Raw genomic sequence first — 72,089 nt, 5'->3', positions numbered from 1 at the left:
GTCATAGAGAGAGAACTTTTTTACATGTGTTAGTTATATTTCATGAAAAGTTTGGTAATACAGTTCTATAATATGATGGTGGTAGGTGGTGGCGACCATCATCCACTCACTTGATGTAGTGCTGCCTACTTCCTTCACCTTTATCTTTTTTTTTTTTTTCTTTTTTTTTTTTTGTACTATCATCCACTCACTTGATGTCGTGCTGCTTACTTCTGCCTTCACCATTATCACTTTTTCTATGTCTGCTCTCTTCTCTTCCTATTTCACCAATCATTCCTGTCACATTTTATTACTCTTTCCATATCAGGTGGCCTTCCATTGAGTGACAAGCCTAATGGTTTCCTGTAAGTCACGAAATCATTTACAACGCTGGGTGGTAACCATATAACCAACCCATACATGTTTCCCACGTGTCAGCAAGTGGGTTGGCAGAGGGTTAGTGCCCCTTCCCGTAAAACAACTGACTCAAAGACTAACGGCCAGTCCTTACGGGATTATGGCGTCTGGCAATAGATAGTAATATATCTAAGTGAATGGAAACTTTTGACAGAATTATCCTATATGTGGTCATTGAGAAGTATAATTTTGTGTTTGTATTTATCCTTTTAAATCTCAGAATATTTCAGTGTATAAGAATTCTGTTTAATAATGATACGAGTTGTATGAAAGGCAGTTAGTAGTATTTTGTCCATGAAGAAGGTCCTCGTTATATGCTGCCTTCGTTTTGATTTTTTTAAAATCAGTAAGATAAAGAAAATTGCTTGTGATAACTTCCATTGCAACCTTATTTCCACCTACAGAGCTGATTTGTTAGTTTCCCCAGAGGCGCAGTGCAAGTTGAATGGAATATAACGAGGATTTACTGTATTTGATAAGCAGAAGTTATTTTTTTATTCATATTAGTGTACTCTGGCATATGAAAAACCCAGGAATGCTATTGAATATAATTTGAGTTTAATGAAAGCACTTAATGGCAGCCTCTGCATATTTCGTGGTAGTGAAATTGTTTTCGTTCATATTGGAGAAATCACTTTGTTTTTCATAACCCAGTAATGCTGCTTGATGTGATTTTAACTGAATGGAATACAGTTTGTGGGAACTCCTTTATGTGAATGGCTGATGAGAAGCACAAGTATTATTTACACTAAGATTCTTAGAATACTCCATAATACAAGAATGCTGCTTAACCCATTAACTGTGGTCAGGTATTAATTGTACTACTTTCTGAGGCTCTTGTTCAGATTAGGAGAAACTTCTTGAACTGAGGAATTAAATAAAACCTTCATAAACGTTTGCACTGCGTGGATGAGTTGCCTAAGCTCCATAAAATAGTCTGACATGATGAAGAATATGAAAAATGTCATGAAGTGAAACTTATCGTATGTTTTGCGCTGAATGCAAGGCAGCATTTACACATTGTAAAGGCGGGGGCGGTCAGAGTCGATGGGAGTTACCCCATCCCGACGCATTTTACACAAAACGCCCACTCGCGTCCTTAACAGTATAAGGGGGGGGGGGAGATCCCCTACAAGTATTGCTGCCACCACCACATTATTGTTTTTAACCGCCCGTTTGGGAGGCGGGTTGCACAAAGTAGATCTGACTCCTTAGGTCTGTGGAGTAGGGCAAAAGGACCGACGGCTTCCATATGTAGTGAAGAGGGGGGAGGGGAAGGTCGAAAGCAGACACACACATCATAAGATGTCATTTATTCAATGTATCGGCCACCGTGGGGAACCCTGGGGTGGTGCCCTGGTAACAAAATAAACTTTGGTAGTGATTGTATTACTAACAATAAGGTACAAATAAAATAACTGAGGATGGTAAAAGGAAATAGGTTAAGTTAGGCTGAGGTAAGCTAGAGATAAGGAACTCTAAGGTAGGGTTGACTCATAATGGCTTACAATACAAAAGAATGATGTAACATTATCGATAATAATATCCATACTGTGAAGATACTTCGTTAACTTCATAATGCAAACGACATTAGCACTGCTTGACATAGCCTAGGAAAAATGTTAGATACAAAAGTATATATATTTTAAGAAATACTGGAAATGCATTTTTATTCATTTTGTAAGCTAACTTCATATGTTACTAACTTCTCTTAGCACACTCATTCAAAACTAACTTTCTGTGGCCCTCACCGACCGACACCATTCAGATATCCTAACTATTCCACTTCATTATGCTCTCCAGCCCTCCTTAAACTAACACAAACAAGGCTACAGCACTCTCCTCTCTTGAGGGTAGTACATAATCAGTGATAGCCGTCCAAAACATGGCCAAAAAACATACAAAAGTTGCAGACTCAAAACACTCATTTCATCAAGGTTTCTAGGGAGGCGGCGTAACGCCAGCCCTCGCCTGGCTATATTAACACGAACTCCAAATCTATACCTTAAACTTCACTTGTGATGCAAGAAATATTGACACCAGTGTAACGCAAGGAACTTGTGATATCACCACTAATGCCACCAGTGTAATGATCAGAGTTTTAGAACCACCAGTGTAATGCTGGGAATTTTAAAGATTATGGAAAATGGGTAGCGTGAACTTATTTAAGAATTTATGGGAAATGTGGTAGTGTGAAGTTTTGGAGAGTTTATGGGAAATGAGGTAGCGTCAAGTTTTGGAGAGTTTATGGGAAATGAGGTAGCGTCAAGTTTTGGAGAGTTTATGGGAAATGTGGTAGCGTCAAGTTTTGGAGAGTTTATGGGAAATGAGGTAGCGTGATCTTATAGGGAGGTTATGGGGAATGTGGAAGCGTGATCTTATATGAGAGGGCGTGAGTAGTTAGATATTAGCACACCTTGCGGGCAACTCAATCTCGTCTGTACCTCTCCTTAAAGGATAGTAAAACTCGAACTAGAAATTACTTTACCTAAGTTTTACTAAACATTAAGAACTGAGACAGATTACTCTTCACTGTGAATGAACCCGAACGAAATTATAATGAGGATCTACATCACCAGAAACAGGAAACTTTACAAGCTAGATTAATATTGAAAGAATATTGATACACACACATATATTAATCCCGTGGTCACAGGTGGACTCGCGGGAAGACTCAAAGAATACTAAGACACTCTCTTAAGATTAAACTCACACAACTCCAGAATCGTATACAGTAAAGTCACAATAATTTAATGAACTGTACAGACTATAATAGTACCTAAGATTACACTTACAATACTAGCTTATACTTAACATTATGGCACTACTCGGGTCCTTCCTCCGGGGGAAAAAAAATAAACATCGTAAGTCATTTTGTTACGTATGTCAAGTGCAAACGTATCTCGCATTCTTTAAAGATCCTAGAGAGTCGAAAATTTTACAAAGTAATTAGATAAAGTTTTAGCCGATTCCCGGATATAATTATAGGCACGAGGCGGCGACAACCGCGAAACCTCCGCTTCTCTTCAACATTACAGGTTGGTGTCGAATTGTCATCCCCCCACTCCCCTCTCTCCCTCTAATAAGTTACCATACTCGTTCGAGAATTAACTTTGTCATATTTTCCCCTGATCCCTCTTGTACTGATTAACAAGACCGCCGCTTCTTTTCAACATTGCAGATCGTCCGTTTCAAACCACTGCCAGCGCCTGACACAATCACCCCTCACCCCTCCATCTTTTTCCTAGTTCACGTAACTTAAATAACGAATATATCGGCTGGTCCATTTTGTTTACAGTCCATTTTGATTACAGTTTATTTGATCATTGTTCATTTAATTATTGTGACTTTACTGTATATGATTCTGGAGCTGTGTGAGTTTAATCTTAAGAGAGTGTCTTGGTATTCTTTGAGTCTTCCCGCGAGTGCAGCTGTGACCACGGGATTAATATATGTGTGTATCAATATTCTTTCAATATTAATTTAGCTTGTAAAGTTTCCTGTTTCTGGTGATGTAGATCCTCATTATAAATTCGTTTGGGTTCATCCACAGTGAAGAGTAATCTGTCTCAGTTCTTAATGTTTAGTAAAACTTAGGTTAAGTCATTATGAGTTTGAACTTTGCTATCCTCTAAGAGTCTAAGGAGTGGTATGGTACAGAGGAGATCGAGTGGCCCGCAAAGTGTGCTTAATATCTAATGGCTCACGCACTCTCCAAAAGTTTCACGCTACCAGTTTTCACATAAACCCTATAATAAGATCACGCTACCTCATTTCCCGTAAACTCTAATAAGATCACGCTACCCCGTCTTCCATAACCTCTAAAATTTCCCAGCATTACACTGGTGGTTTTCTGTTATTTCCGTCATTACACAAGTACTTCACCTCATTATGATCAACACATTTTACTAAATACTCATGTATAACTGCATAAGTACTACAAAAAAAAAAAAAAAAAAACGAAAAGATCTACTTTGGCAAATGAACAAAGGTAATCCTGAGGCGGCGTTATCCCGGGAACAAAATTTTAGAACCTTCATAGCTAAACCAATTTTCTGCATGAGGATAATGTGGAAATTAGCTAATATTAAGAGTACAAATTAAGCATAACATTTTTCGGCATTACAATATTTGATAGCAAGAGGAGTGAAATGTTTTGCTTACATATCAGAACAAAGTTTGTGTCGTAAGTGGCTTTGGAGATTCAGTGGCAGCTTTTCCTCAACGATTTCATCTGCACAGCACATCACACAGTCATCTTGTATGTCCATGATTCAAATTATGTCGATAATAAAATATATATATAACGTAAGAAAATGTTAATATGTAGTCTGCATAGAACGTAACTTACGATGAGCATGCTACGAAGCCTTCACTGCCACTTAGTGTTTGGCCCGAAATCTCGTTAATTATTTGATAACAAGGCCTTTTTATTTGATCTACACTGAATGGAAGGTATTTTAGTCACAGAGAAGTGGAATTTTCTGAAACTCGTTCATACTTGCCCATAGGGGGAAAAATGTTGAGTTTAGGAAGAATCTGTTGGAATATTTCATAATATAGAACAAAACTGCTGTCTGATAAAATCAGTGCAAGTATTTACATGTTTGTCATAAAGAAGTGAAATTATTTGTAAATCCCATACCGGTATTTAGTAATGCAAGCATGCAGTATGATTTGTGAATTTTATAGTAGGCAGTTCATGGAAGAGCCTTTGATTTATATATGGTTATATAGAAGTGTAGTTTTTGTACATGCTTCAGTCTCCAGGAGCAGATCCAGGAATATTTTTGAGGATTTGGCCATTTCTCTTTCCAAAGCAGTGAATGTTTAGCAGCCGCTTTCTCCCACCCAAACTAGGTAACGTTTGACAGCCAAGGATGGTTTGCAATAAAATGGTGACGGAGAAATAAGAGTAATGGACAGTAAAGGATAAATGATTTTAGTAGCTGGTAAAAGCTGCCGTCTAGAAGTGCAGAGTATTGTGTCCTCATCTCAGTGTTCCAGCAACATCATGGGCAACACCTCTGGATTTGCAGATGGTCTTATGAAATTTTCCATAATATCATATTCTTTGTAAAAACTTAGAATACTTGATAACACAAGAATGTTGTCTTACATGATCTGAAATGAATTGGAGACAAATAAAGTTCCTGCATACTAATCATCATTCCGATTTATTTTCCCACTCAAGGTGACATACTGTTTTGTGACATACTGTTATTGATAACACAAGATTGTTGTTTTATATGATTTGACCTGAATGGAAGGCAGTTTTTGGATATTTTCACATCTTGGTGATTGAGAAGTGAAATTCCTGTGCAGCTCCGGTATTGGCCTACTTGGTCTCTAAGAAGTGATATTTTATATGCCATATATATAAATTTGCCTGATGTAATATTAAACTCAAAAGTATAAACAATTTTTTTTTTTTTTTTTTTCAGTAAGGAACCTGATGGGTTAATGGTTTGAATGTCTCACTCAGAGCGATGGTCTTGCAATTCCTAAGAGATAACTGGAAGGTAAATGAATGAATTATTAAATGTAATCATGGCACCGCAACAGCGTGGTCATATGGCCCCAGAAAATTAAGTTATCATCATCATCATCCGGACTTCCTCTCCCACTCTAGGGCAGGGTGAGGAGTAGCAACGTCCAGACAGTCCAAATTTGCCCAGTCCAATGGGCCACGCGTCCATTCATTCATCATTCGAGCCCCCGGAATCCTGGCTGTATCTGATACGCCAAAAACATTCACCACATTCTGTAGCTTCACAAAAACATATCCGATAGAGTCAGTCCAGACGCTGTCACATTAAAAAGAGGTGCCAAATCCCTGATCATGCAATTCTCACAACATTCATCCAGCCAGCTCGATCTCTTTGTCATTCCCCTAGCCTCACGGGAATGAAATATAATGAAAAGCATCATGCAGTGACATCAAAAACTAAAACTAAAACATCAGTGAATTAATACATGGTGGAGGTAGCCTGCCTTCACAAGAAAGTAAAAATATCTACTGGGCAAACAGAGGACTCCCCAAGCAATGGATGACGATGAGTAAGGACCATCTCCCCCCCCCCCCATGCCAATGGAGAAACCTCTGGCGAAGTTCACACAGACCCGGACACTCACCCAGCAAGTGATGGACAGTAAGGGGACCCAGGTAACCATCACATTACGGTTGAGTCTCACTACACATGGAACCCATGGGTAAGCCGTGAGCGCCCAGTAAGCCACCTCTAACTGACTAGAAGTTTTCCAAGCATGTAATGCCGTCAGGAGAAGTAGGCTGATCTTCCACCATCGACTATACTGAATTAAAGTAGCATAGCCTAAGACAGCTACACCTCGAAAGGGGTCGTATGGAATTGGCTGTTGCTGTTTATTTTTCTTTTAATGAGTCCTGCAAAGCCACATGCCATCATTTTTGGCAACTCACCCAATACCGTTGGGATAGATTCAGTCGTGTGTGTGTGTGTGTGTGTCTGTGTGCTCAGGCAATTTTATGGGTCTGAATGAAACTTCCCAAATTTGTTCGTCTGGATATTCCTACTGTCTTTCACTATGTATGTTATGCAGCATAATTTGAATCCCGAATTCACGAGCTCAGGTAGGGTGCAACATTGGATTCTTTGTTCTCGACCGGGTCATCACAGGCAAGGAAGGAAAGTCCAAGCACAACTGGTCAAAGGCACATATATTAACAATAGACAACTACACACACAATCCGTAATCAAAACTATGTGACATACAGTAACATGATAAACTCAGAAGGCTAGCTCTTACAATAGATATTTCCACCTAGTTCAGCGAGTTTGTCCTTTACACAGTACTCTACCTTTCCTTACATAGGATAATTCCTACACAGTGTTATACATATCGTTCACACAATACACCAGGTGCACTCAGTCGCAGGTATGTGACAAAGACAGTCAGGTATATCTCGGTATACCCAAATGCGTGACAGACGGCAGTGTTTACTCAGGTCATTATATATATATATATATATATATATATATATATATATATATATATATATATATATATATATATATATATATATGTATATATATATATATATATATATATATATATATATATATATATATATATATATATATATATATATATATATTCGCATAACATAAACGGCCTCCTATGGTAGTTATATGCATCCGTGTGACACAAACGATACCATAGCTATCCTTATGCTACGTGCACATTACATTGGACGGGAGAATATAGCACGGTCTATCAGCATGCGAGGGGCTAAAGGGGGGGGAGGGGGAGAGGGAGTGATGATACAGACTTTCTTATGGGATAGGTTGCTGGGAATATACCTTATATGCCACCTTCGATTCACCTAGACATGGACAAAGCAAAGGGGAAGGGGGAAGGGAAGGGTGTGGCACCGGTGTTGTCAGTCCGTGTGTAGCACTGGGGGGGGATAGTCACACTTGGGGGCAACCCGTGGCCTAGCACCACGCACTCCGTGCATGAGTTTCTCTGTGTGGAGTTCACTGTTCCACATGGAGAAGGTAACACTGGGGGAGGACACTGGGGCCGAGGGGGGCTGGTATACTGGGGTAGAGGCTCACAGACACTAAGGGACAAACAACCTGAGAGTCTTTTACTGACAGAACAGACGGAGAGGGGTGCTCGGGTCACGGGCGGCAGGAGGCCCTTACGCTGGGAACCGCAGGTGGCGTCCAGGCATTGGGGGTGGGCTGTCTGGAGTGTATTCCAGAGTTAGGTTACCTGTAGGGTCGCCACGAGTCCTGTAGGAGTTGTTGGGTGGCTTGGTGGGCGGCCCTCTTTCTGTAGAGGCCCTGGGTGATGCAGGACACTTCGGGCTAGGGCCAAAGAGGGCCAGGAGGTGCGCCGCATGACACTGGCCCTCAGACGTAGTCAGGGTCCTGAGGGCGGACCTGGGGAGGCCTGGGCTGAGGGTCGGCTCAGAGAGTGTGGCGACCTGGCTGGGCTGCAGTCTCGTCGGGCAGGGGTGGCCGTCAGGGGAGGACTGCAGCCACCTGCACTGGGGGAGGTCTGGCGGCTGCAGCAGGCATCAGGGATGGCCTGCTGAGTCCAGGGGCTGTGGTCTCGTCTGCAGGAGGAGGCCGTCAGGGGGGGAGTGCGGCCTCTCGCTCCGGCGGAGTCTGACAGTGCCAGGGGAGGAAGGGGTTGCAGTGACAGGACACCTGGCATTGGGGACGTCTCACCTCATCTGGTCTCTGGCGGGGTACCTGCAGGGGAGCAGATCCCACCCTCTCGGGGAGAGAGGTGGAGAGGGGGGTGCCTCGCTCTGCCACAGGAGGGGTGGGCTGAGCAAGAGACGCTACCCTCAGTAGGAGCTCCAGGATTCACGGAGGGAGAGTGGCTGAGGGCCTGCTCTCCAGCTTGGCAGGCCTGATAAACCCTGTCGAAACTCTGGTCTGGGGTGTATGTGGGAGGTCCGAGGGACACTCCCTCCATCAGGCAGCCCGGTTGGGCACTGCCTGAGCTCCTACTCGGCACAGGGGCAGAGGAGGGGTCTGTGAGGACCACTCCAGGTGCTGCAGAACCAGGCAACAGGAAGATGAGGCCTGGTGGGCACTCTTGGCAACAGCCGCAGCTTCAGTGGAGTCTGCTCTTCCACTTTCGGGATGAGGGCGCCTGTCCTGGGGATGTCGGAAGGGGAAGGCCAGATGGGCACTCTGGGCAAAGCCGCAGCTCTGGTGGAGTCTGTCCTCCATCCATTGGGGTTGGAACAGCCTTGGGGGACAGTCGGTGGCCTGTCCCGAGTGGTATCTCCAGTGGAGTCTACCCCTTGGCCCGCCTCTCTCCTGGTTAGTACCGGCAAAGGTCGTCTGTAAGACATGCCGACGTGCCAGCTCCCGAAGGTGGGTGGCAGAGGATGGAGAACTGGCAGTCACTCCACCCACTGTAGACCCAGTGAGTACTACTATGCCGCTGCTCCCCTGGGGTGTGGCAAATCTCGAGTCTCCTCCCGGTGGAGGCGATCCGGTGGATATGGCATCCGAGGGCTTGCTTTGGACCTCTCTTCTGCAAGTCCCACCCCTATTCTGGTGAGTGTTTCCTCCGCTGAAGTGTAGTGTACTTTTACTGTACATTGCTAGGTGGTCTGGCTGTGGGGAAGAGGGGTGTCGGGTCATGGGGGAAATATGCCATTCTTGCCTGGATGGCTCATCAGGGAAAACAGCCTCTCTGTCATCTCGTGGGGTGGGTGTCACCCCCTTGTACTTTCCTTCTGGGGTGGTGGTGTCAGACTCACTCCGCTGTGCAGGTGTTTCACCATTGTCGTGGGGATGAAAGTCACGTCCCCGTGACTGGAGTTGAAAAAAGTTGGCATTGGAGGTGCGATGCGAGGGCGTGATGTGGTGTAGGAGAGTCATCTAGTGGATGGTTTGCTGGTTGGGATGCTTGTATGGGGAGTATATGACGGTGAGGGTTGATGGTATGGGTGTATGCTGCAGGAGGTAGAGAAGCTGGGCGGTACCCTTGATGCGGTGCTTGCGCCCTCGGTTTGGGGTCCAGAGAATGTGCTTGATTCTCATTTCAGGTGGCATGGGTGGAGGGGTGCAATGGATGATGTCCAGCTGGAGACTGGAGAGGGGTGAGGCTGTCATGCTTTTATGAGGATGTCTGCAGCTAATCGGCTTAGTTGGGTGGGCAATTGGGATACTCCCTGGAGAGTGGCGTGACTTGAGGGTGAGGGGAGCAGTGTTAGGGATAGGGGTGGGTGGTGGGGAGGGGGTGTGGGTGTACCGGGTGGGTGGGCGGGTTAGAAGGCATGATTTGGTGCAGATGGTGGTGAGGACAGGTGTGGGTGGGGAGGAGGTGGTAGTGGGAGGGTGTGCGGGCAGTGTGGTGGGGCAGGATGGCGGGAAGGGTGGTTGTGGCGGAGATGGGTGTTGAGGTTAGGCGTGGGCATCGGTGGTGTGGGCGGGTGTGGAGGTCAGGGGTGGTGGGTGATGGATGGTGGTGGTTGGAGAGGAGGGCAGTGTGGAGGTGGCAGGAGGGGTGCGGGGTGGCGTGGGGCTTGAGGGGGGAGGTGAGGTGGGGGTAGAGAGTGGGGAGGGGGTGGATGTCGCCGACCCAGTTGTGAGCGAGGGGGGAGGTGGCTGGGGTTGGGGTGGTGGACGTGGTGGGAGTGTTGGGGGTGGAGAAGGAAGGGGAAAGATAACAGGCGTAGGAATTTTCCAGTGCTGGTGGGGAGATGGGGGTGGGGCCAGCGGGCTCTGTGGCAGGGGAGGCAGTGTGTCTGGTGCTGGGATCGATGCACGTGGCAGTTCCGGTAGGTGCGGGTGGTGTTGTGGTATCTGATTGTGACTTGATGGGGGTTGGGGATACTCAGTATCTTGTAGGGGCCTGTGTAGCTGGGAGCTAGGATGTGTGGAGTGGGCAGGGTGGCAACCATGACGAAATCGCCCGGTTTGTAGGGGTTGGTAGGTGTAGTGTCAGGGGCTAGGTCCTGTGTAGTTTGGAGGTGGTAGAGCATTTGTTTGAGGTGGTGAAGGGGGTTGAATGAGGTGGGGTTGGTGGTGACTTGTACTGTAGGTGATGCCTGAGGGGTAGAAGCAGGGGCGCCTCACCAAATAGCTGCTCATGTGGTGTGATTCCGTCCTCACGTGGGCAAGTGTTCATGCTCCATTGTATTATTTTGACATGCGCTGGCCAGTCATTGCTTTGTGTGGCTTGGATTCTGGTCCACACTTGGTTGAGCAGAGTGCTGTGGCTGCGCTCACAGATGCCGTTTCCTTGTGGCCAGTATGGGGAGGAGTGGGAGATGTTATACCCGAAGAGAGTGGATAGCTCCATCCAGATTTTGCCTGTGAATTCTGGTGCATTATCTGGGTGAAGGGCCTGGGGAATACCGAAATATGGGAGCACATGGCGGGTTAGGGCATCTGCAACGGCGAGGGTGTGATGTTCTTTCTCCGGGAATGCGATCAGAAATTTAAAGTATGTGTCCACGAATGTAATTATGTATCGGTAGCCTGATTTAGATGGGAGGGGGCCAACAATATCAATGGACAGCAGTTGCCACGGTTTGCTGGCTACGAGGTGGCCAGATGGGCCTGGTGTTCGTGTGGTATCTTTTTATAGGGTGTATGCTCGGCAGGCTTGCACTACTTGTTGCACGAGTTTGGAGGGGTTTGGGAACCAGAAGGTGTCATTAAAGACTTGGAGTAATTTCTTTGCACTGAGATGGATCCCGTTACCAGCGTGGAGGTGTGTGAAAGTGTCCAGGGCAGTGTCAGGGTCAAGAGCAATGTGGCCGGAGTGGGTGTATAGAAAGTTGCCATGCCGTTGCAACTTGGAGAAGGTATGGGCTGGCATCCAGTCGGGATGATTCTGGGCCTGCCAGCGCTGCATGAGGGTGGGTGGGGCCTGGATGGCATATACAGGTAGTCGGAAGAGAGCATTGACATTAGTGTGGAGTTTGCCGGGTCGGTATGCAATGGCAAGGTTAAATTCTTCTAGGGTCTCTTTCCAGTGGATCATCTGCGCATTTTTGGTGTCGGATTGGCACAACCATTGAAGGGACTGATGATCTGTGATGATGGTAACGTGAATCCCTGCCAGGTAAGCGCAGAAGTACTCGAATGCCCAGATGATGCCTAGGCACTCCTGCTTCGTAGCCGCATAGTTGCGTTCCACCCGATTAAGAGTGCAGCTGGCTCAGGCAATGATGTGTTCCTTGCCATCTTGTACTTAAGCTAGAACAGTGCCGATGGCCACCAGCAAGATGTCAGTGTACAAGCGGAAGGGGATGGTATAATCGGGTAATGCCACTATAGGGGCTGTGATTAATTTGTCTTTGAGAGTCAGGAAGGCCTGAAGGCTATCTTCTGTCCATGTGAAAGGCTCCCCCTTTTTGGTGAGGTCGTGCAGCGGTTTGGTGATGGTCGCGAATCCTTTCACAAAGTGCCGTTAATAGGAGGCGAGGCCCATGAATGCGTGGATCTCGTGTACATTTCAGGGCAGGAGGAGTTCGGCGATGGCCCTGAGTTTCTCGGGGTCAGGGGCTATGCCTTCCCTAGATATGACGTGTCAGAGGAAGGAGACCAATCGTTGGGCCAAGACACACTTGGATGGGCGGAGTTTAAGCTCAGCTTGGCGTATCCTGGAGAAGACCTGGCGTAGGCGGTGGAGGTGGTTGGCCCAGGTCCTGCTGAAGATGATAACATCATCTACGTAGGCAAGGCAGATCTCTAAAGTGAGGCCGCTGAGCACAGACTCTATCAGTCGGGGGAATGTGAGAAGGGTGTTGCAGAGGCCGAAGGGGAGCACTTTGAATTCATAGTGCTTCGTGTTGCTGGTGGAGAAGGTGGTTTTTCCTTGGTCCTTGGGATGGACAGGGACCTGCCAGTATCCCGACTGGAGGTCCAGGGTAGAGAACCAGGACGCCCTGTAGAGAGAGTCTAGGGAGTCGTTGATTCTGGGTAGGGGGGTGGCGTCCTTGATCATGACATCATTAAGGTGACAATAATTCATCCAAAAGCGCAGTGTCTTATCTTTTTTTTTTTTTTTTTTTTACAAGGATGATGGGGGAGGACCACGAGCTGGTTGAGGGTGATATGACGCCAGCATTTAACATGTCCTGGACCTGCCAGTCTTCTTCTGCCCATTGTGTTGGATTTTTCTGGTGTGCAGGTTGCCGGACGAGGGGGTTCCATTGTATGTGTCTCGTGGGACAGGAGGGTGGTGTGGCTGATGTCTGTGGATCCCAACAAGATGTCCTGTAAGTCCAGGAGGAGGTGTCACAGATCATCCGATTGTTGAGGGGAGAGATGGTTGGGGAGGGGCGGCAGGGCTGGTAAGGTGGGGGGAGGCTGTGCAGGGCTCGGCTTCTTCCATCTCGCCCAGCACCGAGCCCTTAGGGAGGGTGAGGGGTGATGTGGATAGGTTAGCTGCGCAGACTGCGATGAGGTTGGGGGGGAAGAAGGTGGGGGACAGAAGGCAGGAGGCAGTGGCATCCACCGGGGGAGTTGGGGAGAATACTATGTGGGTTCCAGCGGGTCGGTGCAAGGGGAGCCAGGCCTCGCGGTGGGGGGAGATGGTGATGGTAGAGGTGATGGTAGCGGGGAAGATGGGGGTGTCAGGACTCCATATTATAATTACAAATCATAATAGATAGATAGATAGACAGACAGACAGACAGATAGAAGCAGCAAGTCAGGGGATGAGATAGGTAGTGTGTCAGCAAGAACTGAGCAATGCTAAACATGCTTACACACTCTAACTCAAGGAATGCTTGATAGGCACACGACAGCGCCTCGTGACCATACACACACATACACACATACTCACACACAGGCTTCTAGAACATTTCAACAACAGTGTAACACACGTGACACGACCCCTGCTGCACCAGAATTTAGGAAGCAGAGCTCAGAAGGAGACTGGCCATAGAACCGGCAGGTAGTATGGAGAAGGAGCCTAGCAACATGGGCGAGGGGGTGGAAGAGAGAGAGAGAGCAAGACAGGGAGGTTAGCTCGCGGGACTCTATACTTCACTCGTGTGTGAGAGACTTTGTTAATATTTCCAAGACAAATAAATATAGTCCCATACTAATCTTTACCTCTCCTGTCATTGCATGACAAAAAGGGAATGAAGATTATCTACTTACAAAACTACTCACGCATAACAATAGCTCGTCCACGAGTCTAATATCTGTATAACTGATCTACAAACTTCACTACAAGTTTCTACAAAGTTATTGTGAGAGGGGGAGGAGATGGGAGGATTGGGGGTGGCATCAGGTGGGGGAAGGGAAGGGAGCAAGGGGGGGTCAAGGGTGTCTGGTGAGGGTGGCAGTGTCGTGGTGTGGCATGTGCAGAGGGGTTGTGGGGGTGGATCTGGTGGTTTGTTGAAGTGCAGCTGCCGTCCGTGGAAATCGATGTTGGCCCGGAGTTTTTGTAACAAATCCAACCCCAGGTAACCGTCATGGGCACGGCAAGTGGAGTTATATGATGTTGGGCGGTTGCTTTCTGGTGTGTCTGGACACAGAGGGCCTGCGTCTCCCCATGGATAAGCGTGGGGCCGTCCCCTGCATCTACAAGGTGGGCTGAGGTGGGGAGGAGAGGGCCGAAGTCCCTGGAGTGATGGGAGTAGAAATGATGGTATAAGTAAGATCTGGCTGCTCCCGTATCAACCAGCAGTCGAGCTTTCACCACATTCAGCCTGGCCTTATCATAGACTGGGAGGTGATATTTGTGCAAGGTGGTCCCTGCCACCGTGGGGTGCTGGTGTGGTCTTAAAAATCCAGTTGGGATGAGGCACCCTCCCCCGCACTGCCTAGTTCTGCCTCTTCAGTGTTGGGGGCATCAATGGGGGTGGATGGTTTGTCCGGTGGGTCGTCCTCAATGGCCAACGCTTTGCAGCGCCCCTGGTTTGTTGCCCTATACCTGGCAGGTTTCAGCTGCTCCTGGATGTCGTGTATGGGGCAGCAGTGGCTGCATCTGGTAAACTCCCAGGGGTTAATGGAGATGAGGTTGGACGTCTCCCTGGGAGTGCGGTATTTTTTGGTGGGGATGGCTCTTGGTAGGGAGGGAGGTTCCGGGGGCAGCGAGTTTGTGAGAGGCATTCGTGACTTTAGTTGGGGGTGGTTTGTGGGTGGGGATTCTACTTACCACCCCTATTTGTTGGGGGGTGGTGCGGGTGGCGAGTAGGCGCCTCACCTCCTGGATGTCCCTGTCGAGATCCCCAGTCGTGTCATATGCAGTGAAATGTTCCCTGACGACACTGGGGAATATCCTTAGGAGGGTGTTGAATACATGTTGATCCCGGGTTTGTATATCTGCCTCTGGGTAGGCAGTGGCGACGAGACGTCGGGTTTGAATGAAGGTGTTGTCTAGATTCCCATTATATGTCAGTGCGTCCTATTGGGAGAAGGCGACGACTTTCCCTAACGAAGGTGTGACGGCTTGGGACATGATTTGTTGAAATTGGTCCAATTTCAACTCCAGAACCATTTTTGTGGCTATACTTGAATTTTTCTTTCCAAAGTGGAGGAGTGTAACGGCTATCTTCTTTCGGTCATTCTCAAAACTTATATCTAGTATAGCTTTGATCATAGACATATGTGTATGTTGTAAAGTTCAGAATAGAACTTGAGGAGTTGCACATGTGGTTTGGCCGCCATGTTTGCGATTTTTCCTTTCCTTGCTGTTCCACTGCCGAATCAAGAACCATCGCTAGCCACCAGTGTTATGCAGTGTAGTCTGAGTCCCGGCTTCTCGAGCTCAGGTACGGTGCAACATTGGATTCTTTGTTCTCGACCGGGTCAGTCACAGGCAAGGAAGGAAAGTCCAAACACAACTGGTCAAAGGCACACTTATATATTAACAATAGACAACTACACACACAATCCATGATCGAAACCATGTGACATACAGTAACAAGATAATCTCAGAAGGCTAGCTCTTACAATAAATATTTCCACCTAGTTCAGTGAGCTTGACCTTTACACAGTACTCTACCTTTCCTTACATAGGATAATTCCCACACAGTGTTATACATATCGTTCACACAATACACCAGGTGCACTCAGTCGCAGGTATATGACAAAGACAGTCAGGTATATCACAGCATACCCAAGCGTGTGACATAGACAGCAGTGTATACTTAGGTCCTTATATATATTCACGTAACATAAATGGCCTCCTATGCTAGTTATATCCATCCGTGAGACACAGACGATACCCTAGCTATCCTTATGCTACATGTGCGTTTCACAGAACAGGAGAATATAGCACTTACGATCTATCCGCGCATGACGGGCTGAAGGGGGGGAGAGGGAGAGGGAGTGATGATACAGACTTTCTTATGGGACAGGTTGCTGGGAATATACCTTATATGCCACCTTCGATTCACCTAGACATGGACAAAGCAAAGGGGGGGGAAGGGAAGGGTGTGGCACCGGTGCTGTCCATCTGTGTGCAGCACTGGGGGGGATAGTCACACTTGTGGGCAACCCTTGGCCTAGCGCCACACACTCTGCGTGTGAGTTTCTCTGTGAGGAGTTCGCTGTTCCACCCCGGGAAGGTAACACTGGGGGGGGGACACTGGGGGGGCACTGGGGGCAAGGGGGGAGCTGGTACACTGGGGTAGGGGCTCACAGACACTAGAGGACAAACAACCTCAGAGTCTTTTACTAACAAAACAGGCAGAGAGGGGTGCATGGGTCACGGGCAGCAGGAAGCCCTTACACTGGGAACCACAGGTGGCGTCTGGGCGTTGGGGGTGGGCCGTCCAGAGCGTATTCCAGGGGTAGGTCACCTGTAGAGTCACCATGAGTCCTGTAGGAGTTGGTGGGTGGCGTGGTGGGCGGCCCTCTTTCAGTAGAGGCCCTGGGTGATGAGGGGGCTCTCTGGGCTAGGGCCGATGAGGGCCAGAATGTGTGCCGCACGGCACTGGCCATTGGTCGTAGTCGGGGTCCTGGGGGCGGACCTGGGGAGGCCCAGGCCGAGGGTTGGCTGCAGAGAGGGCGGCACCCTGGCTTGGCTGCGGTCTCATCCGGCAGGGGTGGCCATCAGGGAAGGGCTGCGGCCTTGTCTTCAGGAGGAGGCCGTCAGGCATGGGCTGCGGCCTCTCACTCTGACAGGGGCCGACAGTACCTGGTGAGGAAGGGGCTGCAGTGACAGGACACCTGGCCTTGGGGACGTCTTGCCCTGTCTGGTCTCTGGCAGTGTACCTGGGGGGGAACAGATCCCACCCTCTTGGGGAGAGAGGCAGGGAGAGGGGCACCTCACTCTGCCACAGGAGGGGCAGGCTGAGCAAGAGGCACTACCATCAGTAGGAGATCTGGGACTCGTGGAGGGAGAGCGGCCAAGAGCCTGCTCTCTGGCTTGGCAGGCCTGATAAATCCTGCCAAAACTCTGGTCCAGTGTGAGCGCGGGAGGTCTAAGGGACACTCCCTCCATCAGGCAGCCCCATTGGGCACTGCCTGAGCTCCTACTCGGGACAGGGGAGGAAGAAGGGTCTGAGGGAACTTCTCCAGGTGCCGCAGAACCTGGCGACAGGAGGAAGAGGCCCGGTGGGCACTCTTGGCAACAGCTGCAGCTCTGATGGAGTCTGCTCTTCTGCTGTTGGGATGGGGGTGCCTGTCCCGGGGATGTCAGGAGGGGGATGCCCGGTGGGCACTCCTGGACAAAGCCGCAGCTCTGGTGGAGTCTGTCCTCCATCTGTCGAGGTTGGGGCAGCCTTGGGGGACAATCAGTGGCCTGTCCCGAGTGGTATCTCCAGTGGAGTCTACCCCTGGGCCCGCCTCCCTCCTGGGGAGTACTGGTGAAGTTCGTCTGTAAGACATGCCGACGTGCCAGCTCCTGAAGGTGGGTGGCAGAGGATGGAGAATCAGTGGTCACTTCACCCACAGTAGTCCTGGTGACCACTACTGTGCCGCTGCTCCCCTGTGGTGTAGCAAGTCTCGAGGCTTCTCCTGAGTCCTCTTTCCTGGTGGGGGCTGATCCGGTGGATATGGCATCCGAGGGTTTCTTTGGGACTTTGCTTCTGCAAGTCCCACCCCGACTCTGGCGAGTGTTTCCTCAGCTGCAGTGTAGTGCACGTTTACTGTACACTGCCGGGTGGTCTGGCTGTGGGGAAGAGGGGCGTCGGGTCACGGGGGAGATATGCCGTTCCTGCCTGGATGGCTCGTCGGGGAAAACAGCCTCTCCATCATCTCCTCATAGGGTGGGTGTCACCCCCTAGCACTTTCCTCCTGGGGTGGTGGTGTGGAGCTCACCCCGCTGCATGGGTATTTCAATGTACAATTTTCCAGCCATGATTTTTAGGGGGGTCAGCCCCCTTACCATATTCTCAGAAATAGTGAAAGGAGGGCAATTATGGCTTTGATATCTTAGCACATATTGTACAATGGACTCTCATCCATAATACAATATTTAGAGAGTGTGACCCCTTTGATAGTTGTTAGGAGACCGGCTCCCCTCCCCAAAATCAAAACGATCAGAAACGAGGAACTGAGTACGGCATATGGATTTCAGCAAAACTTCTCAGGTCAGTTCTACCAGTTCCTTGATAATATCTTTCACTATGTAAAAATTTTCAACATTATTTTTAGGGGTGTCAGCCCCCTCCAAAACTTTAAAAGGATACAAAGTAGGGGATGGATGGAAGATATCACTTTGATGTCTTAGCATATGTTAAGTGGGCTCCCATCCACTAACCACTGCTACTACAACTACCAATATTACTACTGCTACAAACACAACTCTTCAGTATATCCCTTCGCATATGCCGTCATTGCAATCATGAGGCTTTGACATCGGAATTCTAACTTATTTTATGATGCAGCAATATTATTTTGTAATCTTTCAAAACGGTTTGGATATCAGAGATATAGGTATATAGTTTCCAAGTTTTCTCTGATACAGGAAGAAACTGCACATCTACCTTATCATTTGTGTGCAGTATCTCGGTAAGTAGTAGGTGGTAGCGACTGTCATCTTCTCACTTGATGTAGTGATGCCTACTTCTTCCTTCACCTTTATCATTCATTTTCTGTCAGCCCTCCCCCCTTCTTATTTCTCCCCTCTTTCACATCACATTTTATTAGTATTCTTTCCTTTTCAGGTGACTTTACATGAGTGGCAAGCCTAATGGTTTCCTGTAAGTCAGGAAACCATTTACAGCATTGAGTAGTAACTATATAACCAACCCATACATGTTCCTTACATATTAACAGATGGGTTGGCGGAGGGTTAGTGCCCCTCACCGTAAAAAAACTAACTCGAAGACAAACGGCCACCTCTTACTAGATTATGGTGTCTGGGTATAGATAGATCTCGGTAACCAATTATTCATCTCTTTTAATGAACATGCTGTTAAAGGACAGAAAATTTAGCCTGCAAATATATTCACTGTACACTTGGACAACATTTTGCACGATGAACCCGAAACTTGTGTTTAGTTGGATAGCTTTCCCAAATCCGAGAGCCTGTAGAGGCTGGGCCATAATTACAGCATGAAGCTCCACAGCTGGTTAGTTTTCGTTTGCTGTAGGGACATCTCAGTCAATTATTGGTATCTTTTATTATGCAAGGAAGTAGGAACTATAGGCCAGGAGCCTGCAAATTGTTTCATCAAAAAGTAAATAAAAAAATAAAAAAATAATAGCCAAATTCAAGGTCCGTTCAAGATCTTGACACACTGCATTTGAAAGACTAAGATCATAGGCAACAGGAAATACAGACAGAGGGGAGACAGTTCTAGAGTTGACCTGTTGCATAAACGAATGACAGAGAGTCACGGTTAACTCTTGCATTAGAGTTGGACAGAAAAGGAATGAGAGTTTGTTGCTGAACGTGTGCTACGTGCCCGCCGTAGTGGTGTAGGGATCCAAACAGACAGTTCAGAGAAGCAGTGACCATTGATGCAGCAACAGAAAAGAGATGAAGATGCAACAGTGCGGTGAAGAGACAGGGATTGAAGGGAGCCAGTAGGAGGAGGAGAGTTAATGAGACAGAAAGACTCTGAATCCACCTTGTTGAAAATAGCTGTATGTGGGGAGCCTCTCCACACATGAAAGTTGTACACAATTGTGCAGGGGAAAAGAAGGCACGGAGTCGACTTAGTACACCGAGTCTCTTGGAAGCGGATTTTACAAGAGAGGTAATATGCTCTCTCTAAGTTAAATCCCAAGAGAATGAAACCCCAATTATTTTAAACATGATGGAGGACTGAACTGGATACTTTTCAAAATCAGAGGGTAATCCTGTGGAAGAGTTTGTCGGGTTGATAGATGTAAGAACTGAGTTTCTATCTATCTATCTATCTATTGCCAGACGCCTCAATCCCGTTTGGGGTGGCCACAAACAAATCGCCTCCAAGTCGCCCTGTCTCCCGCCATCTCACTGCCCTGCTCCCAACTCACACCCCCTTCTCTCATATACCTCTCCACCCCATCCCTCCATCTAATCTTCGGCCTCCCCCTCCCTCTTCCCCCCTCCACCTCACTCACATACACTCTCTTCGTCAGTCTTTCACCCTCCATCCTCTCCACATGGCCAAACCACCTCAGTGTGTACCTCATAACGCTTCCTATTACATCCACATCCACACCACAACACTCCTTTATATCCTCATTCGTCAGCCTGTCTCTCCATGTGACTCCACAGGCTCCTCTTAAGTAACTCATTTCCGCTGCTCTCACTCTTGACTTGTGTCCTTCCAGCAACGTCCAAGCTTCACTTCCATACGTTAGAGTTGGTATCACAATACTGTCATGTAGTAACTTTTTCACTTCCATGCTCACTTCCCTGTTTCTTATCACTGCTTTCAAAGAACCAGCAACCTTTCTTCCCTGCTGTACTCTTTCACGCACTTTCACCCTCCAAACCTCCATCCTTACTGATCACACTACCCAAGTACTTAAACGTACTCACATTTTCCAATTCCTCACCATCCAACCTCGCTGTACATTCACTGACTTCACCTCTCTCAAAGACCATCACTTTACTCTTCCCTACATTCATCTTTAGATTCCGTTTCTTAAACACTCTCCCAAACTCATCCACCAAGCCTTGCAATTCCCCTTCGTCTTCACTCAACAACACAGTATCATCTGCAAACAACAGTACAGGGAGTTTCCAAACACTATCCTCTCTCACCAGGGCCACTCCAACATCCACTACCCTACCTTGCACCTCTTTTATTACCCCATCCATGTATAGATTGAACAACCATGGAGACATGACACATCCCTGTTTCAACCCAACTTTCAAAGAGAAAAATTCACTTAGTTCACCATCCACACACACTGCAGCCTTAGCACCATCGTACATACTCTTCACGGCATTCAACAACTTCCCATCTACTCCATATATTCTTAACACTTTCCACAATCCTTGTCTATCCACCCTGACATATGCTTTCTCCAAATCCATGAAAGCTTCATACAACTTCTTTCCCTTCTCTAGAAACTTTTCCACTAAAGATCTAAGAATGAATATCTGATCCACACAACCTCTTCCCTTCCTAAAGCCTCCCTGTTCTTCTCCAACTAATATCTCTGTTCTTTCTCTAACTCTGTCAATAAGTATCCTACCATACACTTTTCCTATTATACTAAGAAGACAAATGCCCCTATGATTACCACACACTTCTATTTCCCCTTTTCCTTTGTACAAGGGAATAATTATACCTGACTTCCAATCCTCCGGGACTCTACCTTCCTCCCAGGCCAATCTCCACATCTTCCACATCCATTCTACTACTATCTCTCCCCCATGCTTCAGCATTTCACCACACACTCCATCAATTCCTGGGGCTTTCCCCGATTTAACATTCTTCATTGCTTCCACAACTTCTATCCTACTGATATCTTCCTGTCTTCTCACCTCCCTCCTTCTCCCAGCCATTCCACAGCCACTTATACTCGCATTACTTCCATCCCCTATGTTCAACAATTCCTTAAAGTGTTCACTCCATCTGCTCACTTTTTCTCCCTTCTCCACTTGTAATCTACCATTTTTATCTTTCACTCCCCTGCTAACTTCACTTCCACCCTGTCTTACTCTTTTCACCTCTTTCCAGAACATTTTCTTACAGTCCCTCAACTTTACACTCAAATTCCTTCCAAATTCCTCATCCACTCTCTTCTTACTCTCTCTTACTAATCTTTTCACCTCTCTTTCTTTCTACATATAACTCTCTCTTCCGCCTCTCAACTTCTTCCACCCCCCTATTTCTCATCCATTCATTGTATGCTTTCTTCTTTTGTGCCACAGCCTGTATCACCTCTTCAGTCCACCACGCTGTTCCTTGCACCCCCCTCCGTCTTCTCTTCCTTCCACACACCACATCACATGCTGCACATATTTCTTCTGTAAATATCCTACACACACCTTCCACGTCTCCCATCTGCTCCAGTTCATATTTGCCCAATTGTTCCTCCACTTCTCTCTTATACTCTGCCTTTTTCTCATCCTCTTGTAACCTTTCCACTCTCCTTGCAACTACTCCTTCCTCTCGTCTTTCCCTTCTTCTATTCCTCCATCTTACTTGAGTTCTAATTCTGGCCACCACCAAGTAGTGGTCAGAAAGTCCACTCCCACAACCTCTATGAGCTCTTGCATCCATTACACATCTTCACATCCTTTCATCCACACACACATAATCAATCATTGCCTTCCTTTCATTCAGTTCACCACCCACCCTTCTCATCACTCGCCATGTATACATGTGGATCATTTTATGCCTGAAGACGGTATTGGCTGTCACCAACCCCCTCCCAGCACAAATGTCCACTAACGCACTCCCATTCTCATCTATCTCAGCAGGCACACCCCACTCACCAACTATTCCATCCACCTTCACATTCCCAACTTTACCATTCATATCACCAATCAAAAACACTCTCTTATTCCTTCCAAACTTTTCGATGCACACTTCTACATTTGTCCAGAACTCTTCTCTCACTCTTCTAGCACGATCTTGGGTTGGCGCATACACACACACAACCGCCCACATTTGTATTCCAACTTTCAACTTTACCCACACAATCCTTGACCCACCTGATCCATACTGTCTTATGCTCTTCTTCCATCTTTTACTCACAACTATACATACTCCTTCCTTCGCCCTCTCATTCTCACCTACTCCTGCACATAGACCCCATCCATACTCCCATTCTCTTACACTTTCTCCTCTCCATTTTGTTTCAGTTATTCCACATACATCCACTTTCGCACCCTCAAGCACCTGGACAATATCTCTCTCTTTCACCTCATCATTCGCTCCCCTTACATTCCACGTTCCGATAACCATGTCCTTTGTCCGGTCCTTGGTCGTCATCGTTTGGTCAGTCCTTGTCCGAGGCTTATTGTTTGTTTTTTTAGTTAGTTGTTTTCCAGGGAGGGGCACTAACCCTCCGCCAACCCTTTTAGTCACCTTTTACGACAAGCAGGGATACTGGGGGAGTATTCTTGAAAAAAAAACCCTACACCCCAGTGGGCTCTGAGTTTCTGATGCATTAAAAAAGTATGATTTTTAACCCCAATCAGAAACATGTGCCTAGTCAGACATTAGGTTTGCCATAGCCTCATCCCTTGTTTGTCGAAGTAACTGCTGAGATGGACGCTGCGGGATGTGAATGGAAAGGTGAAGGGTGGAGTCATCAGCATATGCATGGATAGGGTTAGATGTACAACTTATAGGATCACTGATGACGAAAAGGAAGAGAGTTTGTGATAGGGCAGAGTCCTGAGGAGCACCACTATTGACAGATCTAGGAGAAGAACGGTGGCCATCTACAACAGCAGCTATAGAATGACCAGAAAGGAAGCTATAGATGAAGGTACAGATAGAAGGATAGAAACCGTAAGAGGGCAGTTTGGAAATTAAAGATTTATGCCAGACTCGACAGAAAGCCTTTGAAATATCAAGTGTAATGGCAAAGCTCTCGCCAAAGTCCTGAAAGGAGGATGACCAGGAGTCTAAAAGGTAGGTGAGAAGATCACCAGTAGTGCGTTCCTGGCAGAACGCATACTGACCATCAGGAATTAGGTTGTGATAGGAAATGTTATTTATTTTTTATTTTTTATTTAAAAATAGACTCGAAAACTTTTGAAACACAGGATGTGTTTGGGAGACTGTTAAAAGGTTGAGAATGGTCACCTTTCTTTGGGACAGGCTGAATTAGAGCAAACTTCCAGCAAGAACGAAAGGTACCAGTTGACAGACAAAGGCGAAAGAGTTTACCTGGGCAGGGTGTAAGCAAAGAATCACAGTTCTTGAGGACAACAGGAGGGATCCCATCAGGCCCCTATGCCTTGTTAATATTGAGGCCAGTGATGGCAGAAAATACATCAATTGATGAAGTTTTAATATCAGCCATGAGGAAGCCAGAGGGGGGGAAGTGATGGAGGATTAGCACTGGAATCGTCTAAGGTGGAATTGGAGGAGAAAGTCTGATCGAAAAGTTCTGCTTTATCAGTAGAAGAAATAGCTACAGAGTTATCAAAGTGGAAAAGAGGAGGGAAGGATAATGAGGTGAAGTTGTTAGAAAGGTTTTTGCCAAGATGCCAGAAGGAGCAGAAGGATTTGAAATGGAGAGTTCACAGCATTTTAGTACGAATGAAATTATTTCTGGCAGAGCAAAGAACAAACTTAGGAAGACTGGGCAGAAACATCAGAGGAGCCCAAAAGAGATGAAAGCTTAACTTAATAAGCAGAAGAATTAGTCGTAAGGAAGAGGTCAAGTAAGTTGGAACTCTCTCCAAGGTGGTCAGGGAAAAGGGTAGAGTGCTGTACAAGCTGCTCTAGGTCATTAAGGATAGAAAAGATGCAGTCTTGTTCACCAGGTGAATCAATGAAAGGAGAGGAGAGCCAAAGGTGGTGGTGAACATTGAAATCTCGGAGACTTGAGATTTCAAAGAAATGAGAAATTGATAGGATGTGTTCCATCTTAGAAGTAAGATAGTCGAAGAATGTTTCATAGCAGAATTAGGAGATAAGAAAACTGCACAGATATATTTAGTCAGAGAATGACAGGAGCTGAAGCCAGAGAGCAGAGAATTCAAAAGATTCAAGTTGAGGAACACGAGCGCAAGATATGTTGTTGCATACATATACACAGCAACCACCTTTGGTTTTTGAAGTGAGTATAGAGAAAGTGGAAGGCTACAGAGAAAGGTTTGCTATCAGTTGCGTCAGCCAGATGAGTCTCAGTTAAAAAGAGAAGCTAAGGTTTAGAGGAGGAGAGTTGGTGCTCAATAGAGGGAAAGTTAGAAGAACGGCCGCGAATGTTGCAGAAATAAAGAAAAATTGGGTCAGACAGTGGTTCCAGGCATCTCGCTGGGTCATCACCGGGAGAGGGGCAGATGGTGGGGCCTCTGATGCCCTCCTCCCCTCCAGGGACTCTGAGGCTTGATGATACGACACCATTTAGTAAAAGTTTGAGTAGGAAGTGTAGTGTGTAATGTGCATGTAGTTTGGTGGTGACAGTTAGAGAAACTTGTACGGGAAAGCATGCTGGCCTACTTTTAACTGTTTCCATATATCTTTTCATACTTTACAGTGTCATGTTTAGTTTATGTTCGTTGATTATAAGTCTGATTAGTAATGTCATGAGGCAGCCAAATGGCATAGTGAGGGGTCCTCACAAAACACAGGATACATCCAGGCCTTGGGTCCAATAAAAGGTGATCCACATGTTGCACCCCTTGCCAATTTTTGTGTTGCAGCGACGGCTGTCAGTGTTACCAGTGTCTACCCTGTATAAGAGAAGCTAATAACTGATTTATTCATAATTAAAGAACCTGTCACTGGCGGGCACTTTTTAACTGCATGGATAATCCACACCCATATTCATGTGGATGTGATAGAAAGCGTTAGGAGAAATACACTAAGGTGGCCACATGGAGAGGATGGAGAATGACAGCCGAACGAGGAGAGTATGTGAGTGAGGTGGAAGGGGGGAGAGGGAGGGGGAAACTGAGGATGGAATGGAGGAAGGGAATAGTGAGGTATATCGGTGTGAGAGAGGGGGGTGAGGGCAGAAAAATGTCAGGGGACAGGACGACATGAAGACGATTTGTTTGTGTCCACCCCTTACGGGACTGAGGCGTCTGGCTATAGATAGATATATGTGGGATAAGTCCTGTAGTAATGGAGTATAAAGACTCTGTCGTACTGAATAAAACCGTACAAGAGGACATTGAGGTGTATTGCACAGAATTAAGCCAATTAGAATACACACACACACACACACACACACACATATATATATATATATATATATATATATATATATTGTTACATAGCCTATGATTTCATCATCCTTTGTGTAATTTTAACGCACAGTATGCTGCATGTTTGATCACGAGCGTGTTCTGCCTCAGTCCCCCCCCCTTCTACCGTTATAGTAGAGTAAGTCGTTCTTTCTGTTGTTCAGAGCGGAATTGTCAACTCTTTGTCCCCATGGCTTCATTTGCGCGTCCTTCTTACAAGTTGTATCGAGCTCTGCTGGCCCCTATATAATGAGCTCAGTCTCTGCATCATTGCCACTTAGATCTACTCCTCATTTTGTTCACATCTCTGTCCTCCCCTGTACAGTTATTGTTGTGAGTGCTCAGGAAGTCTCCAACCATCTAGCAGCTGTGTAATTTGAGTATAAGTGTTATTGCATTTTGTTCTTGTACTGTATAGCATAAGTTTAATTTGTAGGCCTAGTGAAGTTTTTGTGATTTGTGTAGGGTTTTTGTTGTCAGCCATCATTAATAATATTTTGTATCTGTAATAATATATCTGGCATTCACTGAGTATTATCTGGTAACTCATTTTAACAGGGCTGACTTAGATAAGTTTACTTATGCTAATTTCGTGTTAATAGAGGCTATTTGCAGTTAACCATATATTTAACCTGTTTTTTGCCATTATATTATCCTTATGAGTCCTGAATGTTCTGTTGTTAGTTTGAGCATTAAACTTTAACTTGTAATTTTACCTAACTCTTTTGTTTTGAACGTGGAACTTTACGGGACAGTAGTGATTTTTAGTATTCTCACTTAAAGTGTACATTATCTTTCTCTGTTCCGTAACATAAATTTGGCGACCTCATATCAGGATATTCAGGATATTATCATAAGGATACTGCTTGATATTTTGTGACTGTGATTTATTCATGATGTCTACTATTACTACGCCTGATAAAGCCAAAGATTTTTTGTCAAATGTGCAAACAGTGTTGGATGTAGAATACAGAACAAAGAATGAACTTAACCCGTGCCGTCCCGAGGACGTACTTCCACGTCCTCACGTTTTGTCACAGCTAATCCCGAGGACGTACTTCAACGTCCTGCAATTGCAAGGTTCATAATTTCCACAATTTTCAATTTTCGCGAGTCATTTTTGGTACGTATACACGGGACACCTGCCTCAACAAGATGCCAGGCAGAGACAATGTCTTACCCAGCATGACCTCCTCCCCCCCCTGCATGCCCTTTTCTCAGCAATTCACCTGTTATCAGTGACCTGGCCAGTATAGCCATGTCATGCCACGGTACGAAATTCAGGGCCAGAGTGATTCCCCAATCAATGACAATGTGGAGGACAAACTTTACATAGCATTAGAGGAAGAAACAGTTAGAAATGATGATCAGGTAATGTGGCAAAAAAAGGTCAGGTATTAGTGAGTGAAACAATGCTTATAATGCCTATATTACTGCTTGAAAACCAAGATACTCTTGTACTACATATAAATTCGTAACAGTAAATAAATAAATACCGTTTATGAGTGGTGTGAAATAGTTATCCTCCCATAGAACTCGTTTTCTTTGGTGCTAGCCTGATAGAAAACCCAGTAAGGTAAGGAGGCTCTCCTACCTGTAATGAGTATTTTAAACCTCAGGTGAGCGATTTCTCTATGAATTTTCGATGTTTCTCACCAAAAGCGAAAGTTTTAGCAAAAAAAAAAAAAGGGTCGAAAAATGGCTGGGATTGGGGGGTACCAGTGGTCAAAAAGTGGTCGGGATGGGGCGGGTTAAGCTTGTTGCTCAACAATTGGGAATTGCAGTTCACTCTCATCATTCTAAAGATCAAATTGTTGACATGATTAATGAAAGCTTGTTTAATGTAACTCCTCCAAATGAGCAAACGCAGATTGAATTAGCTAAGTTACAGCTAGCCCTGCAGGAGGCTTGTGCTAAGGAGGCGGAGTCTCGTGTTAAGGAGGCTGAATTTCAAGCAAATGCTAAGGAGGCTGAATCTCAGGCTCGTATTCAGGAGGCACAGATACACGCACAAGTTGAACTTGCCAGGATTCAGGCAGACCATGAGTATCGCATGAAACAAGGTGGAACTGGATCATCTAGCTCTGATGATTTTGATGTGGCTAAAAATGTTAAACTTGTCCCTCCTTTTAATGAATCTGATTTAACAAAGTATTTTCAGTTGTTTGAGAGGGTAGCTACAGGTTTTAATTGGCCCAAAAAGTATTGGCCAGTACTCATTCAAACTGTTCTCACCGGTAAAGCTCAAGTAACTTATGCATCTTTGCCTCAGGATCAATCTGATAATTATGATGTAGTTAAGAGCTTGATTCTTAAGGCCTATGAGCTTGTTCCTGAAGCCTATAGAGTAAAATTTAGGACAACTTAGAAGCAAGATAAGCAATCCCATGTTGAGTATGCAAAAATCAAAGAAGATCTGTTAAAGCAGTGGTTAAATTCTAAGAATGTGGATTCCGATTTTGATAAATTTAAGCAGATGATTTTCCTGGAGGATTTCAAAAGGTGTATTAATAAATATGTAAGTCTATATCTTGATGAGAAAAGAATAGATAATTTGTCTGATGCTGCAGTTTTAGCTGATGAATATGTTCTCACTCACAAGAGATATTCTAGAGAAAAAAGGAAAGCTGAGAGTAAGTACGTTGCCTCTACTCAGAGTACAGGTAACAGGAAAGAGAATAAAGATGATGTTTCTCAGGATGTAAATACCAGCTTCACCTCTAGGTTTCAGAAAAGTAAATGTACTTATTTAAGTAAGCTTGGTCATACTACGGAGAAATGTTTCAGGAGACAGCGTGATGTGAACAAAAAGGAGTCTTTAAATATTCAGTCAATTGGTCTAGTGTCCACTCTTGAGAGTTCCCAGAATTCTTTAATTGAGTTAACTGAACCTGCTTTGAGGGGTAACTTAAATTCTCATGATGGAGCTCCTCTTTTGAGCAGTAACGTGGGTGACACTCTCAAGAGTTCATGTGCTAATTTCCTGTCTGAAGGTTTTGTCAGTCCTCTGGACAGTAATGACAGGAAATCAGTTAAAATATATCGTGATACAGGTGCTTGCCAATCCCTTATGCTGACCAGTGTTCTAGGCTTTAATGTTAATTCCTCTGATGAAACTGTAATCTTACAAGGTGTAGGGAATAATTACTTCTCTGTCCCTCTGTGCAGAGTGAATTTAGAGTCTGGTTTTGTTAATGGTTCCGTTATGGTTGGGTTGGTTGAGACACTCCCAATGTCAGGTGTAACTTTCTTACTTGGAAATGATATTGGTGGAAGTCAAGTGTGTCCAGCTCCTCAGTTGTCTAGTGAGCCAGTGGCTGCGTCCCAGGATTGTGATGTCCCTGATGTGTTCCCTGCATGTGCTGTCACAAGGGCTAAGTCTAAAGTTACTGGTGATTTAGAGGATAATGATGATGATGATGTTATCCTAGCTGACACTTTTCTTGCTAATTTGGACCACTCACCAGATGAGGCAGTACCCCGTAGTGTTGATAATTTGTCTCGTCAAGAGTTGGTTGAGTTGCAGGTTGCTGACCCTGAGTTGAAAGGTCTAGCTAACTCTGCTTACAGTGAAGAAGAGTCAGCCGGTGCTTCTACTTGTTATTATGTAAAGTCAGGAGTACTTATGAGTAAGTGGAGACCCCCAGCAGTATCAGCCGACTGTGAATGGGAGGTTGTACATCAAGTTGTCATCCCTCGTGTTTGTAGGCAGGATATCATTAGAGTGGCTCATGATTCCTGTTTGGCAGGACACCTTGGAGTGAGGAAGACTGTGGCATGCATTTTGAAACACTTCTACTGGCCAGGTATCTTCAGGGATGTTTCCTGGTATTGTAAGTCTTGTCACACCTGTCAAGTTGTGGGGAAGTGTAATCAGACCGAAAAGGTTGCACCTCTAGTTCCCATTCCTCCTTTTGAGGCGCCTTTCACCCGTGTGTTGGTGGATATTGTAGGCCCTCTTCCTAAGACTTCTTCAGGATTTTCTTATGTGTTGACCCTGATTGATATGGCTACTCGTTATCCTGAAGCCATTCCACTTAGAAATATCTCAGCAAAGAACGTGGTTAAGGAAATGCTAGGGTTCTTCACAAAGTTTGGTCTGCCCAAGGAGGTACAGTCAGATCGGGGAAGTAATTTCATGTCAAATGTTTTCAAGCAGTCTCTGAAAGAGTTGGGCACCACCCAGATCACGTCTTCAGCTTACCATCCCCAGACCCAAGGAGCGTTGGAGAGATATCATCAAACACTCAAATCGATGCTCAAGAAATACTTTTTGGAACATCAGAAACACTGGGATAAAGGTCTTCCATTTGTTGTGTTTGCCGCAAGAGAATCTCCAAATGAATCACTGGGCTTCTCACCTTTTGAACTACTGTTTGGCCATGAAGGAAGAGGACCCCTTAAGCTACTCAAGGAATGCTGGCTGTCGGAGGAAGATGACGTCAACCTGCTGGAGTATGTGATGAAGTTCAAAGAACGGCTGTCCACTGCTTTACAGCTGGCGAGAGAGAATTTAGGAGCTGCTCAGGAGAAGATGAAGACTTGGTATGATAAGAAGTCCAGGTTACGCCACTTTCAGCCAGGAGATCAGGTTTTGATTCTGCTACCAGTGCATGGGCAACCTCTTCAAGCCAAGTTTAGTGGTCCTTATTTCGTGGAGAAGAAACTCAGTGATGTCAACTATGTCATCGCCACACCAGATCGTAGAAAGAACAAGCAACTATGTCACATCAACATGCTAAAGTTATATCACAGGCGGGACGAAAATAATCCAGTCTGCACTGTAGCTGTTCCACCTGAGTCTGCAAGTGAAGCTCTCCCATGCAGTATGAGCCTGAGTGATAGTTTGGGGAAGAATCCTGATATCATGAATGATCTCCAGACTAAGCTTTCTCATCTACCTCCCAAGGAAAGGCAGGAGTTTTCAGCATTACTGCAGGAGTACCCGCAAGTGTTCCGTGCCACTCCAGGAAGAACCACTGTGTTGATGCATGATGTCGATGTTGGAGATGCAAAGCCAATTAAACTGCCTCCTTACCGTGTGAACCCAGTGAAAGTTCCTCTCATCCAGAAGGAGCTTGGCTACCTGTTGGACCACAAGATGATTGAGCCCTGTCAGAGCGAGTGGAGTTCTCCTGTCACTCTAGTCCCTAAGCCAGGTGGGTCACAGCGGCTTTGCATCGACTACAGACGTGTTAATCAGATAACCAAAACAGACACTTACCCTCTCCCTCGTGTGGAAGATTGCATAGACAAGATTGGAAAGGCTAGGTACATAAGTAAGTTTGATTTGTTAAAGGGATACTGGCAAGTACCTATGACTGAACGTGCTAGGGAGATCTCATGTTTTGTAACACTAGGAAAGACTTTTGCATGTTCTATAATGCCGTATGGTATGAAGAATGCACCAGCCACATTTCAGAAGCTCATGAATGTTGTAACAGAGGGTTTGGCAGGGTGTGTTGTTTATATTGATGATGTATTAATCTTCAGTGACAACTGGAAAGATCACCTATGCCATGTCAGTAAATTTCTTGAGCGTTTGGTTCAGGCTAATCTTGTAGCTAATTTGTCAAAGTGTGAGTTTGGTCAAGCTAAAGTTCAGTACCTTGGGTATGTAATTGGTGATAGACATGTTGCACCACCAGGAGCTAAGGTTCAGGTTATAAGTGATCTTCCCAGACCTAAAAGTAGGAAAGAGCTACAAAGATTTTTGGGAATGGTAGGTTATTACCGGAGATCTGTTCTTAACTTTTCTATTCTTGTATCACCACTTACAGACCTACTGAAAAAGGGAGTTAAATTTGTCTGGACCGATAACTGTGAATCCTCTTTCAACAAACCTAAAGCTATTCTATTAAGTCAGCCAGTGCTCGCTACTCCAAATTTTGCTAAGCCTTTTAAGATGGCTGTTGATGCAAGTGATACAGGAGCTGCGACTGTTTTGCTGCAAGAGGATGATCAGGGTATTGAACACCCTGTATCTTATTACAGTAAGAAGTTCACTCCACCTCAAAAGAACTATTCAACTATTGAGAAAGAGCTTTTGGCCTTGATTTTGGGTTTACAGCATTTTTCATTTTATTTGTGTTCTGGTTTTGACCCCATAGTCATTTATACCGATCATAACCCACTGAAATTCCTTAGTAAGTTTAAAGATAAAAATCAGAGATTGACAAGATGGAGTCTACTTCTTCAAGAGTATTCATTAGACATACAACATGTCAAGGGGAAACAAAATGTTATTGCAGATTGCTTATCTAGACTTTAGACAGATTGTTTTAGAGTAATAAGAAATTTCCTTTGTAAATTTCTTTTTCTTTGTGGGGATGTGTTACATAGCCTATGATTTCATCATCCTTTGTGTAATTTTAACGCACAGTATGCTGCATGTTTGATCACGAGCGTGTTCTGCCTCAGTCCCCCCCTTCTACCGTTATAGTAGAGTAAGTCGTTCTTTCTGTTGTTCAGAGAGGGATTGTCAACTCTTTGTCCCCATGGCTTCATTTGCGCGTCCTTCTTACAAGTTGTATCGAGCTCTGCTGGCCCCTATATAATGAGCTCAGTCTCTGCATCATTGCCACTTAGATCTACTCCTCATTTTGTTCACATCTCTGTCCTCCCCTGTACAGTTATTGTTGTGAGTGCTCAGGAAGTCTCCAACCATCTAGCAGCTGTGTAATTTGAGTATAAGTGTTATTGCATTTTGTTCTTGTACTGTATAGCATAAGTTTAATTTGTAGGCCTAGTGAAGTTTTTGTGATTTGTGTAGGGTTTTTGTTGTCAGCCATCATTAATAATATTTTGTATCTGTAATAATATATCTGGCATTCACTGAGTATTATCTGGTAACTCATTTTAACAGGGCTGACTTAGATAAATTTACTTATGCTAATTTCGTGTTAATAGAGGCTATTGCAGTTAACCATATATTTAACCTGTTTTTTGCCATTACATTATCCTTATGAGTCCTCAATGTTTTGTTGTTAGTTTGAGCATTAAACTTTACCTTGTAATTTTACCTAACTCTTTTGTTTTGAACCTGGAACTTTACGGGACAGTAATGATTTTTAGTATTCTCACTTAAAGTGTACATTATCTTTCTCTGTTCCGTAACAATATATATATATATATATATATATATATATATATATACATATATATATATATATATATATATATATATATATATATATCATCATCATCATCAGCGGTTTGAGTATCCACTGCAGGACCGGCCTATCCCGACCGAAGTCGGGATGATACAGCCAATGTATCTCTACCAAGTGGCTTAGGCTGTCTGGTAGAGATTGTACAGTATGTAAGGTGAGAAGTGCTTGTAAGTGTTATTGTAGTGTTGGAGTGGCTTTGGATGTGTCTGTGAACCAAGTGTAATTGGGCCACGCAAGCCGACTGGGTGCAAGCATACTTTACAGTAAGCGACACTGGTTCAACCACAGCACCCCTTGTGTCCGCCAATGCAGTATGTGGCCGGGTGAACACTCCCAAAGTTGATTACCCTGGCGGGGCGCTAACCCTGGTCCACCCAAGTACGAAACGCACACTCTACCACTGTACCACAAAGGCTCCACACACACACACACACATATATATATATATATATATATATATATATATATATATATATATATATATATATATATATATATATATATAGTCTTCATGTATTCACAATAAACGCTGCATCTTGTAATTTCCTCCTTATACACATACACTATACACAGTACACCATGTCACCACCTACCAGTATAGTACAGAATAAGCCAGATGTTGAGTAATATAAGCGTCGTGTTCACCAGATAACAGACTATACAGCCACACACTCCTCACAGTACGCTATCAATCCCCCATGCTACAGCCTTGAAAGACTCGTATGCCACACTATTTTACAATAACATTATCGAGTGTATTCAGCAAAACTACGAGTATTATGCCTAAAATGGTTAATGTAGGAAATGTAACTGAATGGTTATCTATATATAAATACATGGATGCCTGACGTACTGTAGTTCAGTGTACACCCACTAAAGAAATTATCGACACACTTCTAGCGTGATAAACTTTGACACACCGGAGGAGAGATGTGAAAATAGACTGAGTTAATGTGCCTGGTTGGTATCCCTGATCCGCTGAGCCTTAGGTCCGTATACGTAGTGGCATGGGGGGCTTCAGCTTTGTAGCCGTGCCTACTAAGCAATTTGCTTTGCTTATGAATTATCACTGCCTTTTACATCAATGAAGTGCCAACCCCCACGGGAGACACCAGTAAGGGTGTCACAACACCCACCCCAGGGGGAGACCACGGGGAGGAGCATAGGGTGCACGTAAGGCCCAGGCGAGATGGGCCAATGTCCCCTATGACCTTGCACCCCTCTTCCCCTCAACGCAACCATGAACAGTAATGCCATACCGGCAGACTACTCTGCAGCTGGGCCAGCCCTCGCCAGGATTGGAGTGGGACTTGTGTTAGTACTGTCCCAGGCAGCACCAGACGGACACCATATGTTCTTCTGCTGCTACCCCCTGCAGGACTGTGGTGACAGCCACCGTCCGCACAGGGTAGGAAGGGACGGCCACTGTACCCCGTTCACCCGCAGCCACCCGGGAGCAACACATATTTAATACATTGTTGAGGATCCTCCACACCACAGAACCACCTATTTGCCAACCATCATGGCAGAAAAACCCCAAACAACAGGCTGAAGAAGAGAGGCAGGTCCAGGAAATGCTTGATGCCGGCGTCATCTCCCCATCCACCAGCCCATGGCCCTTGCCAGTCGTCCTGGTCAAAAAGAATGACAGCACCATGCACCTCTGTGTGGACTACAGACGACTAAATGACATGACCACCAAGGACGCCACCCCTCTACCCAGGATAGACGATTCCCTTGACTCCTTATATGGGGTATCCTGGTTCTCCACCTTAGACCTATAATCGGGATATTGGCAAGTTCCTGTACACACTGAGGACCAAGGAAAGACAACCTTTTCCACCAGTAATGATAAACACTAAGAGTTCAATGTTCTCCCATTCGGACTCTGCAACACCCCCACCACATTTTCCCGACTAATGGAGTCAGTCCTCAGTGGCCTCGCCTGGGAAATCTGCCTGGCATACCTGGATGAATTAATTATTTTCAACCGGCCATGGGCTGACCACCTCCAGTACTTCATGCAAGTCTTCCTGTGCATCCGCCAGGCAGGACTTAAACTCAAACCATCAAAATGCGTCCAGGCTGGGTGGTCCGTCTCCTTCCTGGGCCACATCACCTCAAAGGAAGGCATGTCACCTGACCCCAACAAACTGCGGGCCATCGCAGATCTCCCCCTACCACGAGATGTTCACGACATGTGCACCTTTCTCGGGCTCACATCCTACTACTGGTGCTTTGTAAAGAGTTTTGCTAACATCGCAAAACCCCTCCACAATCTGACTAAAAAAGGTGAGCCTTTCATCTGGACTGACGATTGGGTCACCGCATTCCACACCCTCAAAACCAAACTCATCACTGCCCTGGTCGTTGCATTCCCCGACTACTCCCTGCCCTTTTGCCTGTACACTGACATGTCCCTAGTGGTGATCAGCACCGTCCTAGCCCAGGTCCAAGAGGGACAAGAACACATAATCGCCTGTGCCAGCTGCACCCTTAACCAAGCCAAGAAGAATTATGCCGCCACCAAACGTGAGTGCCTGGGTATTATATGGGCCTTGGAGGATTTCTGAACCTACCTCCCTGGCACTTGTATCACTATCATCACGGACCACCAGTCCCTGCAGTCCCTATGACAATCCAACACCCACAACGCCCAACTGATCAGGTGGAGAGAGACCCTCGAGGATTTTGATTTTGAAATCATGTATAGATCAGGGAAACTAAACACCAACACCGACACCTTGTCCCGCCTGCCAATCAACTCCATCAATACCACCTCCAACCTCCTACATCAGTGGCAGAATAAGGAACTTCCCCACTGGATACCACCCCAGGTGTTCTCTAAGCTCCACAAGCATGGTAATCATCTGTTTACCCAAGGCAGGCACATAGTCCTTGATCTGGACACCGCCCTTGATGCAATGATCCACCTACATTCAGACAACAGCACCCATCTCGGCACCAAAAAAACTCTTACAAGTATTCAACAATATCTACTGGACACCCGGCCCCTCCAACCTGGCCAAACAAATCATCCAGGCCTACCAAGCATGTGCACTAGGCAAGGACACCACCTGTACACCTGGGCCATTGGGAAGTGTCACCACCCACAAACCATGGCAACTATTGTCCATGGACATAGTTGGACCCCTACTACCCAAAGCCAGCTACAAATACATCATAACCTTTGTAGACATCTATTCAAAATTCCTCATCGCCTGCCCAGCCAAGGAACATCACGCCGTGGCCATGGCCGATGCACTCATCCGCCATGTCTTCCCTTACTTTGGTATTCCCCGAGCTCTTCACTCAGACAACTTCCCAGAATTTACCAGCAAGATCTGGAAAGAACTCGCCACCATTTTTGGTTACCAGATCTCTCACTCCTCTCCCTACTGGCTCCAAGGGAATGGAGTGTGCGAAAGGAGCCACCGCACCCTTCTCAACCAAGTATGGGCTTAAATACAGGAAACAAAGAACAAAGATTGGCTGGCACATGTGAATATTATGTGGTGGGGAATGACCACCTGCCCAAAAGAAGACGGAATCACCCCCCATGAACGGGTGTTTGGAGAAACCCCCCTCCTCCTACCCCTCTGACACCATCTCCAACCATCCTCCCCATCTCCCACGGCTGAGCCCCTTCACCACCTCAAGAGATGACTAAATCACATGCAAAAACACCAACACCTGCAGCCAGATGTCATCCCATCCAACCCCTACAAGACAGGAGTCTCGGTAGCAGTAGCACAACTACTGATCCCAAAGTCTCGCCACAATTCAAAGGGCCCTACACCATCATCAATTTTCCTAACCCCTATCAAGTCACTATCCAGTACCACAACACCAAATGCCCATACCAAAGCCGTCACATGCTACTGTTTTATGCCCCACCAGAGAACCCCCAACCACGCCACACCCACTCCACCCCCCACCACACCACCCCACCACACCCACTCCACCCCCCACCACACCACCCCACCACACCCACTCCACCCCCCACCACACCCCCCCACCACCCCACCCCACCACACCCACTCCACCCCCCACCACACCACTCCACCCCCCACCACACCACCCCACCACACCCACTCCACCCCCCACCACACCACCCCACCACACCCACTCCACCCCCCACCACACCACCCCGCCACCACCTGTCACCCCAGAACACTCATCTTACTCGTACGCCTGCTACTTTATGCCCTCCTCCTCCTCACCCTCACCTACCCCTCCATCCACCACCACCTCTCCAACCCACCTTCCACCTGCTCCACACCACCCCCACGGGCCCCCGATGCATCACTGGCAACCTCACCTAACACCTCACCTCCCGCCACCGTGCTGCCACCACTGGACACACAGGCCCACCCCCCCAGAGACCCCCACCCACCCCCAGTTACTTCACCACATCACCAACACTGCACAACACCCACCACCACCCCTACACCCACACAGTTTTCTCCCGCACACACCCACTCCCCAACCACCTCCAATGCCAAACCATGCACAAACCCCTCACTCACCACAACTGCACGTACTCCACCACCAAGACAATCAACCAACCACCCATGCCCAGTCGATGCACCATGTGGCCCCACCATATCACCACCCACCCCTACACACCCCACTCACCAGCCCCTAACCCAGCACCACCACCACCACTCCATGTACTCCACCACCAGACAGTCAACCACCCTCCCATGACAAACCGATGCACCACATGGCCCCATCACCTCACCACTCACGCCTGTCCTCACCACCACCACGACCAGATCTGGTTGCCTCTTCCACCCACCAGTCAAGTATACAGTCACACCCTCACCCACACCCTGAACATCATCACAACCACCCCCAACCAACCCCACCACACCCAACACAGCCCACATAACATTGAGAATACACCAGGTGCAATGGAAATTTCCACCAACCCAAACCTCCAGGAGAGGATTTGCACCTGCCCTCGGAACTCCCATAAAACCCAGGTCTTCCCACCCATCACCAGCATTCAGCTGTGAGAACTCGACCACTCACCACCACCAGAGGTAAAGATTTTCCGTATGACCTGGTTCCCTGCCCAGGGGAAATGCCACTGGATCCAAGGAACACCTCACCTCCTCTGCCTTCTCCTGCAGACACCACACACCTCCACCCTCCACATCACCTATGCTCTGCACCAGGAAAACCACTGGACCACGCTCCTCTGCCACCTCACACCGACACACCAGACCACCACCTTGGACACCTACCACCTCCAGCCACGGAGACGTGACTTTTTTCCCACCAATGGTGGTGAAGTACCTACCCCCTTGGGAGACCCTGGTAGGGGTGTCACAACACCCACCCCAGGGGGAGACCACAGGGAGGCCCATAGGGTGCGCATAAGGCCCGGGTGAGACGGGCCTATGTCCCCCACGACCTTGCACCCCTCTTCCCCTCAACACGGCCATGAGCAGGAGCACCGCCCCAGCAGACTACTCTGCAGCTGGGCCAGCCCTTGCCAGGATCGGGGTGGGATTTGTCTTAGTACAGTCCCAGGCAGCATTGCAGTGACGGCCACCGTCTGCACTGGGAAGAAAAAGACAACCACCATACTATAAGCTCTTTTGCTGCTACCCCCTTCAGGACCACGGTGATAGCCCCGCACCAGGAAGGAAGGGACGGCCACCGTATGCCCTTCGTCTGCCACCTCCTCAGGGAGCAGCACTGCGGTGACGGCCACCATTCGCACCGGGAAGGAAGGAACGGCCACCGTCCGCATTAGGAAGGAGTGGATGGCCACCTTACTCCTCTCGTCCACTGCCCTTGTGATCACCCCTTCGGAGGAAGTCCCTCGCCCGTTTCACCATCCACCCAGAGGCCGAGCCAGACACTCTTCTCTCTCTCCCCATAGGTGCAGTTCTCCGGAGAAGTTGCAGCTGGAGGAGTTCTGGCGAGGGCCCATCACGAGTCCGGGAGTCAGTGCCCTGCAGCCAGCACCTGGGTGATGCCCCCTGCTGTCAGACTCTACAGGCAAGGGACGCCGCAGGCAGCTTCTGACAGCATTTCGATCCAGCCGAGACCGCAGCCCTCAGATGCCCGGGGTCACCCCCAGGACTCTGGGGCGTGACATTCCCAGCCCCGCCTGAAGGCAGTCCTCCTCCAGGAGCAGGGGGAGGCAAGCACACCTGTTCATCCTGTTAGGCCCCAGTCCAGAGGGCTGCCTTCCCCACCAAGGCCCCACTAAGGAAGGGCCTCCCTCCATGCCGACCAGCAGCCCACCCCAAACGACCCAGCCCCCAGCAGTAGTCCCGTGCCTCCTGTGGGAGGGCACACCTGACAAGCTACCTCCCACATCCGGGCGACACCAGTAAGCAGCCCAAGTCCACAGCAGCCCGGGCCAGAGTCAACTACTCCAATTGTGTCCCCTTAACCTGACCTGTGTATAATGTTATTATTGTAACTGTTCTGTGTGTAATTAAGGTAATATATGTGTAAGGTTAGTCGACCCGAGTTTTTATGCCCTGTTCCTCTTGTTGTGTATTCTACATCCGGTCTCGAAAGAGAACCCCAGCTCAGTAGCTAGTGTTCTAAGGACGAGAAGTCGACCTAAAACACATAGCATACCAGTCACCTAGAGTGTCTGAGTATCGACAGCTTTCCTAGAAATTATTTACGAGGATGTTTATGAGTAATGTACAGAATAAATCGTTATTTCAGAAGTGTTACAAAAGACCCCGAAGTGATGGTTCATTCGATGCTCAAACTGTCCAAGCCGAAGAAGATTCGTAAGTGACACGTTCCTCACATTATATGCAAATCGAGAACCGTCTGAGGTCAAAGCCTATCCTAAAATAAAGGAATATGCCAACCAATCACTCCCTTCACGATGTTGTTATCATCTTCGTCAAACTGGTGATACACCATCCCCAGTTTCATAATCCATCTACTACATTCACATGTCTATCTATCTATCTATTGCCAGACGCCTCAATCCCGTTTGGGGTGGCCACAAACAAATCGCCTCCAAGTCGCCCTGTCCCCCGCCATTTCACTGCCCTGCTCCCAACTCACACCCCCCTCTCTCATATACCTCTCCACCCCATCCCTCCATCTCATCCTCGGCCTCCAGCTCCCTCTTCCCCCCTCCACCTCACTCACATACACTCTCTTCGTTAGTCTTTCACACTCCATCCTCTCCACATGGCCAAACCACCTCAGTGTGTTCCTCATAACGCTTCCTATCACATCCACATCCACACCATAACGCTCCTTTATATCCTCATTCGTCAGCCTGTCTCTCCACGTGACTCCAAAGGCTTCTCTTAAATAACTCATTTCCACTGCTCTCACTCTTGACTTGTGTCCTTCCAACAATGTCCAAGCTTCACTTCTGTACGTTAGAGTTGGAATCACAGTACTGTCATGTAGTAACTTTTTCACTTCCATGCTCACTTCCCTGTTTCTTATCACTGCTTTCAAAGAACCAGCAACCTTTCTTCCCTGCTGTACCCTTTCAAGCACTTCACCCTCCAAACCTCCATCCTTACTCATCACACTACCCAAGTACTTAAACGTACTCACATTTTCCAATTCCTCACCATCCAACCTCGCTGTACATTCACTAACTTCACCTCTCTCAAAGACCATCACTTTACTCTTCCCTACATTCACCTTTAGATTCCGTTTCTTACACACTCTCTCAAACTCATCCACCAAGCCTTGCAGCTCCCCTTTGTCTTCACTCAACAACACAGTATCATCTGCAAACAACAGTACAGGGAGTTTCCAAACACTATCCTCTCTCACCAGGGCCACTCCAACATCCACTACCCTACCTTGTACCTCTTTTATTACCCCATCCATGTACAGATTGAACAACCATGGAGACATGACACATCCCTGTTTCAAACCAACTTTCAAAGAGAAAAATTCACTTAGTTCACCATCCACACGCACTGCAGCCTTCGCACCATTGTACATACTCTTCACAGCATTCAACAACTTCCCATCTACTCCATATATTCTTAACACTTTCCACAATCCTTGTCTATCCACCCTGTCATATGCTTTCTCCAAATCCATGAAGGCCGCATACAACTTCTTTCCCTTCTCTAGAAACTTTTCCACTAAAGATCTAAGAATGAATATCTGATCTAAAGCCTCCCTGTTCTTCTCCAGCTAATTTCTCTGTTCTTTCTCTAACTCTGTCTATAAGTATCCTACCATACACTTTTCCTGTTATACTAAGAAGACAAATGCCCCTATGATTACCACACACTTTTTTTTCCCCTTTTCCTTTGTACAAGGGAATAATTATACCTGACTTCCAATCCTCCGGGACTCTACCTTCCTCCCAGGCCAATCTGCACATCTTCCATATCCATTCTACTACTATCTCTCCCCCATGCTTCAGCATTTCACCACACACTCCATCAATTCCTGGACCTTTCCCCGATTTAACTTTCTTCATTGCTTCCACAACTTCTATCCTACTGATTTCTTCCTGTCTTCTCACCTCCCTCCTTCTCCCAGCCATTCCCCAGCCACTTATACTCGCATTACTTCCATCCTCTACGTTCAACAATTCCTTAAAGTGTTCTCTCCATCTGCTCACTTTTTCTCCCTTCTCCACTAGTAATCTACCATTTTTATCTTTCACTCCCCTGCTAACTTCACTTCCACCCTGTCTTACTCTTTTCATTTCTCTCCAGAACATTTTCTTACAGTCCCTCCACTTTACACTCAAATTCCTTCCAAATTCCTCATCCACTCTCTTCTTACTCTCTCTTACTAATCTTTTCACCTCTCTCTTTCTTTCCACATATAACTCTCTCTTCCGCCTCTCAACTTCTTCCACGGCCCTATTTCTCATCCATTCATTGTATGCTTTCTTCTTTTGTGCCACAGCCTGTTTCACCTCTTCAGTCCACCACGCTGTTCCTTGCACCCCCCTCCGACTTCTCTTCCTTCCACACACCACATCACATGCTGCACATATTTCTTCTGTAAATATCTTACACACACCTTCCACGTCTCCTATCTGCTCCAATTCATATTGCCCAATCGTTCCTCCACTTCTCTCTTATACTCTGCCTTTTTCTAATCCTCTTGTAACCTTTCCACTCTCCTTGCAACTACTTCCTCTCGTCTTTCCTTTCTTCTATTCCTCCATCTTACTTGCATTCTAATTCTGGCCACCACAAAGTAGTGGTCAGAAAGTCCACTCCCCCAACCTCAATACACTCTTGCATCCTTTACACATCTTCACATGTCATTGATGTTAATATTATAACAATACTAATATATATATTGTATATACTTTACATGTGAAAGAAAATCCTAAGGTGGTAACCTCGGATGCGATGGATGCCAAGCAGACAAATAGCACTTTGATTTCTATATTATCTAGTGGATAATGCTTTGCTGTTTTGAGACCTTTCTTCAAGTATTATGTCCATTGCCGTGAATTATTCGTTATACATGACATAAAGCTACGTCAACTATACTATATCTGGAGAGAGAGAGAGAGAGAGAGAGAGAGAGAGAGAGAGAGAGAGAGAGAGAGAGAGAGAGAGAGAGAGAGAGAGAATGGGATGGGGTGGAGAGAATGATGGAGGGGAAGGAGGAGCAGGTGTACCAACCCTGCCCGCGTCTTCACAGCTTCTGTGCCAGTGATAGTTACGAAGGGTATCGAATCAAGGGGTGCCAATAATTATTTTAGTGTACCGTACAATACTGTACTATAAACTTGAACGAATATAAAAGCTGGTTCCCTTACAGCTTTAATAGTCACCATAACTGACGTAAAAACATCTGCATGGCAAAAAGTTTATTTCAGCACGAATATTACACTTGTTTATATTTTTTCGAAGATGTTTGATTTCCCAGCGAAATTGGAGGGTGAGCCTGCGTCTGTGGGTGTCACGAGGGGTTAAAGTGATGCCTTGTGGTCCCACCCTTGGGGAAGTGTTATGCAGCGTATTCTGGGTCCAACTCCTTGAACCCAGATACGGGCACGGACTTCGGTTCTTTTGTTCAGGACAGGGCTAGAGCATGCAAACAAGGGATAGGGTTCAAACACAGGCTAGCCAGTCTTACACATATATTACCTTACAAACAGATACAGTGGACATTACACAATCAGTGCATGATGCAATGCTATATATGGACACAAGTATGGTGTATCTCACAACACTACTGTATGTATCAAAGGGGACAAGTATTCCACAGGGTTATTACATTATAATTGATCACAAGTATTACACAAGGGTCGTGACATTACAACTGGGATGCAAGTATTACACAAGGGTATGGGGCACAACATTACACATAGTATGTAACACACAGAGTCCATGATACTATAGAGGGTCACAAGGGTTATACAGGGGTCATGATATTATGGACGGGGCACAATTATTACACAGAGTAGCAGCCGTGGCTCAGTGGGTTAGAGCGCTCCTCTCTGACCGAAGGGTCGGAGGATCGAATCCACCCAAGGGTCATTGGTAGACATCAGGAAGGGCATCCGGTCATAAAGTGCTACACGCTCCAGTCCAAAGTCCTCTACCCAGGGGCAACACCTTAGCCCTTCGGGGATACCTGGCGTAAAACCAAATTATTTTTTTAATTATTTTATATACACACACAGAGTCCTTGATACTATAGGGGGGATCACAAGTATTACACAGGGGTCATGACACTCAGAACAGGGGGGAATATAGATCACTCAGGGTCTATAGCACTATGGACGGGACATAAGTGTTGCTTATAGTTGATAACACCACTGGTGGGGTGCTGAGGCGCGTAGAGGCTAGGTCGCCGGTTGGTACAGGTAACGGCCCGGTATGGGAGGAGGGCTGTCAGGGGTGCACTCCCAATAGGGGTGCCGGTCTTGGGCGGTGTACTCAGGAATCCAGTGTAAGCTGGAGGGTGGCGTGGTGGGTGGCCCCTTCCTGGTGGGGGTCTTAGGAGTGTCCTCAGGACTGGGATCAAACAGGACTAAGAGGCACACTGCACAGTGCCTGCCCTTGGCTGTGGTGGGAGTCCTGGAGGAGAGTCCAGGCTGGTCCGGGCCTGGGGTTGGCTGTGGGGCACCCCTTGAGGTCCAAAGGCTGCAGTCTCACTGGGAGGGAAGACCGTTAGGGGTCGTCTGTGGCCACTCACCCTTGGGGAGTCTGTCAGCTGCTGGGGGTGACGGGGTAGCTGGGCTGCAAGGACAGGACACTCAGGCTCATAATGGGTCTGTTTCAGACATTCTCCAACAAGAGTCCTGTTAGGGAGCAGTCTCTGCCCTTTGTAGAGGGGGGGAGCAGGAGGGGCATCTTGCGCTCGGCCTCAGGAGGAGCAGGCTGAGCCAGAGACTGTGCCCTCGTAGGAAGCCTCCGGCGTAGTGGAGGAGGGATGACTGATGGTTTCTCACCCCGTTGTAGGTCCAATGGACTCTACCACGGGTCAGCCTCTCTCCTTGGGACTGAAGGTGAGGGTCGTCTGACTGATGGTCTGAGATGCCAGTTCCCAAAGGTGGGTGGCAAAGAAGGAGATCAGGTGGACGTTCCTTCTACAGCAGGTCCGATGGACGCTACTGTGCCGCTGCTCTCCTGGGGAAAAGTAGGGCTTCGAGGACCGGTGGTCTCTCTTCCTCTTTTGGAGGCAGGTCCAGTGGACTCTGCTACTGAGAGCCTACTTGGGACTGTCTTGGAACAAGTCTCACCCCGAGTCTGGTGAGCACTGTCCTCGTCAGAGGGTAATGCACCTGACTGATGCACTTCCCTTGGGTCTGGCTGGGTGGAAGAGGGGCATAAGGTATTTTGGGACATGGGCCGGTGTGGCACGGGACACCTGTAAGCCTCCCTGTGGCCTCCTCTTGGGGTGGGTGTCGCCTCCCCGTGTCCTCCTATTGGGGTGGTGGTGTAGGGGTTGCTCAGCCGGGGTGGGTATTTTAGTAAGTATGGCGTTAATATGAATTTTTTGGCGTTGATCAGTCTCATGCAATAGTACATTCAGTTCTGTATATGGGATGCAAAAACTTCCATGATCTGAAGTCTAATGGCGCCCGAATGTGTAAAAAACGAAGCCAACATTTCCATTAAGCAACGCCTTCCCATCCTGGCCATGATCCTGTGCAGACTTCCAAGAAAAAATTCGAATCCGAAATGTCGTGCACATCGTTTTGTGCCAAAAGCCTTCAACAGGGAGGATACCAGGAGTGAGTGTAGGGCAGAGCTGGACCAGACTAGTGATTGCGGGAGGAGTGTATGCTAATATTTTGCCTTTTTTCAGCGATTCCAGCCCCGGGGAGGTTCGTTAGAGAAGCGTGTTGTTCTTATAAGGTGAGTGTTTCCGTACCTCAGATTTGGTTTAATTTGTAAGTAACGAGTTTAACAGGACCCAGGAGGGTGTTATAGACGCCCTCTCAGCATTATCAGTCTAATCACACGCAATGCATTTTATTGGTGTCATTTTATTGGTGTCCTTATACTGGTGTTATTTTACTAATGTCATTTTATTGGTGTCATTGATGTCATTATACTGGTGTTATTTTACTAAGGTCATTTTATTGGTGTCATTTTTGGTAAAGATGGGAATGCATAATACTTACTAAATCAATTTTCATAGATTTTTAGTTGTTGGTTGTCACAAGCATGCACAAAGTACTAATATATGAGAAAGGTGATGGTGTGTGTCTCCCATCTGCTTGTACTGATGAGGTGCTGGGGTAGAGAGAGGGGGAGGGTGGAGGGGAAGGGGTAGAGAGAGGGAGGGTGGAGGGGAAGGGGTAGAGAGAGGGAGGGTGAAGGGGAAGGGGTAGAGAGAGGGGGAGGGAGGAAGGGAAGGGTAGAAAGAGGGGGAGGGTGGAGGGGAAGGAGTAGAGAGGGGGAGGGAGGAGGGGAAGGGGTAAAGAGAGTGGAGGGGGTAGAGAGAAGGGGAGGGAGGAAGGAAGGAGGAAGAGAGAGGGGGGAGGGAGGAGGGGAGGGGGTAGAGAGGGGGGAGGAGGGGAGGGGGTAGAGAGAGAGGGGGGGAGGGAGGAGGGGAGGGGGTAGATAAGGGGAGGGAGGAGGGGAGGGGGTAGATAAGGGGAGGGAGGAGGGGAGGGGGTAGAGAGAGGGGGAGGGTTCAGGGGAAGGAGGGGAAAGGAGGCGGGATCAAGTGGGAGTCTCCCATCATGGGACTGTATTCTAATTGGCTCACGATATTTCGTAACAACTCATTCATAGCGACTCATTCTGCATGTTACACCCCAGTTTCCTTTTGTATGTTATTGTGTCTTATGTTATATGGATTTGGAATGAAGAATGGCGCGGATTATGAGAATGTATGTGAGTGAGATGGAGGGGGAGATGAGAAGACCGCCGATGATGTAGATGGATGGAGTGGAGAGGCATATGAGTGAAGATGATGTGAGTTGGAGGAAGGGCTACCTGACGGTGCAGGATAGGGTGATGTGGAGGCGACTTGTAGCAATCCCTGCACTGAGATTAAGGTGTCTAGTTATATGTACAGAGAGAGAGAGAGAGAGAGAGAGAGAGAGAGAGAGAGAGAGAGAGAGAGAGAGAGAGAGAGAGAGAGAGAGAGAGAGAGAGAAGAGGCAGGCGAGGTAGCAAGGAAGGAGAGGGGGAACAGAATGATGAATGTATGTAACGAGGCCTTGGCCAGAATGGGTTTGATAACAGTGGCATCCCCAAAGCCTGGGTGGAGATCAGGGTTATAGTACTCTGAGTGGGAAAATAAACGGGAATGATATTAAGTATGAAGGAACTTTAATTGCTTCCCATTCATTCCAAACCATATAAGAGAGCATTCTTGTGTTTATCAAGTATTTCAAGAGTTTACAAAGAATACAATGTTATTAAATATTCCAAGAGACCATCAGCATATCCAGAGGTGTTGCCCATGTTGCTGGGGCACTGGGATGAAGACACAGTACCTTTCATACATAAACAGCAGGTTTTACAGGCTACTAAAATTGCTGATCCTTTACTGGCCTTTATTTCTCCCTCACTATTATGATGCACACCATCCTTGGCAGTCAAACGTTACCTAGTTTGGCTGGGGCAAAGCGGGTGCTAAACATTCACTGCTTTGGAAAGAGAAATGGGTAACACCTCAAAAATATTCCTGGATCTGCCCCTGGAGACAGAAACATGTACAAAAATTTCACTTCTAAATAACCCAGTATATAAAACAAAAGCTCTTCCATGAACCGCCTACCATAAAATTAAGAAACCACACTATATGCTTGTGTTACTAAATAATTTATGAGATTTACAAAACATTTCACTTCTCTATGACAAATATGTAAATACTTGCAATAATCATATCAGACATCATTTTTGTTTTGAATTATCAAATATTCCAACAGATTTTGTTAAACTCAACATTTTTCTTTCTATGCGCAAGTACGAAGGACTTTTTAAAAATTCCACTTCACTATGACTGTATAAGCCAGGGGTGGGGAGCCTTTCTCTTATTAAGGGCCATTAGGATATTTTAAACATCATTCGCAGGCCATACAAAATTATCAACTTAAAATGAACTGCAGCCCAGTACATATTATATATATATATATATATATATATATATATATATATATATATATATATATATATATATATATATATATATATATATATATATATTCGTTCATGAGTTTATGAAATTGAATTTATGAATTGCCTCGCAGGCCTGATCAAATAGTCTTGAGGGCCTTATACGGCCCTAAGGCCAGACGTTCCCCACCCCTGATATAAGCAAAGAAGCTTTCATTAACTAACTTCCATTCAGTGCATACCAAATAACAACAGTCTTGCATTAACAATTATTTATGATTTCGGGCCATATACTAATTGACACTGAAGACCTCGTAGCGTGCTTATCGTAGGTGATTTATATTGCAGATTAAATATTGACATTCTCTTCTGTTACTTATATAAGTTTATTATCGACATAGCTTGCATCATGGACATACAAAATGATAGTGAGATGCACTACGTAGAATACTTCACTGAGGAATAGTTACCATTGAAAAGCCACTTACGACACAAATCTTGTTCTCATGTGTATGCAAAATATTTCACCTCTTGTACTACCAAATGTGTAAATGCTGCCTTGCATTCAGCATAGAAAATAAGTTTTAACTCGTTACGTTTTTCATATTCCTCTTCATGTCAGACCATTTTATTCAACAACTCAGCCACGCAGAGCAAACGTTAATGAAGGTTACATACAACTCAACCAATTCAAGAAGTTTCTCCTAATCTGAACAAGAGCATCGGAATGTTGTGCAATTAAGAAATGCCTGATCACAGTGAAGGGGTTAAGCAGCATCCTTGTGATGTGAAGTATTCTCTGAACCTTAAATTAATGTGGAAATAAAACCTATGCTTCTCATCAGCCACTCGCATAAAGGAGTTACCATCAAATGTTCTCCATTCAGTCAAAATCATATCAAGCAGCATTACTGGGTTTCATTAAACATCGAGATTTTTCCAAAATAAACGAAAACAACTCGAGTTATAATAAATAGCTTTCCCGGGTTATGACCATACCAGGGTACACTAAAATGAATTAAAAAAAAAATAACTACTTAACCAATACAATGAGTCTTCGTTATATCTGACAAATCAGCTCTGTTGGTGGCAATCAGTTACCAATGGAACTGTCATAAGCAATTTTCATTTAATCTTACTATGGATTTAACAGAATATGAGCAAAACAAAACAAAACCAAGGCAGTATATAACGAGCACTTTCTTTATTGAGAATCTGTCTAACTGCCTTTCATACAACTCTGATCATCTTAAACACATTTCTCGTACAGTGAAATATTATGATATTTCAAGAGATATGTACAAACATCAAATTTTACTTCTCAATGGCCATATGTTGGATACATGGAGAAACTCATACAGTAGCCCTTGAGATTTCTAAAGCTTTCGACAGAGTATGGCACCGTTCCCTGCTGTCCAAACTCCCTTGCCTTGAACTAAAGTCTTTTTTTCCTCTACTTTCCTCATATCTCAGCAACAGAAAAATAAGAGTAAAAGTAGATGATGTATATTGCAGTTTCCACTCAATTAATGCTGGCGTGCTGCACGGATCAGTTCTGGCGCCAACCCTGTTCCTGGTTCATATGAGTGATCTCTTGTCTGTCATCCACAATCCCATCCATTCATATGCAGATGACTCAACACTTCATAGTTCATTCACACTCAGACACCCATTTACAAAGTCTAATATCTCTAACTCGCAACTCAGTACAGCCATCTCCATAAATCAAGACTTATCTACTATCAATGAATGGTGACAAAACACCCTTGTCTCATTCAATAGAATACAATTTACTAATAGACAGATATTGCCAAATTCGTATATTACCTTCAATGCTACTAATATTCCCATCTCCAAATGTATTGAAATTCTCGGTCTCACTTAACAATGCCCTCAGCTGGACCTCTCATATCAGATCACTTGCTAAAACTGCCTCATAGAAACTTGGATTATTGTACAGAGTCTGTAACTTCTTCACTGACGAGCAGTCAGCTATAATTTATAAGAGTCATGTGCACTCTCAGCTTGAATATTAATCACCCTTGTGGAGTGGATGTGGAGAGGTTGCATTGAAACAACTAGACAAAATTCAGAACAAAGCTGCTGGAATTATTAATAACCCTGCAATTATAAATTAACTCCCCTATAAGAAAGAAGGAATGTTGCCTCCTTTGCATTATTTTACAGGAATTTTTATGACAAATGCACAGACGAAGGTGTGTCCATTGTGCCACCTCTCCATGCCTTCCCTCGTGCTAAACGGGCATCTGGCAGCATTCATGACTGGAATGTCACTCAGCCATGTTGCAGAACTTCTGCCTATCAGAATTCTTTCATTCACCGAACTGCATCTCTTTGGAACTCGCTTCCCCAGAGTTGTTTCCCTCCAAACTTCAACCTACAGCTGTTCAAATCCAACTGTTACAGATATTTTATGAATGGAAGACACCAGTAATCTGGTGTATGCATTATTTCTTTTACTCATTTGTTTTTCCTTCCTTTCTGTTCTGTAATAAAAAAAAATAATTTCCATTTACCGGTACTTTAAATCATATTACACAGAACTGTATTATCAAACTTATCATTAAATTTAACCAACAAATGCAAACAATTATTTCCTTATGACCAAATATGTAGATACTGCCATTAACTGCCTTATCTTCGGACCTTCAGTTTAAATTATAAACAGAATTTTTATGTTGTGAAATATTCCAATATATTTCAAATTAAATGAATAAAATGATTTTCTGTCACTGATAAATAAAGACCTTCATATATTTCCTGTTTCTTTGTTATTCAGGGTAGCTTCCATTAACTACCTTTTATAAAGTTAAAATAAAAAAAAAGTTCTTGGTTTATGAAATATTTGAAGAGATTTTACTGATACGATTACCAGGATTTCACATCTCGTCCATCCATCTGTCATTCAGTCCTTTCTTGCCCCATCTGGAGCACTGAAGCACAGAACTTAGCTACTCAGTCCTGATACTGAAGACGTGGGTATCCAGCCTCGCTCGTCCTTGAGTGACATCAATGGGCAATTAACCAAAACCACCCATCAGATGGACACCTGTATGGTCTCCATCTGATTGGCGCACCTTACCACACTAGACCACCAGGCGTCCATTTGATTATAAAGTCACCATCCAACATATTACATGCCTCCTGGATGACAGAAAACCATTTCGTTTGTCAGCTGAAAATTGCGGTTCATAAGTGAGTGGATGGTGGATGCTCACTCTCACCACCACTTCTCAATAATCACTGTGTGTGTGTGTGTGTGTGTGTGTGTGTGTGTGTGTGTGTGTGTGTGTGTGTTGTGCTCTCTCTCTCTCTCTCTCCAGGTGACCCTTCACTGAGTGGAAAGCCAATTCGTTTCCACCAGTCCAGGAAATCCTTTACCATACTGGGTGATAACCAGATATTACCAAATGACGCCTGGTGGTCTAGTGGGTTAAAGCACTGCAACCGGACGGAGCATGTATGGATTTCCATCCATGAGGTGGCTGGGGGTTACTGCTCATATACAACATGGGGGCGAGGGAGGCTGGTTACCCTTGCCTTAAATATCAGGGCCTGAGTAGCCTAGCCTGGGTACCTTATGTTTGTGACGGGGAAAAAAGAAAAAAGAAAAAGCGCTGGATGATAGATGGATGGATGAACACACACACACACACACACACACACACACACACACACACACACACACACACACACTATATATATATATATATATATATATATATATATATATATATATATATATATATATATATATATCTATATATATATATATATATATATATATATATATATATATATATATATATATATATATATATATATATATATATATATATATATATATATGTATATACACATACAGAGAGAGAGAGAGAGAGAGAGAGAGAGCCAGACGCCTCAACCCCTTAATGGATGGCCACAAACAAATCGCCTCCATGTCGCCCAAACCAACGCCATTTCACCGTCCTGTTTCCAGCTTACACATCCCTCTCTCATATCCTTCTCCACTCACTCCATTCCTCCATCTCATCCTCGACCTTCCCCTCCCTCCATCTCACTTGCATACACTCTCCTCGTTATTCTGTCGCTCTCCATCCTCTTCACATGGCCAAACCACCTCAATGCATTTCTCCCAACGTTTTCCATCACATCCACACAACGCTTCTTCACTTCGTCATTTGTCAGTCTGTCTCTCCACGTAACTCCATATGCTCTTCTCAAATAACTCATTTCCACTGCTCTCACTCTTGACTTGTGTCCTTCCAATAAGGTCCAAGCCTCGATCCATACCTTAGTTGGTATCACAATACTGTCATGCAGCAATTTTTTTACATCCATGCTCACTTCTCTGTTCCTTATCACTGCGTTCAAAGAGCCAGCAATCTTTCTATCTCGTTGTACCTTTCAAGCACTTCACCTTTTAAAATTCCATCCTTACTCATCTCTTTACCCAAGTACATAAACGCACTCACTTTTTCCATTTCCTCCTCATCCAGTCTCTGTACATTCAGTGGCTTCATTTCTCTCGAAGACCATGACTTTACTCTCCCCTACATTCACCTTTAGGTTCCATTTCTTACACATTCTCACAAACCCAGCCACCAAGCCTTGCAGTTCCCCTTCGTCATCACTTAACAATATAGTATCATCTGCAAGCAACAGTACAGGGAGTTTCCAAACACTGCCCTCTCTTACTCGGGTTGATTCAACACCCACTACTCTACCTAGTACCTCTTTTATAACCCCATCCATCTAACAATCATGGGGACTTGACAGATCCCTGTTTCAAACCAACATTCAGGTAGAAAAATTCACTCAGTTCACTATCCACACGCACTGCAGCCTTAGCCCCCTCATACATACCCTTCACGGCATTGAATAACTTCCCATTTACTACATAAATTCTTAATACCTTCCACATTCCTTGTCTGTCCACCCTGGCATATGCTTTCTCCAAATCCATGAAGGCCGCATACAACTTCTTTCCCTTCTCTAGAAACTTTTCCACTAAAAACCTAAGGATGGATATATGATCTACACAACCTCTTCCTTTCCTGAAACCTCCCTGTTCTTCTCCAACTAATTCCTCTGTTATTTCCCTAGCTCTGCCAATAAGTACCCTACCATATACTTTTCCTGTTACACTAAGAAGCCAAATGCCTCTGTGATTACCACACACTTCTTTTTCCCCTTTCCCTTTATAATGGGGAATAATTATACCTGCCTTCCAATCTTCCAGGATTCTACCTTCCTCCCAGGCCAATGTGCACATCTTCCATATCCATTTTACTACTATCTCTCCCCCATGCTTTTGCATTACACCACACACTCCATCATTTCCTGGGGTTTTACCCATTTTGACTTTCTTCATTGCTTCCACTACTTCCATCCTACTGATTTCTTCCTCTTTTCTAACCTCCCTCCTTCTCCCTGCCATTCCCCAGCCACTTATTCTCGCATAACTTTCATTCTCCATGTTCAAGAACTCCTTAAAGTGTTCTCTCCATCTGCTCACATTTTCTCCCTTCTCCACTAGCAGTCTACCAATTTTATCTTTCACTCCCCGACTTATTTCTTGACCACCCTGTCTAACTCTCTTTACCTCTTTCCAGAACATTTTCTTACATTACCTCCACTTTACACTTAAATTCCCTCCAAACTCCTCATCCACACTCTTCTTCCTCTTATTGATCTTTTCACCTTTCTCTTCCATCTCTCAACTTCCTCCATGCCCCCTCTTTCCCTACTTTTGCCCCACAGCCTGTCTCACCTCTTCATTCCACCGTGCTGTTCCTTGCACCCCTTTTTGTCTTCTCTTCCCCCCACACACAACCTGCTATGCTGCACAAATTTCTTCTGTGAATATCTTGCACACACCTCCCACGTCCTCCATCTGTGCCAAATAATATTTACCCAGTCACTCCTCCACCTCTCTCTTTTATTCTGTTTTTTTTCCATCCTCTTATAACCTTCCCCTCTTCCTTGTAAGTACTTCCTCCTGTCCTTCCCTTCTTCTATTTTTCCACTTCCTTTCAACCTTGACTTTCACAGCCATCATGTGGTGGTAAGAAAGTCCACTCCTCCAACCTCTGTATGCTCTTGCATCCATTACACACCATCTCATACCATCAACCACACACACGTAATCAACAATTGCCTTCCGTTCATTCAGTTCACCACCCTCCCTTCTCATCACCTACCACGTATACCTGTGGATCATTTTGTGTCTAAAGAGAGTATTGGCTATCATCAACCCCCTCCCTGCACAAATGTCCACTAGAGCACTGCCATTCTCATCCAATTCTGCAGGCACACCCCACCCTCCAACTACTCCATCCACCTTGACATTCCCTATTTTTCCAATCATATCTCCAATCAAAAACACTCTCATTCCTTTCAAACTTTTCCATGCGCACTTCCACATTTGTCCAGAACTCTTCTTTCACTCAACTTACACGATCTTGCTTTGGTGCATACACACAATTGCCCACATTTGTAGTCCAATTTTCAATCTTACCCACACAATCCCTGAGCCGACGGATCCATACTCTCTAATATTCTCCTTCCATCTGTTGCCCACAGAGAATACAAACCCCTTTTGCCCTCTCATTCTCAACTACTCCCGCACATATACCCCGTCTATACTTCCATTCTCTCACGGTCTCATCTCTCACTGTCTCATCTCATCATTTTGCATCAGGCTCAGTTATTCCACATGCATCCACCTCCGCATCCTCAAGCATCTGGACAATCTCTCTTTCACCTCATCATTTGCACCCCTTACAATCCATGTCGCAATCTTACCACGTTCTTTGTTCGGTTCTTAGTTGTCACCTGTTGGTCAGTCCTGGTTCAAGGCTTCTTGTTCATACTTTTAGTTGTTTTGTGGGAAGGGGTACTATATATATATATATATATTGCCAGACGCCTCAATCCCGTTTGGGGTGGCCACAAACAAATCGCCTCCAAGTCGCCCTGTCCCCCGCCATTTCACTGCCCTGCTCCCAACTCACACCCCCCTCTCTCATATACCTCTCCACCCCATCCCTCCATCTCATCCTCGGCCTCCCCCTCCCTCTTCCCCCCTCCACCTCACTCACATACACTTTCTTCGTCAGTCTTTCACCCTCCATCCTCTCCACATGGCCAAACCACCTCAGTGTGTTCCTTATAACGCTTCCTATCACATCCACATCCACACCACAACGCTCCTTTATATCCTCATTCGTCAGCCTGTCTCTCCATGTGACTCCACAGGCTCCTCTTAAATAACTCATATATATATATATATATATATATATATATATATATATATATTGTTTTGGTGCAAAATATAGCAAGAGATTTTACCAACACAGGTAGACAATTTTCTTCTCTCTGACATGGGAAATTCCTCTTTGCTCTGATATAAGGCAGGGCCTTTATTTCTGGGAGGAGTTAAGGACAGCTATAGCCCCCCAGTGTATTCTGTATATTAATATGTCAAAACTTTAACCAAGATTGAGGGTTCAATAACAACTCAAGAAATTGATCAAATCCGTAAGTAAAATATGATACTAAATGTTGAATACTATCATAAATCTTGCTGGCACAATTTGAGATGCACCATGGTAATGTTATCATGTTTTACAATGTTTACAGTAAGTTGTGTGGCAATGCTGTTCTTGTCATTCACTAAGCGTTGTCGAAAGGTCTCTGTTGCCTTCTGGCCTGTGAGTTTATGTTCTATCTATTGTGTTTATAATTATATTTCTGTACTTTGTTATCGTAACTCAATCTACAGACTGAGAGAATTACTTGAGGGGCATAATGACCCACAACCGTTAATTCACACAATGTGTCAGCGTTCATTCTAGGAGACCCGACAGTCTTGATCTTAGGGCGGTTCTGAATGAATTTATTGACACGATGGAGAGAAGAAAAGCCATGTTTGCTCGTGTTTGACATATTGAATAAATGTTTATAGTTTGCGCATATCGTATGTTGAAATATGTATATTTTAGGATCAAGGTTTCTGTGATGGAATGCAAATGTGTGTGTGTGTGTGGGGGGGGGGGAAGGGAGGCAAATACACGTAATGTTACGGAAGATGAGACCTTTACTGTGAATGAAAGCGTTGGTCTTATAAGGCTGAACTTGAAAATAAAAAGCAAGAAAAACTTGGAGTGGTTTTTTGAAGATCCAAACAATTCTACGCGTGTCTGATCGAATAATTCCAAATTTTATCCACATTTATCATAAACTAAATCATGATAGTACTTAGATATTGATTATTTTACCATTTCCAAAAGAATAAATGCAGGGCGGTATATTTACCCATCCTCGCCCCGGAGTGGTTCGGGGACGGGTATTATTTTCACTTGGTTTGTCTGCTTGTTTGTTCGTTTGTTCATTTGTCTCTGTCTCTCTGTTAACAACTTTATGCAAAAACTAGTGGTGCGATTTTGACTAAAATTACGGGGATGATGGGCTATGACCTGATCACCTGATTAAATTTTGGGCCTAATTGGGCCTAGGCCTAGGCAATAGGGCCAAAAAATGTAGGAAAAAAAGTTTAAAAATCATTTTTTCGCCATAACTCCTTTCAAATTCGCCGTATCAACATGAAACCAAAACCTAAAGGCACATTTTTCGAATCTACATCCTATAACATGCCTCATTACATCAGGGGCGTCATCCCACAGTTAGCGGTGGGGGAGTCGGTGAGTCGGGCCTAAAACTTCAAATCGTCCGTTTTCACCCAATTTATTCCAAATTTGATATGTGACATCTTTGACTAGATATAATGTTGTGTTTATATGTCAGCACTAAAATGACTGCCGGGGACGGGTTTGCTGTGCCTCGGCACCGCTTCTTGTTTTACTTGAATCATACAGCAGGAATGTAGGATCAAAATCTTACAAAGGATGCAGCATACTGCACCAAAAATGTAAAATGGCCAATTTATTAAACTTAGTCACTGTTTGCAGTGAAAGTTCAGACTGGCAGTGAAGCCTTTTATTTAAACACCCAACTCCATCGCTAAACATACATGCCTCATTAAGCATAAACTTTTAGGTAGAATCAGATCGAATACATGAAGCGGTGCCAAGGCACAGCAAACCCGTTCCCGGCATTCACTTTAGTGGTGACGTATAAACACAACAGGATATCAAGTAAAAAATGTCACCAAATTTGGAGTAAACTGGGTGAAAATTGACGATTTTATGCCCATCTGAAATTTTAGGCCCGACCCACCTGACATTGACCCTCCTATTGCTAACTGGGGGGTGACCTCCCTGATGTAATGAGGCATGTTATAGGATGCAGATTTGAAAGATACACCTTCAGGTTTGGGTTTCATGCATGACGAATTTGAAAGAAGTTGTGGCGAAAAACCTATTTTTACCCGTCCTCGTTATTTTACATTTGGGGGGCCTACAGCCTAGGCCTTGGCCAGTTTGGCCCAAAATTCAGTCAGGTGATCAGAAGGTCATGGCCCATCATCACTGTAAAAGTAAAAATCGCATCAGTAGTTTTCGCGTAAAGTTGTTAACAGACAGACAAACAGAGGCAGACAAACAAACAAACAGAGTGAAAACAATACCGTCCCCGATCCCCTCCGGGGCGGGGACGGGTAAAATTCAGATGGTCTGGAGACTTAATCGTTTCGGTTTAATTTCAGGTTTGTAGTACGGAGGTATATACATTTTGCCTAGCCCCCCCCCAAAAAAAAACAAGTAATCTGCTGAATATTACGGGCCTGAAAGTAGTTCAAATTACAGTCTTCTAGATATTGTATAGCTATCACAGTAACATTACAAGGCATTTTTGTAAAATGAATACCAAAATTTCTGTCCTATGCCCAAGTATGAAGGAGATTCACAAAACAAGCACTTCTCAGTGACGACACCTCAGTGCAATTCGACGTAATGCAGCTCATATATTCAGGATAATATTACTCTACGCAACTCAAATCATATAAATTGCTAAGGATTATACACTTCAATGCAATTCTTATATTATTTAGGATTATATTTCTTACTATAGCTTGATCGTTTAATACTCAGTGCAAGTCTATTACATACTACTGATAATATTCGGCTTATCATACTGAACATGAAGATTATGGGCGTCCTTAGACTATCTACATTCGTATCAGAGAGCAACAGTAAAGCCTAATTATTTAATACTCATTGAACGTCTATCATTTAATATTCAGTTTGATTCTAAAAACTCTGTGAAGCTCTATCATTTACTTCTGAGTTTATAACCATTCTTCAATCCTCAGCACAATGCTATCACATAGTCTGGATAATAGTCTTCTTTATCATACTTGACAAAGACAGTGGGTGCCATCAGACTGTCCACAGTGGTGTCAAAGAGAGCACCAGTGTCGGGGTTGACAGGGGGACGGCGAAGCGAGGGAGAGCCCTTAGTTACCGCACCGATGATTACCTCAGTCAGAACAATGATGGACTGATTGTTGGAGTCTGGGGTGCTGTGGCTTCGAGCGATGGCACAGCTGCAAAAGGAAAGTTTAATTAGTACAGCATCCATCACACCATTATCATCATCGTATCCATTTTCCCCACCTAAGGAAGCCGTGAAGTAAAACCAAGCAGGAAGGAAACAGGAAGTTAAATATGTTTGACCTTCTTATCTTTCTTACCTGTGGCTTTATGTGTTAATTAATCTGTTTAGTCCTTTTTTTTCATCTAAACCCGTCCAGTCTCACCACTTTTTCTATTCTCCTTCAGTGCCCTTTCAACCCTTGCATCCCACAAAGCTGTCCCTTTACTACTTGCTGCTACCCTTGATACACCACACCCAGCTTAGCACTCATACGCATACACTCTCTATATGCATTCCACAAGTTATCCGGATCCTTTTGTTCCTGATTCAATGACTACATCTCCACTACTTTTACCTGGTGTTTCTCTCTCTGTGTACACCACACTCCTTTCAGTGTTATCTTGCATAACACAGTCATCATTTCATTCATTCATAATCTAAACCGGTGTTGACCCATGAGAAGCGTAGGAACCGGGGGCTAGGCAAGTTGGTCATGACATATGAGTGACCAGCCCCACTCATCCCTGAGTGGCATTACATAAGCAAGAAACCCCAACCACCCCTTGGATATAAATCTGCACAGGCTTAATCCGTCTGGAGCGCCTTAATCTCCACTAAACCACCAGGAGCCATAAATTGGTTATATGGTTACCACCCAGCGTAGTAAATGGTTTCCTGGTGTACAGGAAACCATTTGGCTTGTCACTCAGTGCAGAGTCACCCATAGATAGAAGGAAGAGGAAAGAATGAAGGAAAGGATGACAGAAGAGGAAGGAAGGAAAGAAGGAATCAAGAGAGGTAATGGCAGGCACCAAGCACTAACTGGAGTGAATGGATGGTGAGTGCCTCCACCTACCATAAATAACAATCATATACAGTAATCAGATATTCCACGTCGGCCTCTCACGAGTCAGTACCCATGTATCAATAATATTTACATGACTCTCACTCTAGAAATGTGACTGCCAACCCTTTTCAGCTCATTACCCATTTACCAACTTCTTCAGGTCTGCATTACCCCGACATCATCAAGTGAAAATGCAGTGGTATTTTAATGATATATAACTGACGATTTTATATTTTAAAAAAAGGGGCATCGTGAAGGATTCGTACTTCATTTTCTTTATATCATCTTATCAACATGGCCGCCGCGTAGTGGCTATATATGCAAGTGGCTTCCCACTACCATTTGAACCAGCCGCCGTTTCATCTCGACACCAGACGGTAGGGAGGGAGTCCCTCTATTGCACACGCGAGAGTTAGTCTGTTCCGTGCTTTTGCCAGGTGTACAACGATGTCTTAATGTTCCTATTTGTCTGATTCTGTCTGCAACGCCTGTGGCCAACTGCATCATCCACCCCTGCCAAGCCTCTTTCCAAGGATGCAAGAAAAGGGCCCAATGATAGTGCCATAAGGCATGCCTTGGATGAAACACTGTCTTGCTTATCTAGCAGTGAAGTTATCACGCTGAGAGCAAAGCCATAATCGGCATCGTGGGCAGAAGCACGAACATGTCTTGCTCTCATGCCAAATATTATTTCTCTTCCTCACGTCACTGCTCATCAACGCAATGACCTACAGACCTGTGAATACTTTCATTCGCAAGAGGAAGAGTTGGTGAGTAATATGATCTTCAATGTTTCTCTAAGAGCTATACTTTCTGAGATATTAACGTTTAAAAACAAGCAGTTTCCAGGAAAAAGCCCGTAGTGAGGTGACCACTACGTTAAAAATAGCCCGGCATTTGGTTACTTCGTGGAAAATATAAAGCAGCTTGAGCACTACAAAGGTGGGCCTGAGATAGTGCTATGATTACAATCAGCCTTATAAAAAAAAAAGGGAATATACTAACATTAACACTAGCAAAATAATTTTCCTCTATTACAAATGATTAAAACACTAATTACACTCCATAATTGAGGAACATTTAAGTTAAATTTCCCTATGAAATTAATGGGAAGTTTTTAACTGCAACTTGGCCATAAAATCTATTATTATCGGTAATGAGTTTAGCAAAGCACATCGACAATCATTTTCTACAAATAGTCTGCTCTGTTTTGGCAACTAAGGCCAAGGAGAAGCCTTTTCGTAGCGATATGTAAAGGTGAATGGAAGCAAATGGAGCAAAGCACTATTGGCGAGAAAACGATGTTCTGACAACACACTGGCATAAGTGCAGAATTTTGCCTAAATCATTTCCTGAAATTGCACTCTAAGCATTAAGTCACTACTATATACAGTAAGTTTTAAGAAATATTTCTTTGCAGAATCTGCATCTTCTGTGACACAGCAAGGAAGCACTAAAAGGTTGCTGAATCATTGCATTGTGACTAGAATCCAAGTCTACCTGGAAGTACTATTTAGGGTTGTATCCTGGCAGCAAGATGACTGAGAAAATCTCTGAAGGTGCACTTAAGTCTTCTCCTTATAGTTCAGTTCATAAAACGTTACTAGGTTTTCTTTACTGACTCTTCTTCTTTTTTTTTTCCCTGAGAATCTGAGCTTGGAATGCACACAATTTCTCATTAAAGTTATGTAATGTACTTGTGTCCTTGGAGAGAAACATTGATTATTAAATTCTGAGTACGTCAGCCAAGAAACATACCTTTGCTGCGTTTCCAACTCTATAGTTTTCATAGTTAGCTTGTTCAAGAAATGTTCTTTCAAGTGCTGAATTAATTCTAAGGAGTCAAGTCAATTATAAAGTTGTCCATATCTGATCCAAGTCTGACGAAAATTTTTTTGTCTATACTGTTGAGAGGCGAGATTTGCTAGGTAGGAAATACTGGAAGGTTTTCAGAAGTTCTTGTATTTTTCAGTCATGAATGAGAGTTGCCAGTTGGCCCACTATTTGTGAGCAAAGGTATTTTGTAACGTTATGCATTAAATTTTATACTCTTTTTGTTTATACTGTTTATGTGATTGTTAAATTATGTAATTTTATCTGTTTGTATACTAAATAATTTCGATTGTTACGTAGTGTAAGAAAACTCGATATTTTGGATGTCTCTGAGATGGTAAGTGTTGTTTCTCCAAGAGTGTAGTAGATCATTCTAGTAAATAGGGAGCTTCTATAAGGATGGGGAAGGGACTAAAGGAGTTTGAGTTCAGTCTGAGTTTGGTTCAGTGTTAGAGCAGTTAGTGAAGACTGTATAGCTCCAGTACTTGTGAAGACAGTACAATGAAGCTGGCAAGCATTAAGTGTAGTTATTTGGAAAATAACGACAGCGAACTTAAAAAGCCAATGTTTACTGTATTTACAACGCCTGAGCTGACCTCGTTGCACACCTTAAGGCTGACCATAAGAAGAACAACTCACTGGGCAACGTTCTTCCTATACTGAACTACTTCTGTTGGAGCCTGTGGCAGTGTGGGACAGAGTTCGTAACAGTGGTGTCAGGAGTGTTGATCATTAGAGAAGTGCTGAAGTGAGTGAAGCCCTTGACATGGAGCAGAAGATGTACAGAGAAGATGCCAAGCTAGGAAGGAGGAGGTATGTCTGACAGCAATCATGAAGCTTTTACAAACACAAATTGTACAGTATAAGCACACGACGAATGACAGAAAGAAATCAAAGAACAACTGCAAGCACAGAGTGAACAACTAGAGGCACAAAGTACAGAAAGAGCTCCAGAACGAAATCAAAGAACAATTACAGACATAAATTGAAAAACAGAAAGAACAATATGAACAGCTTCAAGAGGCATTACAGGAGCAACTGATGGAATTACAACTGAGGATGAAAGGACAGCTAGATGCTTTCATGGGAGATGTGAAGGAAGAAAAGCAACAAATTAAGCAGATGCCAAGCTAAAGCAGCAGAAGTATGAGGTAAGCAATAATGTGATGGAGTGCAGACAACATGTAGACGACCAGCTGAAGCATGCAGACAGCCTTTTGAAGATAAGTAGTGAGAGAATTGAGGCTGTAGAGAAATACTGTATAGCCTGAAATTAGTGTACTGAGAGCATACGAAAAAAATGGACAGTGTGCAATGAGTCTTGACGAATCCCAGGCATCTAATGGTAGCACTGGAGGACTGCATAATCAGAATGTAGGAATTTTGAGTCCGGGGCTTAACTATGATGCCCCAGTTTCTAGGCCCCATACCAGTGAAGTGCATGGCTATAATGGGGGTCCAATTAAAAAGAAACCTCAGAAATTTGATGGCAAAGTATCATGGAAAGGTTACCATGCACAGTTTGAGTTACTTGCTGATCAGAATGGTTGGGATGATAGGCAGAGGGCAGTGCAGTTGGCTACTAGCCTCAAGGACGCAGCAGTGAAAATTCTGGGCCACACATCAGTAGTGGAGAGGAACAGTTTTCAGTTCTTAGGAGATGTACTGGAGCGCAGATACAGGACCATGTACCACACTGAGGTTTACAGAGCAAGATTCCGGAGCCGTGTATGGGATCGAGGCGAATCCCTACAGCAGCTTGCTCATAATCTGGAGAGAATGGCACACAAGGTATACCCTGAAGCAGCACTTACCCTGTTGGCTATTCTTCTGAGGACCAGTTCATAGATGCTCTTGATAATGCTGAGTTGAAGGTGCAAGTGAAGCAAGCACAACCAAGACGCATGCAAGAAGCACTAGCCAAGGGCCTAGAATTTAAGTCCTACATCGGGTCCAGTATGTCCACTTTTCAGGTTGGTCATAGTGTGGGATTCAAGGAAAGAAAGGGGCAGATAAGTGAAGCAGAAATTATTGAAGGAAGTTGCTGGTACTGGGAAAAACCAGGACATAGGATAGAGGACTGCTACAAGTGGAAGAGGGAACAGAAGAAGACAGAAGGAGGTTGCTGGTTCTGCAGGAAGCCAGGACACAAAAACGAGGATTGTTACAAATGGAAGAAGCAAGAACAGAGCAGTGCAGGAAATTCTACGACTGTAACAAAAGGTGTTGGACATGTGGTGAGGTGGGACACTTCAGCTCTGAGTGTCCAAAAATGAAAAGGGAGGATAAAAAGAAGGCTGTGGAAGATCAAAATGAGGAGGAACACTAGTAGAGGCTGGTGTTAAGTAAAGACCCTATAGAAAGAGAGACTGGACAGCCAATATTTTCTGCTGCTCGCTGATTGGTTGAATTTCATGGGTGCCATGATGGGTCCAATGTCAAGAAGCCTGTCTGCAGATTTGTCATACAGTATATCTCGCCACCTACTGACGAATGTGACTAATTGCCTAACAAGATGTCGTTTTAATTATAAGGTATAGTCCTTATTTGAACTGTTACGGAACAGAGAAAGATAATGTACACTTTAAGTGAGAATACTAAAAATCACTACTGTCCCGTAAAGTTCTAGGTTCAAAACAAAGAGTTAGGTAAAATTACAAGTTAAAGTTTATGCTCAAACTAACAACAAAACATTCAGGACTCATAAGGATAATGTAATGGCAAAAAAAAGGTTAAATATATGGTTAACTGCAATAGCCTCTATTAACACGAAATTATCAAGAGTAAATTTACCTAAGTCAGCCCTGACAAAATGAAAATACACTGGGTAATACTCAGTTAATGCAAGATAAATCATTACAGATACAAACTATTATGAACAATGGCTAACAATAAGAACCTCACATGAATTACAAAAACCTCACTAGGCCCACAAATTAACAACCTATGCTACACAGTACAAGAACAAAATGCAACAAGACCCATACTCAAATTACAAAGCTGCTAGATGGTTGGAGACTTCCTGAGCACTCACAATAATAACTGTACAGGGGAGAACAGAGATGTGAACAAAATGAGGAGCAGATCTAAGTGGCAATAATGTAGAGACTGAGCTCATTATATAGGGGCCGGCAGAGCTTGATACAACTTGTAAGAAGGACACGCAAATGAAGCCATAGGGGACAAAGAGCTGACAATCCTGCTCTGAACAACAGAAAGGACGACTTACTCGACTATAACGGTAGAAGGGGGGACTGAGGCAGAACACGCTCGTGATCAAACATGCAGCATACTGTGCGTTAAAATTACACAAAGGATGATGAAATCATAGGCTATGTAACAGAACACATGAAGATTTATGTTAAATATAAATCTCTACACATCTGTTGTATTTGACTGCTTCCGTAAAAACCATCATAAGTGCCGAATGGTAATGCTGACAAATCAGACTGATGGTTGGTGCTAAATAAGACGTGATGTGCTGTGTTGCTGGTACTTTTTTGCCTGTAAATAAGGTTGGTTGTGCTGCATATGGATGTACAAACAGAACTGGACCTCGTATGCGTCTTTTCCGTTTCCCTTGAGATCCGGGAAGAAGGGAAATATGGGAAAATAAGGTTGGAAGAGCGAACTGGTCTGCCAGCGACATTGATTGATCTTTCCAGGTAAGGTATATTCATTTTACGTGTAGTTTCCCATTAATAAAAAGATTTGCCATACTGTAATATACACTGAAGGAGACAGTGTTAAGGAAACTGGATATTTTCAAAAATAAGGTGGAAGTAAACTACATTAGATGAGAAGCCGGACATCGTGTTTTGCCGCGAGGTAAGACACTATGATTGAGGGCCTCATATTCCAGTTAGAAGTAAGGTAAGGATTTTCAACAAACAGTAACCTATATAGAGTGATTATATACTATGGGATTTCCTGTTATCGCTTCAGGGCCAGGTACTGGAGCACTATTAGTGTTAAGCTGTTAGCTGGGCAAAATATGTAAACACTCGGTATTCATGTATCTAACGTCGTCTGCAAACTCACTCATCTTTATATGCTTGGATATTATCCTGTGTAATGTATAGAGGAATATATCATATTGCTGCATCTTAATATATTAAAAAGACAACACCTGGTGCAAGCACAGAATTAAAAATATTAAAAAAACATCAATAATGCATGAACAATAGTTAATTGACTGGTGGTATCTAGCAACGCACCACTGGTCTCTATATGAACGTAGAGAGAGCAACACAAACGTATACCCGTTGACACATAATGGTGGCTGTCCAGTCTCTCTTTCTATAGGGTCTCTAGTGTTAAGGGGCAAGCACTAGCCGGCTTTTCACAAGTAGCCCCACCACCAAAAAATGCAAGAGAACTGCAATTGGCAGCATGCAGGTAGATGGAAAAATAGATGGCAACAGGTGTTCTCTGGTGACTGATTCAGCTTCAGAGCAGATTTTTGTGAGGCCTGATGTGTTACATCATCGGTATCTGCCTGAATCATCAGAATAACTATGTGGCAAAACTAGGCACCACGACGAACTGAGGGGATCTCTGGATGTCCGGATGGATTGCAGTGGCAGAGCAAGAGACTAAGCTTCCAATCTACCTGGCTGACATAGAGGATCCTTGCCTTCTTGGTCAGGACTATCTGATGTCCATGGGATGTAAGCTGGACTTCCGCTCTATGACGCTGAAGGTCCAAGGAAAGTTGGTACCCATCATGGCAGTGAGACGTACCTTTGTGAGGTGAGGGTGCTGCACACTACAGTGATACCACCAAAATCAGAACTACTACTCCAGTTGACAGCTAAGGGTGGTGAAGCCAGATGTATGGTACAAGACGAAGGCCAGAGAGATGGTGGGGAGAACTTTAGTGGAAATAGGCATAGGTGAAGTGCTGGTTGTGGTGGCCAATTTCTCCCATGAGACAAAGAAGATCAAATAGGGAGAAATTGTGGGACTGTGCCAATGCAGTGGACCCTATGTAGCATCAGAGGAAGGCCTGTAAAAGGAGTGTAGTCAGATGGGAATCTGCCAGATCACTTAAAAGACCTATTATCAAGGAGTTGCCAATGCCTGGATGACTCACATGTGCTGAAATTGAGGCAGCCACTAACAAACTTTGCTGATGTCTTTTCCACCTGAGACCTAGACCTGCGGTGCCCTGATCTGGTGGAACATTGCATAGACACCCGGGATCACCGCCTGATTAAACAGCCAGCACGGAGGATGGTGCCAGCCCAAAGGGAAGAAATGGAGGTGATGGAGAATCTCCACAGTCAAGGAGCGACAGAAAAGTCCAGCAGTCCTTGGGCAATAGCAGTGGTTCTGGTGCAGAACAACGGTGGCTCAGTAAAGTGCTGTGTGGATTATTGAGCCCTGATTGAAGTGACAGTGAAGGATGCATACCCTTTGCCAAGAACTGATGACATGCTGGATGCTCTGTCAGGTGCCAAGTGGTTCTCCACCCTTGACATGAAGGCAGGATATCATCAGGTCAAGGTTGCAGAGAAGGACAAAGAGAAAACAGACTTTTCATAAGGGCAAGGTTTATGGTAGCTTACATTGATGCCATCTGGCCTATGCATTGCCTCAGAAACTTTTTGCATACATATACAGAACAGCCAACTTTGGCTTTGATATGAGTATAGAGAAAGTAGGAGAATACAGAAAAGGGTTTGCTGTCAGTTCCCTCAGACATGTGAGTCTCAGTTAAGAAAAGAAGGTGAGGTTTAGAGGAGGAGAGATGGTGCCTTGTTTTTTCCTGGAATAATTATTGATTCCACGGCGGGGAGCCATCTGATGTCGTTTTAATTATAAGGTATAGGTTATTCTCCCGGGCATGGAAACATACATTATTTTCTCAACTCCTTTGATTGATGCAAGAAAGCCTTGGTTTAATTGTGCTTCATCTAATGCTATCCACAACAAGGAAAGGGCCTGTAAAAGGTACCAGAGCCAATGCACCCCTGCATCACATCTTTTCTATGTTTCTGCCCAGAATCATGCTAAGTCTGTTCTTCACTCTGCTAAAAATAATTTCATCCTCACTAAATGCTCTCAACTCTCCAACTCGAATTCTTCCTGCTCCTTCTGGCACCTTGCCAAAAACCTTTCTAACAACGTTACCTCATCATCCTTCCCTCCTCTTTTCTACTCTGAAGGCAATGTAGCTATTTCATCTACTGATAATGCAGATCTCTTTGCTCAGACTTTCTCCTCCAATTCCACCTAAGATGATTCCAGTGCTGTTCCTCCATCACTTCTCCCTCTCTGACTTCCTCATGGCTGACATTAACCCGCTGTGTCCCGTTGACGTTTTGTCACTGCGAGTCCCGTTGACGTATATAAATGCGCTGCAATTGCAAGGTCTGTCATTTGCACGTTTTTCAAATTTCATGCGTTATTTTTGGTACGTATACACTGGACACCTTCCTCAACAAGATGCCAGGCAGGGACAATGCCTTACCTTGCATGACCTCCCCCCCCCACGCAAGTCTCAGCAATTCAACCATTATCAGTGACCTGGCCAGAAAAGACATGTCGTGCCATGGTACGAAATTCAAGGCCAGAGTGATTCCCCAATCGATGACAATGTGGAGGAGAAAGTTTACGTAGCATTAGAGGAAGAAACAGTCAGAAATGATAATCAGGTAATGTCGCCAAAAAAGGTCAGGTATGTTGATGTGTTTGGTGAGTGAAACAATGCTTATATTGCCTATATTACTGTGTGAAAACCAATACACCCTCGTACTATATATAAATTCGTACCAAATAGATAAATAAATACCATTTATGAGTGGTGTGGAATAGTTACCCTGCCACAGAACTCGTTTTCTTTGGAGCCAGCCTGATAGAAAACCCAGTAAGGTAAGGGGTACTGCTACCTGTAGTCAGTATTTTAAACCTCAGGTGAGCGATTTCTCTATGAATTTTCTGTTTCTCATCAAAAGCAGAGGTTTGAGCTAAATTTTTTTTTTTTTCCAAAATTGGTCAGGATTGGGGGCAGTCAGTGGTGGAAAATCGGTCGGGTCGGGACGGGTTAAAATTTCTTCAGCTGATGTATTTTCTGCCATCACTGTCCTCATTACTAATAAGTCATATGGGCCTGATGGGGTCCCTCCCATTATCCTCAAGAACTATGCTTCTGTGCTTCAACCCTGCCTAGGTAAACTTTCCCCCCTTGTCTGTTAACTTGTACCTTTCCCTCTTGCTGGAAGTTTGCTCTCATTCAGCCGGTTCCAAAGAAGGGTGACCAATCCCAACCCTCTAACTACCCCACAAACATATGAGTAATGGACCGATTCTGGAAAATATTGGATTCATTATGTTTATAACGGATTATGGAACGTAGGAAATGAAATTGTATCGGCCCAATGCACGATTTACATTATCAGAGAGTATTGGCATGCATGATCTGGTTCCATATTGGCCCAATACATGCTTAAAGATATTGGATTTTAAGGAATTGGATCTTTATTGGCACAATATATGCAGCAGTGAAAACCAAACACCGAAATCAACAGATATGGCTAACCTGTACACACTCATGTGTAATATAAGCATAAAGACGACTTCTTAATATATATATATATATGATATAAAGGATATAAAGGAGCGTTGTGGTGTTGATGTGGATGTGATAGGAAGCGTTATGAGGAACACACTGAGGTGGTTTGGCCATGTGGAGAGGATGGAGGGTGAAAGACTGACGAAGAGAGTGTATGTGAGTGAGGTGGAGGGGGAAAGAGGGAGGGGGAGGCCGAGGATGAGATGGAGGGATGGGGTGGAGAGGTATATGAGAGAGGGGTGTGTGAGCTGGGAGCATGGGAGTGAAATGGCGGGGGACAGGGCGACTTGGAGGCGATTTGTTTGTGGCCACCCCAAACGGGATTGAGGCGTCTGGCGATATATATATATATATATATATATATATATATATATATATATATATATATATATATATATATATATAAAATAGAAAAAAAAATATAAAAATTACACTGCCCAGGTTTTAAACCTGCATCATCACACTGAGCCAATCATTCTTTTATCCACTTAACCACCATAACATCTTACTTTCATGGGCTTGAATGGTGATATTTCCTGTTTTTAGTTTTGTTCAGCGACTGTATATGAGAAACTATATGCTTATTTGATATAAATATTGTGTTATTAATCCTTTAAAGTTACTATCAGTACCCAGTATCATGCATAAAATTAAATACCATTCATCACAGACTGTATTCTCACATATAGGAACAACAAAATGTCAATATTTGTAATGGCAAAATATTCCAAAAGCAAATATGTATTTTATTAATATTTTATGGAACTGTTTGCTTCAATTATAAGGATAATAGATTCTGCTACGCTGTTTCTACTTAAATTGGCATCTTTCTCTCTTGAATAATGCGTTATAACAGAATCTAATGCATTAGAATATGCAGACAGTCACGATCGAAGATAGACAGGATGTAGTTAGAGCCCTATTATTGTCTTATACTGCCATTGAGCTGTGAAAAAAAAAAAAAAAAACTGTACAAAGCAGGCTATGCTAATGAGGCATTTAATTTACACTCCTCAGAACCTCATATACGGCAGAGAGGAGCGTAAACACACACATACACACACACACACACACACACACACACACACACATATATATATATATATATTTCATACGAGTAGACTGTAGCACCAGTCGAGCAGGGCAGTACTCCCGAGGTGGATGGAAAGCTGATGACAGGGAGTGCTGGAGCTCCCGTTTCATCAGCCCTCAAGACTAATTCCTGACCATCACCCTTTGCCGAACTTTTTCAGTGTCTCAGTTACACAGAGAGTAGGCCAGCATGCTCTCCAATACAAATTTCTCTATCTACACCAAACTACATGCACAGTACATACTACACTTCCTTTTCCAAAAATCAAAAAACAAACAATGGCGTCTCATCACCCAGCCTCGGAGTCCCCAGGGGGGGGACCACAAATGCCCCCACCTTCCGCCCCTCTCCCGGTGACGACACGAGGTGCCTAGAACCACTGTCTGACTCTCTTCTTCTTCATTTCTGCAACATTCGCGGCCTTTCCTCTAACTTTCGCTCTGTTGAGCACCACCTCTCCTCCTCTAAACCTCACCTCTTTCTAACTGAGACTCAGCTGTCTGAGGCAACTGACAGCAAACCCTTTTCTGTATCCTCCTACTTTCTCTATACTCATTTCAAAGCCAAAGGTGGCTGTTGTGTATATATACGCAACGACTTATCTTGCTCTCGTGTTCCTGAACTCGATTCTTCTGAATTCTCTACACTCTGGCTTCGGCTTTCCTGTCATTCTCTGACTAAATATATCTGTGCTATTTACATATCCCCTAATTCTACTGACTATCAAAAATTCTTCAACTATCTTACTTCTACGATGGAACACATTCTATCCATTTCTCCTTTCTCTGAAATCTCCATTCTAGGAGATTTCAATGTTCACCACCACCTTTGGCTCTCCTCTCCTTTCACTGATCCACCTGGTGAACAAGCCTACATCTTTTCTATCCTTAATGACCTAGAGCAGCTTGCACAGCACCCTACCCATATCCCAGACTGCATTGGAGAGAGCTCCAACATACTTGACCTCTTCCTTACAACTAATCCTTCTGCTTACACTGTTAATCTTTTCTCTCCGTTGGGCTCCTCCGATCGCAACCTTATCACCTTAACCTGTCCTATCACTCTGGTACAGCCTGTGGACCCTCCAGGGAAACGTTGCCTGTGGCATTTTGAAGCCGCGGATTGGGAGGCCCTCAGGCAGTACTTCTTTGATTTTCCCTGGTATGATTATTGCTTCCATGGCCGTGAGCCATCTGAGTGTGCCTTGCGCATTACGGAGGTTATTCTCTCGGGCATGGAAGCATACATTCCTTTCTCATATCCTTTGACTAACACAAGAAAGCCTTGGTTTAATCACGCTCGTTCTAATGCTGTCCACAACAAGGAGAGGGCCTACAAAAGGTACCGGAGCCAACCCACCCCTGAATCACATCATCTTTACGTTTCTGCCCGGAATTGTGCTAAGTCTGTTCTTCGCTCTGCTAAAAATAATTTCATCCGTACTAAATGCTCTCAACTCTCCAATTCGAATTCTTCCCGCTCCTTCTGGCACCTTGCCAAAAACCTTTCTAACAACTTTACCTCATCATCCTTCCCTCCTCTTTTCTACTCTGATGGTTCTATTTCTTCTACTGATAAAGCAGATCTCTTCACACAGACTTTCTCCTCCAATTCCACCTTAGACAATTCTGGTGCTGTTCCTCTATCACTTCCAGCCTCTGACTTCCTCACGGCTGACATTAAAATTTCTTCAGCTGATGTATTTTCTGCCATAACAGGCTTTAATACTAACAAGGCATATGGGCCTGATGGAGTCCCTCCTGTTGTTCTCAAGAACTGTGCTTCTGTGCTTACACCCTGCCTAGGCAAACTCTTTCGCCTTTGTCTGTCAACTTGTACCTTTCCTTCTTGCTGGAAGTTTGCTCTCATTCAGCCAGTCCCAAAGACGGGTGACCACTCCCAACCCTCCAACTATCGTCCTGTATTTCAAAAGTTTTCGAGTCAATTCTCAATAGAAAAATTTTAAGGCATCTTTCCTATCACAACCTTCTTTCTAATTGACAGTACGGGTTCCGTCAGGGACGCTCCACTGGTGATCTTCTCACCTACCTTTCAGACTCCTGGTCATCCTCCTTTCGGGACTTTGGCGAAAGCTTTGCCATTGCACTTGACATCTCAAAGGCTTTCGATCGAGTCTGGCATAAATCTTTAATTTCCAAACTGCCTTCTTACGGTTTCTATCCCTCTATATGTGCCTACATTGCTAGCTTCCTTTCTGGTCGTTCTATAGCCGCTGTTGTAGACGGCCATCGTTCTTCTCCTAGATCTATCAACAGTGGTGTTCCTCAGGGCTCTGTCCTATTACCAA

This window comes from Coenobita brevimanus, chromosome 35 (genome assembly GCF_032717465.1).
Source record: "Coenobita brevimanus isolate Jiangsu-jjx chromosome 35, ASM3271746v2, whole genome shotgun sequence".
In the NCBI taxonomy this organism is placed as follows: Eukaryota; Metazoa; Arthropoda; class Malacostraca; order Decapoda; family Coenobitidae; genus Coenobita; species Coenobita brevimanus.
Note: the sequence above shows the minus strand (reverse complement) of the source record.